The sequence below is a fragment of the Helianthus annuus genome, chromosome 13 (assembly GCF_002127325.2).
Source record: "Helianthus annuus cultivar XRQ/B chromosome 13, HanXRQr2.0-SUNRISE, whole genome shotgun sequence".
NCBI classification, from domain to species: Eukaryota; Viridiplantae; Streptophyta; class Magnoliopsida; order Asterales; family Asteraceae; genus Helianthus; species Helianthus annuus.
In genome coordinates, this window is record NC_035445.2 from 95,234,085 (window position 1) to 95,300,966 (window position 66,882).

A 66,882-nucleotide genomic window follows, 5' to 3' on the forward strand; every position below is an offset into this window, starting at 1 on the left:
TTGTTTGACATTTATAACCCTCGAATTTATATACTTTCAAGGTTTGTCAACATTAGTCCTTTATTTAATATTAATGCCACGTGTAAACTTAGGACACGTGTCGGCACATTATTGGACGCAAAAATTTCGAGGTGTTACAAAACTAGTTGATGACGCACGAAGGACAATACTTAGGGTGGACTAGAAACATGCCTACACTTTAATTTATGTTTTGTTTCATGTTGTTACGTTATTTGCTCTATGTTGTATCTTCCTTTCCAAAAGAATGTATATTTCCCTTTTAGTATGAATGAAATTTGAATTTCTTAATTATTGTCACAATTAGCAAGTTATGATATCTCGAGCAATCATGTTTCGTCTCACCCTGATGTTTCCGCCATCGGTTGGGGTTTGACACTAGTAAACCCAAGGGTTCTAACACATATAGGAAGATACGATCATCAAACATTTGCCACATTGTATTCTCCCACCACGAGATCATACATGTCCTGGTGCATTGCTGAACATCCTAGGCAACTACCCGAATATTGGATCCACTCCAATAAAATACTTAAGGGACACTCATAAGAAGTCGATCCCAACTTGCAAACGACCTTTCATCGTCTTTAATTCTCCATCGTTCTATCTCGATCTGTCTACTTTGTTATTTCTTATGAAAAAATTACACAAACTGTAACTATGTTTTATACCAACCTTTATACTAGTCAATGCTCAATCAACTGAGTCTAGTTATAAGATCGTTAACATAGATGCGTGTATGCTTGGTTAAGTTCAATTATATGTTAAAATCAAACCCATTATGGATGTTTTGGTTTTTAGATCTTCATAATCGGCTAGTTTTGGTTATAAATAGTTAACTTAGTTCATTTATCGTAATATATTATTTGGTTAAATTAATTGGTTAACCTAACTAACTATCGATTAACATCCTACTTTATGAGTGAATTCAAGCTAATTTCAATTTATAGTTCAATTATATATCAAGCCAAATAAAATATCAACAATTATTTCAACACATAAAGTAGAATACGTGACTACTATGTTATTTACAGAACTTTATCATAAATAAACGAACATTTAGTTTTTTGATTTTTTGATTATTGTAGTTAGGTTACGATAAACGTAATCCAACCTATAATTTTACTAACACACCCCTTCCCCTATTAAACTTAAACAGACATTTAAAAAGTTGAAGGGGCCCTTAAACAAACTTTTAAAATTCGAAACACGTCTTTAAACATATGTTAAGAGATCAAATAGACCCATAGCCGACTCTGGGGGAGGGTTGGGTGGGCGAGACTCCGGGCCCGTTCTTTCAGGAGAGCAAACACATAGTGGAGCTTAGATCATTCACATCCAACCCCCCATTTTTACCCTATACTAAAAATTACTATCTTTATTTTCTTCTTTTCAATTAAATAGTATTTTTAATACCTTTATCATTACATATAAGTGATTTCACATTCAAAATATATTAAAAATTATAAGGGGTGAACAGTGTTCCCTTAAATTTACAGGTAAACACTAACATTTTCTCTCCCCTCAACTCATAACCATCTACAACCACTTTTTCCTAAAAAATAAAACTTACGTAATTTGGGGGTTGGATATGAATAGAGCAAATTACGATTTTGGTCCCTGTGGTTATATCCCTTTTACCCTTTTAGTCCAAAAAAGAATTTTTAACATCTGAACCCCCAACGTCTTTTTTTTCTAGCCCTTTTGGCCCCTAACACTAACCCCATCCATTAAATGTTAGGGGTAAAAAATGTTAGAAAAAAGACGTTAAGGGCCAAAAGGGTTATAAAAAAAGACGTTGGAGGCTTAGATGTTAAAAAATTATTTTTTGGGCTAAAATGGTAAAAATGATATAACCACATGGGTCAAAATCGTAATTTACTCGATATGAATAGTTTTATAGGTTATATGTTTATGTTTGGGGCATGTTTGGCTAAACTTATTTAACTTAAAAATGACTTTTTGTGAAAAGAACTTATTGACTTATGACTTTTTGAAAATAAGTTTTTAAAAAAGTGTTTGGATTAACTTATGAGGTGGGAAAAACCAATAAGTCAATAAATTGTTTTTTAAAAAGTGTTTGGCTTAGCTTATTGATGTAAAATGACTAAAAAGGACATTCTTTTATAAGTCAATAAGTTAAAACAAAGGTAATATGGTAATTTGGTTTTTGAAAAGTTAAAAACTCCTCAAAAAGTCATAACATTCTAACTTCTTAAAAATGATTTTTTCTCCTATACAAAAAGTCTTTTGAAAAGTCATTTTGGGTTTATCAAACACAAAATCTCTTTATTAGCTTTTTCAAAAAGCTAATAAGTCACTAAATTGGTTTAAAAGGCTCGGCCAAACATGCCCTTAGACTCGAATCCACCTAAAAACCATAAAGCACGAACTCTCGTAAGCCTTGACGACACACCAACAAGCCATAGACCGCACAAAGTGCATAAAAAACCAAAAAAAAAAAAAAAAAAAATACACCAAAAATAGGATTCCAGGATCCAGGCACAGCACTAAACGTACGCTCCTCAACTCACAAAACCCTCAATTTTCATCGCTATAAACGGAATCCTTCATCTTCTTCTCTGTTCTTCATCCAAATTCTCAATCAATTCTCACAATTCGCACATTACAGATCTCCATAATCGCTCGTAAGTTCTCTATTTCAACACCACTTGCAATTTTCCCCATTTTTTCACATTTTCACATTTTTTTTTCATTTTTACCTAATTAGAGCTCGATAATCTGGTTATATACTGTTTTAGCTTGTACGATCGTTAGCAGATTACTGATCTCGTTCAATTTGTTATCATATAGTTGAAATTGAAACCCTTAGTAGCTGAATCCTGTGTTTAGAGTGTGTTTAAAGCAGTTTAATCATCGTATACAGTAGCAGATAGCTTGATGCAATAAGATAAGGTGTTATAACTGTTGTTTTGTAATTTATCATTAGGTATAAAGTTGCTAGAGTGATTTTAGGGTTAGCTAGGTGTTGATTATGCTTGAATTGAATCAGGTTTGCTATTCTAGGGTTAGCTAGTTGTTGATTATGATCGGTTACATATCGTATGAGCGCGTTAAGTTTATGTCTAATTTAATCTCTCTTTATAGGTCTTCTATGTGGTATGTATATTTGTTTCTTGTTACCTTTAACTACTAATAGTGCTATTTGGATTTGATTTTGTTCTGTTTTATCAGTTTGATTGAACGAATATATATGTATGTGGCGTTCGATATGCAATCTCTGGAATAACACATAAAGTCTAGGGTTAGCTTGCTATTTATTTATTATGATTACTCACATATCATATGACGTTAAGTGTATGTCTAATTTAATCTATCTGTATTGGTCTTCTATGTATATCTGTTTCTTGTTACCTTTACAAGAATCTGATATTCAGTGTTCTTTTTAGTTCAATGTATGAAGTTCTTCTTGATGTTAACTACTAATGATGTCATTTGGATTTGATTTTGTTTTGTTTTGTTTTTTCAGTTTGATTGAATGAATATATATGTGGCGTTCGATATGCAATCTCTGGAATAACACATAAAGTCTTGAACTGAGTTGATTTTTCGAGGGGCTTCAATTGCATTAGTGATGTGGACGAATGTCTTCAAAATTGTATGTATCTTCCTTTTACTTGGACTTTACTTTTCGATATATTATTATGGTTTTTATGGATGCTGTTTATGGTATATAGCTAGACGTTATGCGCTTAAATGAATCTAAATTTTATTTGGTAGATTACTAAAGTACTGGATTTTCTTCCATTTTAAACGTAGGTTTATCTATTCGTTTTGAGAACTTAATGAATAAATAGTCTTTTCATATGTTGCACTTTCGTTTAGATTACTTAAAAAACGAATCAAATGATGACATACCCCTTTACTATTCATATGTTTCTTTATTCATTCTCTTTGACTTTTCTGAAGGGCGGTCTACATCAAGTGTCATGGTTCCAGCTTCTCCCAAACGAGTCTGATCCCATCCTATCCGACAGAAGGTTCCTTATTTTGATAATTTAGATCTTGTTATCTGTATTATGTTAAGCGACAATGTCTTATAATTTGGCCCTTTTCTGTTCAAGTTAGCGAGATTTTAGTTTTCGCTGAACTTTTGAAGTGTTTTTGACAGTTTAAAGTCGAATCAAAAGGATACTGGTGCACAGTTGGTTATTTCATCCCATTTGCAATTGCAAAAAGATGGGTTTCTTAGCACATGGGGTAATTCTTTCGTTGGGCCTTGGGACCCATCGCAGGGCCTGCATAACCCTGGTAATTGTTCATTATTCATCACGCAGTTCAAGAAATAATCACCATATTTATTCCTCCGGTTAATTTGTTCCTTTACAAACTTCGCAGACGAGAAAATTAAATTGTGGCTTTTTATCCCTGGTCGTCATTCATCTGTCGTCGATAAGGCCAAAGCTGCTGTATCTAAACTAAGAGGTACAATAATAACACTTAATTATTATTATTATTATTATTATTATTATTTTGTAATTTATGTTTATAATGTGTTGCAGTTTTTGCATCTGGATTGTGGTTAGCACCTGGGGATTCTGAAGAAGTGGCAGCAGCACTTTCTCAAGCTTTACGGAATTGTATTGAAAGGTTTCTCTTATGCTCATTCTATTTTATGTTCTATAGATTATTTTGTTAGTTATTTAATAAACTTGTGCATTTTTTTAATTTAATTATTGTTGATAGAGCTTTAATGGGACTCTCATATGTGAGATTCGGGGATGTATTCTCAAGATATCATTCATCTTCACAAGGAGAGGAACTATTCAGGTGTGCAACACAATTCTGTACTGTTGAGTGTTGACTGTTGACTATTTTACCTTTGACTATATTAACGTATGTTGACTATTTGATCTTTGTAGGAGAGGCCAGCCGGTGCTTGAGTTCATCTTTACAGCAACGGAAGAAGCTGTATTTGTTCATGTCATAATATCAGCAAAGTTTGTCAACTTCATTTATCTTTTCCTTTTTTTGTTTTGTCATTATTTTGAGCTTTGAAATGCTATATGGATATGCTAAATTTACATTTTACAACCCCTTTTGTTACCAGGCATGTTAGGGCACTTACAAATGGTGATATGGAGACAATCTTAAAACGCACATCTAGTCATTCCGGTGTCAAGCTTCCAGGTCATTTTAGTTCACTTACATCTCTTCATCTTTCGTTTTTCGTGCTTTGTTAAATCATCAAGGGGTGTTTGGATGTGTGCATTTTGGAAAATGATTATGTAGTATTGAATAATCCATAATCAGAAAATTAGCTTCAATTAAATGTGGTGCAGAAGAGAGTGTTTGGAAGTGCTTTTACTGTTTCAAGCTGTAATAATCACTTTCGATGGTGTTATTAGGGTGTTTGACGGATTTTGATGATGACAGAAATAGATAAGATAATGGTGAATATACATGATTTAATTTACCCTTTTGATGATCAGTTTTGTTTAGGGGTGTGCACGGTTCGGTTTCGGTTTTAGAAACGGTTTGGTTTGGTTAGTGGGTTTTGGAACAGAATTATGTAAGGTTCAAAAATAAATAGTATAATCCAAGGTTTAATACTCTTTCTTAAATTTGTACATTTATGTTAATATATATCACATTTTTAATTAATACTATTCACATACACTTAACCTTCTAATCTATTTTTATGTTTCTTCAAAGTTTTTATTAAGATATATTCATTTATAATACTTTGAAAATCATTTAGTTTTAAACTTTTTATGTTAAATTTGTTATTTCTTGTAGACAATGGATAAATCATTTCAAAGATAAATAAACATGTCAATGTTCTTATTATAAGTTAAATTCTTAGCATTCAAGAATAAAATTGATAATTCTTAATTCAACATATAACCAACAAAAAGAATGACTTTTTGAGTTATTTGGTTCGTTTCGGTTTTAAAATAATGCAAAACCAAAAGCGGACCGGAGATCTCGGTTCGTTTTTTTCGGTTTGTCTTTTTTGTGCGGTTCGGGTTTTTTTTTTTTTCAGTTCGATTAAATCGGGTTTTTTCGGTTCGGTTCGGTTTTCTGCTCGCCCCTAGTTTTGTTGTAGCTAGTATTAAGTTTGATTATCACGTTGCCAAAAAAATAATAATTATAAGATGGTAATAAGCAGTACTTGCCACTTGGTTACCCTTAACACCAAGAACTGATTATTTCGACTTAGGATAATTACTGTCATATTGCACACTTGGTTAAAAAAAGCGTGCCTTAAGCGCGCTTAAGTGCAAAGCGACCCTAGGCGCAAAGAGCTGCGCCTTGTGTAACATAAGGCGAGCTCTGTACAAAAAGGTGTTTTTCTGCTTTAAAGTGTTATACATGTAGCTAAAATGGTTGTACATTAAGTGATTTATACATTAAATTATATATAAACCATATTTATCACTATATTTTGGGTAAGGGATGCTAAAACCTATATATAAAAAAAAATATATAAGCACCTTGCGCCTTACGTACGAAAAGCCCGCCGCTTTTGTGATTTGCGCTTTGATTTTAGACCTTGTCGCTTTTGTGCGCTTCACGCTTTTTTAAACCAAGATTGCACATCCAGACACCTTATAAATGTAATCTGGATAAAACTATTAGCACTAAAGAAAAGGTGATCTTGAAACTTGATTTTTACAGTTATTGTTGCACCTCATGGAATGCGTGGCAGAATTACTGGAATTTGTCCAGGTGACCTCGTGAAGCAATTATACATCAGGTGGAGCTACCATTATGACAATATTATAAAGCCATCATTTCATAACCTTATTTCTTTTATAATTTAATGATGAAAACACTCATGATTCTTGTTGTTCCTTGTGAACATAATCTTACAGTTCGGGGAAGTTTAAGGCAATAAATGGAATCGTAGGTCTTCCAAACCAGTTTTCCCAAAGTTCTGGCTGCCAATTGAGGGGACAAAACTGTTATATTGAAGTAACCCTAGGGTGTGAAAATGCCGAAAGTGAAAAATCACTTCCACCAAATTCAAATACGAGCTCAAAGAATCATGTATCGGAATCTTCTAGTGTCGCAAAAGAAAATGAAAAAACGTTTATTTATCCGGCTGAGGCGGTCCTTGTCCCACTTGTGCAAACATCATCCGCTAGATCATCTCTTAAAAGGTATCTCTTTTATCTCCTTCATCTTTTATTTAATAAACTAAAGTTAGCAAAATCTAGACTTTCACGAGACCAAATATATGCATGGAAATACCAAAATTGGGGTAAAATGTTGTATAAGTTACTTTAACCAATACGGCAAAATGTGTAAATTTTGTATAAATAATTTAAAACTAAACTAAACTAAACTAAACAAAGAATCGTAATTAAAATTTGTAGGTCCGAATATAACAAAAGATTAAAAAATTTCTGTGTATATTATACTTGAGATTAATATGCATGAGTTTTATATTTATCATATTTCCTTTTCAAATTAATTATATAACAAGTTAATAAAAAAAACTTAACATTGTCCCTACTACAGTGTTTGCCCTCATAATAGAGGTTTGGTAATTATATGTATATAAATTTTAGGAATACAATTATTAATATTTTTATGTAGCATATTTTATAATGTTTATTTTACAAATATAATGAGTTTTTATAATTTTTAGAGTTAATTACACAGATAGTCCTTGTGGTTTATTGAAAGTAACACTTTTGAGTACTAACATAAATTTATACAAGGGTATTTTAGTCCTTTTACACTGATTTAACAGAAAAATAGACGGCAGTTAGCTTTAACACTCAAAGGTGTTACAAAATCGAAACCATAGAACCTGAACTTGTTACAAAAAAAGTTAGTACTCAAAGGTGTTACTTTCAATAAACCACAAGGACTATCTTTGTAATTAACTCAAAAAAAAAAAAAGATAATATAATCTGAACAAAGTAATATGTAAATCTAAAGCAACGAGTGTATTGTAATTCATGTAAAATTATTATGCATGCACTGGACTTTAGAGTTGAAATAAATTTGGACATTTGGTGTAAGCTTATTTCAAGACAATGATCTTTTACATAATACACGATGTAAATGTTTGGTACATACTACATACATTGGAGATGCTCTGATATATATACATATCATTTTCTTATCTTATAGATTCTGGCTCCAAAATTGGATGGGCCAGTCGTTATCCAGCTCATCATTCTCTATGCAATGGTAAGTTTTATTAGTTTCAAAACATCTATTTATTCAATTGTATACTATATTTTATGGTGATTTTGGTTTGGTATTTTGCAAATTGCAGTGATGCGTTCGGTACCATGGATGGATCATGGCATGATAATGACATGCAGACTCAACATGGTTACAATAGTAGTGGGAATAGTAATAGTAGTAGCATTAGCACTAGTTCATCTAGTGATAGTGATTATAGAATGACTGGTGAAACCGGTGATCTTGAGGCTGATGCTGATTCACTATCTTGCATGAAGTCGGGATTGACTACTGCTGACCAAATGCATATTGATGGCTCTAAGCTGGTATGAGTATTTATCTAAATTTGTAAATTATATATATATATATATATATATATATAGGGTGGGGTTCTAGAGTGAACACTAGTGTATTTGTGAACTGAGTGAACAAATCCTGACCATTGGTTTACATCATCAAACCGTAAAATACACTAGTGTATTTTCATCATCAAATCCTGGCCATTGATTTACACTTGTGTATTGATAATCAAGGGCTAGGATTAGTTCACTAGTGTTCACAATTAAGGGGGTTGTTCACAAATGAACCTAACCCTATATATATATAAAATTAATTGACTGATTCGCTACAGTAGTTTTGACTTTTTTTAACCTCACTCTTCTCAACTTTCAACAATGACAGCTATACCCCCTCAACCTTTTGAAATCTTCGTAAAATGTCATTTTGTTCCCCTCGAGTTTGATGTGCTTATTTATCTACGTGTTGATATAAATTGTTAGCTCACGTTTCGACATAGTTTTTTTAAATTAGTCATGTAAAATACAATACGTTTTCATTAGATGGTATAAATCAAGTTACTTTACGTTTCATGAGTCATGTCAAATATAATACGTTCTGGTGCTTATTAATATTGACGTTTTCAATTGGTCTACGTTTTGACGTTTATGTACATTGACGTTTATGTACATGTCGGTATAAATTCAAGTTGGTTTACGTTTCGACGTAATTATATTTTGACCCCCTCAAGTTTTTCGTGCTTATTTTTATGTACGTTTTGATATAAATTCAAGTTGGTTTACATTTTGACGTAATTTATCACTCAAATGAGTAATGTCAAATATAATACGTTTTTGTGCTTATTTTTATGGATGTTTACAGTTGGTCTACGTTTGATCGATAAACAATTACAAAATATTCATTACGCTTAAATCACGTTAAAAAAACCGGTGTAGTTTATGTAATAAAACCCAGACGGCTTGTAATTTATGTACATTATGCAGGGTAGTAAGCGATCTCGAACTGGAATGACCGAGTCATACGGTCAGGCTGGTGCAATCGGTAATGCATCTATGCAAGAAGGATATAACTCAATGGAAATCAACAATGATCAAGGTGGGTCCCAGTGGGACTGGGATGATGATGACAAAGGTGTTGTCATGGATATCCAAGCACTTCTCTCTGAGTTCGGAGATTTTGGTGATTTTTTCGAAAATGACGTTTTGCCATTTGGGGAGGTAAGTAAATACAAAATGAAATCTTTCATTCTACCCCTAAACCATTGTATAATGTTAAAAGTAACCCTTTAATTTTGTAAATGTCACTTTGACCCCTCAAGTTTTTAAAGTTTCGAGTTTATCCTAGAACTAATTTCTTACGTTTTTATTTTTATGTGCATGTCGATATAAATTTGAATTCGTAATTTGTGTTTGGAAACGAGTCATGTCTATATTTTAATGTTTTATTTTTGTGTACGTTTTGAGTTGGACTACGTTTTGACATAAATTTTGTTTGGAAACAAATCAGGTCAAATATAATACGTTTTCATTCGATTGTATAATTTTGACTTACTATACATTTCAACGTAAATTTAGTTCGAAAATGAGCCGGTCGATTGTAGTCTATACCTCTGTTGTCAAAAGCGCACTAGGCCCGTTCCTAGGCGCAACGCAGTGCAGCTATTGCGCCTCGTGGTGACCTAGGCGATGATTTGGGCTTTTTAGTGATAAGCTATTAATTTTTTATGTTTATTAAATATGTATTTTTTATTATTTTTATTATTGCACCTTACTTAAAAAAACCCTCGCTTTTTTGCGCCTTGCGCCTAGGCTCCAGGCAAGGCCTTTGCGCCTTGAGCTTTTGACAACATAGGTCATACTTCTATCACGCTGCGTAAGACACTACCACACGTGTTTATATTATGTGCGTTTTGAGTTGGTCTACGTTTGGACGTAAATTTTGTTTGGAAGTAAGTCGGGTCAAATTTAATACATTTTAATACGTTTAGAGTTTAACGTCCTCTTTGATGGTGAAAAGCCGCCAGGGACTGAGGAGTCACAAACACCGATGTTTTCCGCAACCGACGGTGGAGATGCAAGTAGCAGCCCGTTTACGGGGATGATCGATTCCTCCGACCCAATGATATTACCAGTCGGGTTTTCATCATTCGAGAGTTTCAATCCACCATCAACGGTTGTCGAGGAATCAATAAGCAAAAATCAAGAAACTACAAAAGACGCTTTATCTTCTGGATCAATGAACTATAATCCACCACCACCACCAACTTCTACCGAATTTGATTATTTGATAAAAGCGGAAGCCTTAATGACCTTTGCACCAGAATATGGAGCGGTTGAAACCCCGACAACTGATTTGTTATCATCAGTAATTAAAAGCCCGTACGTTCCGAAATCCCGAACAGCAGAGAGTGCAAATTCAAGTACAAGCAGCTACGTTTACTCTGCAATACCTCCCCATCATGATGCATCTGATGATAAATCTAAACCGACCATTGGTGTAAATTCAAAAGACAAATACTTGCTTCAATCGAGGAAATACTACACTCATGTTGAAAGCGGAAAAAACGATAAAAAAGACGAAAAACCGCCATCTCGTGATAATATTGTTGACGATGTTGCACCATCAGCATTATCATTATCGGGTTTTAATTCTTCGAATGCGGGTCTTAGGGCGTCTACTCGAAATAAGATAACGGAAAGTTTTCTTGTATCGTCAAAAATGGCGATTGCAAATGAGCTAGAGTGCATTATGTTTCAAGCTTTTATGTGCAAGATAAGGCATACGTTATTAACTCCCACCAGCTCGTTGCAAATGAATCGGTTATCTGGAAGTAATGTTCTGTATCAAATGCATGGTGAATCAAACGTTTTATCAGATAATATATCTAATAAATATGATATAAAGAAGAAAGAAACGATTCCCGTTAGAATTGCAGGTGATTTAGACAGTGGGCTGCTTGATGGGCCTTTAAACCCGCCCGTTGGTGTTTGGCGAACCGTTGGTGTCACTAAAGGTTCAAAATCCATGACACAGGGTATGGAACCGTTTGGGTCGTTACCGCATAACTCGTTTAATGAGGAAGGAATGTTGTCGTACGGTCAAAGGCAACCTCTTTTCGAGCTATTAGATGGACTGCCGTTGCTTTTTCAACAAGCAACGTCTTTTGTGGACGTGACGTTAGATGCGGATTGTGGGGATGGGCCTTATGGTTGGCTGGCAATGCAGGAGCAGTTGCGGCGGGGGTTTTCGTGTGGGCCCTCTTTGGTTCATGCGGGTTGTGGTGGGGTTTTGTCTTCTTGTCATGCTCTTGACATTGCGGGTGTTGAGCTGGCAGACCCACTTTCTGCTGATGTAAGCTTTTTTTTACCTTTTTACTTTCTCTGTTAAGAGTTGTAATGTCACAATAGTTGGTTTTGATTTATGGATCGTCATTTTTGGTTAACTGATAATTTAGGTGTAAATAATCAGTTTCATACCATTTGAAATAAAATTGATTATCTAATGGTAAATATAAACTTCGAGTAAAATGCCATTTTCGTCCCTGAGGTTTGTTTTTTTCGCATCTGGATCCAAAAGGTTTGAAATCTTGCCATTTTCATCCGGCCTGTTAACTCCATCCATTTTTTCTCCGTTAAGTCAGGGGTATTTTCTTCTTTTTTGTTAACTTAAAGGGCAATTTGGTCTTTTTTACTTTATGTACAAGCATTTAAAATACCCCTGACGGAATTCGTTAGACTGAATTGCCTATTAAGTTAACAAAAAAGACGGAAATACCCCTGACTTAACGGAGAAAAATGGATGGAGTTAATGAGCCGTATGAAAATGGCAAGATATCAAACCTTTTGGATCCAGATGCAAAAAAACAAACCTTTGGACGAAAGTCGCAAAATTGACCAAGCCTCAAGAACGAAAATGGCATTTTACTCTATAACTTCCTATTTCCTCTTGTTTAACCTAATTTTAGAGCCTTTCAGTCATTTTACAAAAGTTTATACCGTTCTTTCATTATACTTTATTCATTATTGAATAGCCTTATGTTTGGTTACTTTCAGGTGCATGCATCATATGCAATCACTTTGCTACAGTCCGACATTAAATCAGCCTTGAAATCGGCCTTTGGCACCTTTGATGGACCCCTGACTGTCAGTGATTGGTGCAAAGGGCGAAACGGTCAAACTGATGTATTTTCAGCTGAATCATCTGCAAGCATAAATGATTCTTCGGTTGAGCCAATAAGCCCATCTCAATCTGCTGGTGGGTTCACATCTTATCTTAGCAGCAAAGGTTACCCATAAAATAAAGTTATTCTCATATTAGTTGCAACATAACCGAAAACTGATCATCTAACAGTAAATATACATCGTTTTTATGGAAAAAGATTCTTGTTATTCAATATTTTAAAAACGCACATCCAAACATTCCTTATGTATGTTACTCAGCATAATAAGATCTGCATGTTTGTGATAGATGGAACTCGAGTGGATGACATAAGCGAGTCAGAGCAGCAATTAGGACTCAGGCCTGCACTTCTCGTAATTCCTATTCCCGCTATTCTCGTCGGGTATGGCTTTTGTTATACCCTTTTCTGGCTTTTAGTTCACAAGTTTGAAAATGACAAATATTATTAAGGGAATCAATTGTCGATAGTAGAAATTTAAAAGTAATGTATGCAACAGGTACCAGGATGATTGGCTAAAAACCTCAGCAACCTCTCTTCAACACTGGGAAAAAGCTCCTTTTGAACCTTATGCTATGCAGAAACACGTGAGAAAAATTAGTAAATTACTATGTTGCCCTTTTAAGTTAACGCCAATCTTCACAGTTAATTATTTGCTTCCGGTTATTATTGCAGATGAATTACTGTGTCATTTGTCCTGATATAGACCCCCTTACAACTGCTGCTGCAGACTTCTTTCAACAACTAGAGACTGGTGTGTCATTAATAAATTATTTCGTTTTATGTTTTAAAATATTAATTTTTTAAAAATATTTTGCAGTGTATGAGACTTGCAAATTAGGAACTCATTCACCTCAAAATTTTGGGAACCAAACGGCTAAGGATTCCGGAAAATGGTCTTCTTCTGGTTTTGTTTTACTTGACTGCCCTCAATCGATGAAGATCGAAAGTGATAGTGCGTCTTTAGTGGGATCAATTAGTGATTATTTTCTTTCTTTATCTAACGGATGGGATTTAACAAGTTTCTTGAAGTCACTCTCGAAGGTCTTGAAAGCCCTAAAACTCGGTTCCTGTTTTGCCCCTAATTCAAAAGAAGGGAACAGCACTCCTTGTACAGTAAGTTGTGTGTTATTCAATGTTTTTTTTTTGTTAAATAACTGATTACCATTTTTAATTATTGTTGGGGTATATTAATCAGGTAATATATGTGGTGTGCCCGTTTCCCGAGCCAGTTGCGGTCTTGAAAACTATTGTTGAATCGTGTGTAGCTATTGGTTCAGTCGTATTTCCATCATCAGATAAAGAAAGAAGAACCGCAATGCAAAATCAAGTCGGGAAGGCGTTAAGTTGTTCTACAGCCGTAGACGAAGCATCGATATCAAACGTAGTGACGATTTCCGGTTTTAGTATCCCGAAACTGGTGTTACAAATCGTGACGGTTGATGCAATCTTTAGGGTCACAAGTCCGTCTCTTAACGAACCCGTTATTCTCAAGGAGATTGCTTTCACGGTCTACAATAAAGCCCGAAGAATCTCTCGAGGGTCATCTGCTGATGTCATCCCGTCAGTTTCAGTATCGGGTCGATCTCAGTCTCATTCAAGTATGATGCAAATGAATTCTCCGGTCCCAGGGATGTGGAAAGATTCTATCGGCTCGCGAATGGGGTCGAGAGAGGGTGAACTCGATGCTAGTTTACGCGCCGGTGTGTGGGATAACTCGTGGCAGATGTCCCGGTCCGATAGACCCGGAGAATATTATTTTCAAGACGAGCTGAAATACATGTTTGAGCCACTTTTTATTCTGGCTGAGCCAGGTTCGTCGGAACGCGGAGTGTCACCGGAGTCGTTAAAGCTTTTAACTGACGATGGTACGAGTTCTGATACTGGGCTGGGCTCTCAAATGGATGGATCTGATGACGGGTTCGGGTCGGGCCATCAGAAACAACCTCCGAGCCTACATTGTTGCTACGGTTGGACTGAGGATTGGCGGTGGCTCGTTTGCATATGGACCGATTCTCGAGGTGAATTGCTCGACAGCTGTACGTTCCCGTTTGGTGGAATTAGTAGTAGACAAGATACGAAAGGATTGCAATTTCTTTTCGTCCAAATTTTACAGCAAGGATGTCAGATACTACAGGCGTGTTCTTCAGATACAAACACCGCTAGGCCTCATGATTTTGTCATTACACGAATCGGGAGTTTTTTCGAGCTCGAATGCCAAGGTATAATCATTAACATTTCTTTTTCAAAACATAGATAAAAATAAGTAAATTGCGACGGGTCAGTCTACGTGAAGTAAAAAAAACCCACATCGCGGCAGTATGCAAAAGTTTCACAAAAGTTATTGGTTCAGTTCGCTACGGTATTGACACTCGTTATAGCCAGAAAAACGAATATCTGCGGCGGGTTCGGAATGTAATTCAAAATTCAAATAACCTAACGGTACATATGGAAAATTTAGAAAAAGACATTATGTTGAGGAAAAATGAAATGACAGAAAATAAGTAAAAGGTAAAAAAACGAAAAGTTGAGGGTAAGATGTAGACAACCTTACCTCTCTACCCCGTAGGAATAGAGAGGCTGCTTTCAGTGAGACTCCCGGCTCGATAGTAGTTTTGTCAAGCATTGGACATAAGGCACATAACACTCAGCAATCGGGACAAAGGCTGATTAGTGCATGTACCCCCTTGTCTTTCGGCTATCAACGCCACCACATGAGGGTTTAAATAGTAATTATAATAAAGTGTAAGGGTAAATAATGAAAATAAAAAAATCCTATTGAAGTTGAGGGGCTAGACATGTCATTTTTAAAGTTGATGGAATAAACATGTCTTTATTCAAGTTGAGGGGCCAAAAATGTTTGATGCTGACAATGTTGAGAAAAAAACTAAAAAGAAACTATAGAAAATAAGTAAAAAGTAAAAAAAAACTAAAAACCGAGGGTCTAAATAGTAATTATATTCTAATAAAGTGCAAGGGAAAATAATAAAAAACCTTACTAAAAAACATATCATTATTAAAGTTGAGGGGCCAAAGATGTTTGATGTTGACAAAATAGCCTTTTGATATATATAATAATAATAATAATAATGTGATTTGATATGAAAGCAGAATGGCAGAAAGCTCTTTATTCTATTGGCGGTTCAGAGGTCAAAAAGTGGTCATTGCAGCTTAGACGGTCGGTACCCGATGGAATTGCAGCCAGCAGCAACGGTGGCCCGTTACAACAGCAAGAAATGAGTATGATTCAAGACAGGAGTTTACAGTCACACGGCAAAGGTTCAAACTATATGAAAGGTGGGTTGGGTCAACCCATGAGTAGAAAGCAGTTGTTAAGCGGTGGTAGCGGCGGCAGTCATATTGCAATGGATAATTCAAAGGGCTTGCTTCAATGGGTGCAAAGCATCACTTTTGTATCGGTTTCCGTTGACCATTCACTACAGTTGGTTTATCAAGCTGATTCATCTCCAGGTTAGGTTTTACTTTCTTTTATACCCTTTTTGTGTTAAAAAATCTAAAAGATGAAAGTATATTAGTTTTTGTTTAGAGTAAAATGCCATTTTCGTCCCTGAGGTTTGGCTAGTTTTGCAACTTTCGAGTTCCGTCCAAAGGTTTGTTTTTTCGCATCTGGATCCAAAAGGTTTGAAACCTTGCCATTTTCATCCAGCTTATTATCTCCTTCCATTTTTCTCTGTTAAGTCAAGGATATTTCCGTCTTTTCTGTTAACTTAAAGGGCAATTCGGTCTTTTTCACTTTATGTACAAGCATTTAGCATAATGTAGTAATGTACAAGTATTCGAAAGACCAAATTGCCCTTTAAGTTAACAAAAGACGACAAATAGACCCCTGACTTGACGGAGAAAAATGGATGGAGTTAACGAGCTGGATGAAAATGGCAAGATTTCAAACCTTTTGGATCCAGATGCGGATAAACAAACCTTTGGACAAAAGTCACAAAACTGACCAAACCTCAGGGGCCGAAAATGGCATTTTACTCTTTTGTTTAAGATGTTGATATACTTTATAACTTTGTTACCACAGGCACAACTCAAGGCAGTGGAATAATGGGCCAATCATGCTACGTTGAAGGATTCACACCCGTAAAATCTCTGGGGTCCGCATCCACATCGTATATATTTGTACCCTCACCCAGCATGCGGTTTCTCCCCCCGAACCCGCTCCAGCTGCCGACCTGCCTGACCTCCGAATCCCAACCGCTAGCACACCTCCTCCACAGCAAGGGTTCCGCCATTCCCATATCCACGGGTTTCGTCGTCTCGAAAGCGGTGCCTTCAATGCGCAAAGATTCTAGAAGCAATTGCAAAGAAGAATGGCCTTCGGTCCTATCCGTTGGACTTTTTGACTATTATGGAGGTAATAGTAATAATAACAATAACAATGGTAGTAATAATAATAACAATAATGAAAAAGCGAAAAACATTGGCAAATCGGGAATGGAAAATCATTTAATCTTGGAACGCGTAGCGGCTGAATTGCACGCGTTATCTTGGATGACGGTGAGCCCGGGGTATTTAGAAAGACGAACTGCACTTCCGTTTCATTGTGATATGGTTCTCAGACTTACGAGGCTTTTACATTTCGCTGATAAAGAATTATCTCAGCTTTCTGTAAAATCTGAAGTTTAGAGAGATTGTTACATGTGCAGAAATAGTTGTACAATCTAGCTGAATGAATGCATAATTGTAGTTTTTGGTCATTAGGGACAATGTTTTGAGGGTGGTTAGAAAAAAAAATTAGTGAAAATCTTTTAGAAAAATACATAGATGATGAAGTTGTTGTAGAACTTGAATGTTTGTGTACAAAAACTATTAATGGATTTTAATTTTTTTTTGAATTTGTATTTGTTGGCTTAGAATTTGATTATTCGTATTATGAATGACTATTTTCGGTTTTGTACTCTCGGGAGTATACCTAAGTGTTAACTAGTATTTGATTCTCGTGTTTTATGCCTGTGTATATGCACAGCGAATTCGATTTATCATACATATCCGAAGAATGGTCATGGTAACATTGGTTTGCAATTGGTTCTACATGGGGTGGACTTAAGTGTTAGGGATTTGATCGAGGATAATTTTATTTAGGGATTGTTTGATAACCTCTGCGCTAGTAAATGTTGAGCAGTAAGATGTCTTATTATTGGGTAAGAAACTCTGAGCCAGTAAGCGTTGAGTCAATAAGAGTAAGATGATACGGTGGTGGTTGGTGGTCGTGGGTCGAGGAGGTGGTGCATGAGTGGTCGGGTGAGGGTTATGAACATAGGTAAATGGACAATGGGGTAAAATTTTCTTCAGCTTCATTTTGAAACATGATAGGTAAGATGCATGTAAGATATTTGCTGCCTGATTCAGAGGTGTCATTTTAGCGAAACAAACACACTTAATGTCGATTGATTCAGATATAAGCCCCCCTTGATTCATTACACAGAATCCTATGGATGAATATGATTAGAGGTTAGGGTTGAAAGAGATGATAACATGGGGTGGGTGGGGGGTGTCCTACCCATGTGTGAGGCAAAGGTCCAACCAATCATCCCTTTTTAATGGTGAAAAAGCCATAATTGACTGTAGGCACCCATTTTAAGTGGTTATCCATGCCCATCTGGAATGCACATGAGACCAAGATGTCATTTGTCTTTTAACTCTTGTGAGTTGACCATAAACATAGGGATTTTAAGATACCATCTGCCTAATTAGGCCGTGTTATCTAACGCCTAGTGCCAACTCACCCAGAATGGGTGTGAAACATTGCTCCCATGGGGCGTGAAGGGCTTTAATGTGAGTGTGGGCCGTGTGGCTACGGGCGTTGGGCATGTATGTATGATTGCGTATGATTATTTTTCAGGTCAGTGAAAACATATCATGTGTCATGAAGCGTTAACCCATTAGTAATATGGTTAAAAAAGTAGAAATATATATACACTACTATAGAATTATGTTTTATTAAATGTTTTGTAAAGTCAAATGGTATTTGACATTTTTCTTAGGCCGTGCGGTATGGGGCGAGAGTTTTGGCGTGGGTTGGGGTAAAACGCCCAAGTCACCACCCCGGGTGGGCTTGGGTTTGGGGCGTGGCCCTTGGGGCTTGGGTTTCAAGCCGGGCGTGGGGCGGGGGACCAAGGTGACATGGCGGTTGCTGAGTGGCCCATTCAAAGTAGCCGTTGGCTAGCCGTTGGGCTAGCCGTTGGGGGCTATAGTTTAAAAAAAAAAAAATCTTTTTTCCTTTATATATGCTTACCACATTTAACATTTTTCTCACACAATATCAAACACATAAAACACAATATTACCATGAGTTCTTCAAGTTATAGTGAATCGTCATCATCATCTGACGACGGTGCGGAAATATTTCTACAAACGATCGCGGCTGTGGTGAAAGCTATCGTGGAAGACGAAGACGATGAGGAAGAGACTCAACAACCTAAACGGAGGAGGAGGTACATCGCTCGTGAACGGCACACCGCTAACGATTTGTTGGTAAGCGATTACTTCTCAGCGGAACCTAAGTATGATGAAAAAATGTTTAGGCGTCGTCTTCGTATGAGTAAAAACTTATTTTTAAGAATATCTAGAGATCTTGAGGAGAAATATGATTATTTCAAAGAAAAACCCGATGTAACCGGGCAATTAGGATTTAGTACGTGGCAAAAGGTCACGGCCGCACTTAGGCAGTTAGCGTACGGCAATAGTTCGGACATTATGGATGACTATTTAAAAATGTCTGCACGTGTAGCTAGAGAAACTCTTCACAACTTTTGTTCGTGTATTCTAGAACTTTATAAGAAAAGATATTTGAGAAAGTCCTCCTTCAGTGACATGCAACAAATATTGGAACATCGCGCTGATTATCATGGGCTACCCGGGATGATAGGTAGTTTAGATTGTATGAAATGGCCCTGGGAACTTTGTCCTACCCAATGGCAAGGTGCTCACACTAGTGGATTTCACGGGGTGCCAGCCATCATGCTTGAAGCGGTTGCGTCCCAAGATCTTTGGATATGGCATGCATTCTTCGGTATGCCAGGTTCACATAATGATATTACCATCATACACCACTCGCCTCTTTTTAATGATCGGGTAAATGGTATAGGACCCAAAGGAAGTTTCTTTGTAAACGGGGTTGAGTACGTGTACGGGTACTACCTAGTTGATGGGATTTACCCAGAGTGGGGGGTTTTTGTAAAATCGTTCACAAAACACGGTACCACAGATCCAAAGAGATTAAAGTTTAACAGGGTCCAGATGGCTGCACGTAAAGACGTCGAGCGAGCATTCGGTGTTTTGAAGAAAAGGTGGCGAATATTGGGAATTCCTTGTCGACTATGGGAGAAGGATCAGATTGGAAACGTGATGTACACATGTATCATTCTTCACAACATGATTTTGGAGGATGAAGGTAAAGCGGTCGTTACCTACTATGATGACGATGACCCCCAACCAGGTAACGTAACAGACGAAGATAAAGCGGCAAATGAATTTTTAATAAAGTCAAGGGATATACATCAGAACCTTCGAGCTGATTTGGTGGAACACGTTTCAACGATTCCTGGGTTCGAAACCGACGAAGACGACAAAGAATGACTGTCTTTTATTTTGATAATTATTATGTATGTTTATGTATTTTTTTTAAATATGTATGTTTATTTTTTGTATAATTATAAATATAAATATATATTAAAATTAATTGTTGAGATGGCATGGCCACCCGCCCAACCCAAGCCCAACCCACGCCCCGTCATACCCCGCGGACAAGTAACCATCCCGTGGGCTGGCTCCCTTTACACGTGTCACATTTTGTCCAACCCAAACCCCACCATACCCCACGTCCTTAACACAAGTCACATTTTTCACTTTTTTGGGTTAAAAAATAGAAATAATTATCTTTTATTAAATGTTTTGTAAAGTCAAATGGTATTTGACATTTTTTTTAACACAAGTCACATTTTTTCACTTTTTTTTCTTGAGCACAATTTTTCCTCAATGATTTTGGTTTGTTTAGTTATCATTCTAATTAAATGCAAATGATAATGATGGTAGCATGTTAATCAAACTTTGCCACCTTAAAGATTCAATAGTGTCATTTCTTTTCTAAAGTAAAAGACATCCCCTTTCTACTTTACAAATTCAACCACACAATAGATGCAAGTAACGATTTGAATTCTAACTTTACATAACCAAGAAGTTCGTTTTCGTGGTGTTATTTTATAAGATATAAAATGATTGATATCTTTTAGATGTATGTCTAGTTATAGAATCAAGACACAACGGAATACAACGGTGAAGATGTAAAAGGATGAAACGTTTATGTGACAAGTAGTGAATGAATTATACATATTTTTAAACATATGATTTACACATGTATATCAACACCATTCATAGATACAAACTATAATATAGATTTTAAAATTATCGTTAGGGAAGCTAAAAATAAATTTGCAATGGCAATTAGTTCTTATTTCACTAGGCATGTCTTCAACCTATTTAGGTGCAAAATAGATTGTGAGATCAAAGCTTATTAGAGACATTAGTGTATTAAAGGGAGGTGTGTGAGATAGATTATTGTTACAATGAAAGTAACCATAGTAATTTTGTTATGACGATGAGTGGTAGTTTGGTGGCGGTGGTGACATCCAACGATGGAGGCGATGGTGGTGGTGTAAGGTGTTTGTGGTTGCGGAGTAAACCAGGGAAGACACAAAGAGGAAGGGATAAAAGCGTTTGAATCGCATAAGTTTTTAACTATTAATGGTATTATTGTAATAACTAGATTTAAACAAGTTATAAAAAAATTCACATCATGTGTGGTAGAACAAGTAACAAAAGTTTATGGGTTCTTTTTTTTTTTTTTTTTTTTTTTTTTTTTTGTGGGATTTGATCACAAGTTTTTCTATTTTTTAGAATTGTTGCTTGCTTAAATGGGTTTTATTCAACTATGCAAAAGATAATGATTACAATATGTTAATCAAACTTTGTCCATCTTAAGAAATTCATTGTGTATTTTGAACCACATAATTGTTTGCTAGAATAAAAGGCAATTTAATAAAAAAAAGGTAAGTTTGAAACTCTTATGATTTTAAGTGTTTGTAATTGTAACCATCTTATTAGTCCACCTAATCTTGATTGGTCTCCATTAAACAATTTATATAATTTAGAATTCCTCAAAAGAATAAAATGTGAGATTTGAGGTAGACATTTAGTGGGAATCATATCCCAAAGCATAAGTTCGGAAACCATGCAATATATCGAATATGGAACAAATGTATGGAGATTTGATTTTATAATATTCGGAGAATATAATCCAAAATTAATTTGCAAACACGAATTGATTCGGATTACCATTCTTCGAACTCAAACTTCTCATCACGAATTGAGGCGAGGTTTTACCCATTATTCCACCATCGTGTCTTTAGACGGGTGGAGGTCGGGTTTCTGCGTATCTGGGAGAGCCAAGGAGCTAGCGGCACGGGTGGAGGTCGGGTTTCCACGTATCTGGGAGAGCCAAGGAGCTGGCGGCGGTCGAGTGGTCGACCTTGGCCACAGCGCCCAGTGTCACGGTGGTTGACACGTCATTCCTTGCCGTTCAAAAAATAATTTTGGTTTTCATATCTATATTTCTAATCTATTCTTTTTTCCAGCGTCTAGCTGGCCCCTCCTCTTAGCAATAAAATAGTGTCGTTGGTTGTTAAAAAAAACCACTAAACAGGTTCGAATTGGTAAACAAAAAGTCAAAAGTAGTTTCAATTTCAAACCAGTTTGGGTTTTATAGTCAATTTCAAACCCGTTTGGGTTTTACAGGTTTTTTGACCGATTCAGCTTAAGGTTAACCAATTTCAAAGGAGATGATTATATACCGGTTAGAAAGCTACTAACGGTGGCAGATGTAGAAAATTATTATAGGGCAATGTTTCAAAGAAAAGGAGTAACGAAATCGAAAAAACATTAAATTTTTCCAAAATTTACACGAAATTTACACTACCATCGGAGTTACCCCTTCTTGAAGGGTAGATCCGCCCCTGCCTACAGGTTGTACCCAGAGGTGGGCCCATGGGTCAACCGACCACCATGGAAAAAAGTTTTTTAGTATTATTTATACGCTAAAATCCTGATCACCTTCCATAAATCACGATTCAAAACAGAATTACAAATAGAAGACGACATGATAATTATTCAAATCGATACAAATGATTACCTACAATTCTCAAATCCATAAATCAAATTCAAAACCATTTAAATCACAATCAAATATTATGAATGTATTAAATTGAAACAGAATTATAAAAAGAACATGATATTATAAGTTTATAACGAATTCAATAAAAACAGACATAATACAATATATAAGTGTAGAGTTACTGTATACATCATAGTAACACATGCTCCAAAATCCATATATCAAATTAATAAACATCACAAACTCAATTTTATTACTCTAACAAACTCTTAACATAAATATAGATAGAATATCATACTCAAGTAGATATTAATTAGAACAAAAAGGCGAAAACAAGCGCGGATAGAGATGCAATGGCGGTGGGGACGAAGACAGCTGTGGCATCAGACGCTGGAGCCGGAGCAGGAGCGTCTGACGCGGTGACTGTGATGGCCGAAACGGCCATCACCATCACCATCATGAGGGTGAAAAGTTTCATCATCTTCATTGCCTCCATGAAAGAACTCTACAACTCAATTCTCTAACACAAGTATTGTATTGAGAGAGAGAGAGAGAGTTGTAAGAGCAAGAGTGGGGTAGAGAAGGGTTCTTGTCTTTGGGTTTTATAGGGAAGGGTTGGGTTGCTGCCCGCTGCCCGTTTTTGTGTTTTAATTTAAGAGGGTGAGAATGGTTGAAAGACAACTGCCATAGGGTTGTTGATAGTGAAGGTGGTTAATGTGATATGCTAGTATGTCTATTCAATCAAAGAAGATTTTGAATACTAGTAACGGTTTCGATGCGCTATTGTAATCGTCGGTTTGTTAATGTTCACGGATGGATTCTCTGGTTTGCGGTATGTAACACATTTAGTCCCCAACCAACAAATCTAAAGGTTTTAGCAGATTAAGTTAAGACTAAATGCGCTACAAAGTGCAAATCATATGGACCATCCATGTACTTTTGAAAAAGTTGAGGGTCTAAATATATTACTCGCGTGTTACAAAGTGTAAAAAGAACCATCTGTGTACTTTTAGAAAGTTGGACAGCAAATCCAAAATTTTGCTAAACCAAAAGGACCAAGAGTGTACTTTACTCTTTGTTTAAAACTCATCATTGTTTGGTATAACTCACCGTTGTAATCATTAATATATCAAAACTTAAAAAAAATTGAGCATAACAATCTTATGGTATTTTTATTGTAAAAAATAACAAAGGTATATTTATTGTAAAAAATAACGAAATACATAAGATAATTTGAGTATAAAAGACGTAACTGGATTTAAACCAAAAAAAAGTCAGACTCATATCGCTTCTTACGCTTAACAAAAATTTCTATGACCCTTACGTCCCTATCTTTTTTGTTTTAACTATTAGCTAGGAAGTTAATAGGTTAGGAACTGATCTTGACCATCCATTTAGTTAATCAAGGGCTAATATTAAATCAGGGAAATTGTTTTAACTATTAGCTAGAGTGGAGATACAATAGGAAGTTAATTTGGCTAGGAAGGCTAGGAAGTGAATCAGTGATCTTGACCATCCATTTAGTTAATCAAGGGCTAAGATTAAATCAGGGAAATTGAAAAGAAGAAAAGAGACGCGTGAGTTTGTTCAAAGGTATTCTAGTCAATCCAAGCCAATAGTTTCTCTCTCCTCCAATTCCTCCCCATTTTTTAAACGTTAATAACTCTTTCATACGACATTATTTTTTTATAAAAATTGCACAAAAAAGACGAGCGTTTTTTTATCTTTAAAACGAGTATACTATTGCTATATTTAAAAAAAAAATTAAACCCAGTTGTGTAAAACGCAATAGAAAAACCACCAGTTTCGTAAAACGCAATGAAAAAAAAAAACCTAAAAAATGACATTTTTCTAAAACGCAATGCACCAAAAACACAAAGAAATGACTTATTTGTAAAATGCAATGGCCAGAAAACACAAAGAAATGTCTTATTTCTAAAACGCAATAGACTGAAAACACATAAAAAAATGTTTTACCTAAAACGCAATGCACAAAAAACACAAAGAAATGTCTTATTTGTAAAACGTAATGGCCAGAAAGCACAAAGAAATGTTTTATTTGTAAAACGCAATGGCCAGAAAACACTTAAAAATGTCTCATTTCTAAAACGCAATGACTTAAAAAAACAAAAGAAAGTGTTCTCTGTAAAACTCAATGGACTGAAAACACCTAAAAATGTGTTTTACCTAAAACGCATTGACTAAAAACACTTCAAAAATGTGTTTTACCTAAAACGCAATGACTAAAGATACTTAAAAATGTGTTTTTTCTAAAACGCAATAGCTAGAAAACACCTAAAACTCTCTTATTTGTAAAACGCAATGGACACATAAAACTGTTTTTGAACTATCTGTGAATTGTCTGTGAACTGCCTGAATTGTCTACGAATTACTGTCTTCGAAATGAGCTAATTTCTGGAAAATTAATTTTTCTGATGCGTTTTTAGTACAGCAATTTAATCGAAAAAAAAAAATGAGCTCAACCCCAGCCAGAGGCTCTGCCCCTTGGACCCCGTCAGGGGCTGCCGCCCCCGGACCTCCGCAAGATCGTAAAACGCAATGACTAAATAAAAACCCAGATCGTGAAAATGAAATTAAAGAATTTCTTACATGGATCGAAGCCCGTTTCTTCATCAATTGACGAAATTTGAAATGATAGAAACACTTATCAGCGATTGAATCGAACAAATCGAGTGATTATCTTCAAAATCACCGGAAAAAACGAGATTTTGTATGAAATTAAACTGGGTTTTCTTCAAAAAAACTGAAGAACACGTTGATCGGGGGTTTGAATCATTGATTGGTGATGAAAATCGCACTATAATGTAGTGATTATTGAGATAGAAAGTGAAGAAATGGTTGAAGATGGTGGGTTTTGAAAATGGTGGGTTTTGAAGTTACTGGGTTTTGAAAAAGGAAGAAGAAAGGGTTGGATTGACTAAAATACCATTTTTCTTTATTTTAAATGTTACCCCATGTCATCCTCTTATTGCTTCCTATCCTTACTAGCGAAATTAATCTTCCTATTTGATTTTTTCCTCTATTAGCTATATATAATTATGGAAAGATATAAAAAAATCTCAGACAAAAACTAATTTTCAAGACAATCATTGATCGTTTTAATTTGCAAGAATCTATTTATTTTAAAAGTTACCAAAACCATCTTCGTCGTATATTCTTTAACTTTTTAACTTTTTAACTATTAGTTATATATAATTGTTGAAAGATATAAAAAATTCTCACACAAAAATATTTCTCAGACAATCATTGATCGTTTTAATTTGCAATCAAGGGTAAAGATCAAATAGGAAGTTTATTTTGGCTAGGAAGTATAGGAAGTAATCTTAGCCGTTCATCATATTTTTTTAAATTTTTGTACGCGGTGGCATTTTCGTCTTTTTACATTATCATATCTTCGTTCTAATTCAATTACAGATTCTGTTACTTCTTTTCTTAGTTCATCACTCTCATCACATAATTGAAGGTTCTGTAACCCTAAATCACCGTCGATTGCAAATTCATCTCTTTTCAAACATTAATCTTGTATCGTTCGTCAATTCGATAACTTCAATGTCTTCTTCAAACTCTGCTGGTATGTTTAGCTTCAATTCGGAGTAAAATTTTGTTATTTTTTCTGAATTTCTTTGTTTTACGTTTTATAATTCGTGGTTCTGTAAGTAATATTTGATTTTTCATAAGTTTAATAGTTATTGTTGTATAATTAAACATAATTTGTTTGTTTTTTTTCTTCATCATTTATTGCGTTTTAGTGAAGTGTTGCGTTTTATGATATTAATTAAATTGTATGAATATAAAACTTTTATTTTTATGTTATATAAAGCTTTAACTGTCTATAACTGTTATTGTTGTACAATGTTTTGTTTATTCATCATTTTATGCGTTTTACTGAATGTATTGCGTTTTATGATTTTTTAGATAATAGTTCATATACAAACCTTAAAGGTTTGTATTTCATATATTATTTTTAACTTATTTTTATGATTTAATATTAAACACATTATTATATAGGATGCATTGCGTTTTATGATTATTTGTTAAGTGTTTCAGATCATATGATGCGTTTTACTGAAGCTGTTGCTTTTTATGCTTTTTATCCATATTAGTCTATATATAAACTTTAAATGTTTGAATTTTAAATTTTTATTAATATATTTTTTGGTTTATCAATAAAAACATTATTATGTAAGATGAATTGCGTTTTAAAGTTTTTTTTAATTGTTTCAGATAACATTTCCAAGTGGGAGGAACGTGTATGCATAAACAGTGGAAGAAAGTTTTTCAAACCTAAAGTCAGTGGATCCATTACACCTGCTGTTGGAATGTTTTTTAAGTCATTTGATGAGGCTTTTGCGTTTTATCAGAGATATGCACTTGCTGCAGGTTTTTCTGCAAGAAAAAATACTTCTTGGACAAATGTAAATGGTTTAGTGAAAATAAGATATATTGTCTGTTCAAAAGAAGGATTTCATGTTAGCAAAGAAATAGATTCTGGTTCAGTTGAGAATAGTAAAAAGATTGTTAGACGTAATAGAGGTTCAAAAAGAGTTGGATGCAATGCTCATGTGAAATTAATATTAGAGAACAATAATATGTATAAAATCTACTACTTTGAAGAAGAACATAATCATATCTTTGTGGAAGATGAAGATATTCATTTCTTGCCGGCTGCACGAAGTATCGATTATGTGAAAGAAAGTTTTATATCTGGATTGTCAGCAATCAATATTGGACCTGTTAAAGCATTCAATATTATGAAAACAATGTATGGTGGTTTTGGTGAAGTTAGTGCTAGTAAAGTTGATTGTAAGAATTATAGAAGGGATTTGAATCTTTATATCGGAGAGTATGATGCAGAAATGGTAGTTAGGCGTCTTATTAGGAAGAAAGAATGCTGTCCGGGTTTCACATGTGATTATGTTATTGGTGAAGATAGAAGATTGAAAGGGCTTTTCTGGGCTGATGAGCAATCAAAAAAAAATTATACAGTTTTTGGTGACATATTTGGTTTTGATGCTACTTATAAATCAAACAAGTAAGTTTTTTTTCATTTATTGCGTTATATATTCTATTGCGTTATACATTCTGTTCTAATTTCTAATGCTTTTTTAATTTGTTTTTTATGCAGGTATGATTTGGTTTTTGTTCCATTTACTGGTATTGATAATCATTATAGGAATGTCACATTTGGTGGTGCATTACTTGGTTCGGAGACTGCAGATTCTTATAGATGGCTTTTAAGGTGTTTTGTTAATGCTTTTGGAAGTGAGCCTAAAGTTGTTGTTACTGATCAAGATGCTGCAATGAAGAGAGCTATTAAGGATGTACTTTCAAGTAGGCATAGGTTATGTATGTGGCACATATGGGAGAAATTGAAGACAAAGGTATTAACTGCGTTTTATGATATAACAAACTGAAATTTTAATTGTTTTATTATTGCGTTTTATGTATTATACAATAAGATCACCAAATATTTTTATCAATAGAATTACAAAACAATTGCGTTTTACCATCAATTCATTATGTTTATCATTTTCAATATATTGTTTTTAAATTATTGCGTTTTATGTTTTATAATATTATTACTTTTTTATTCAGGTTGGTCCTGTTTTGTCTGCAAACACTGATTTTAATACAAGAATGACTCATGTTGTTTGGAATGATACTATTAGTCCAGAAGATTTTGAAACTGAGTGGCATTCAATAATGTCTACTTTTGGATTGGAAAATCATGAGTGGTTAAAAGATATGTACGATCTTCGATTTGACTGGATTCCTGCTTATTACCATGGAGAGGATTTGGCTGGTCTTATGCGTACTACTTCGAGATGTGAAAGCGAGAATTACTTCTTTGGTCAGATTTGCAATCCAAGATGTACACTTGTTGAATTTTTCACTCATTTTGAGACTGCAATGGATATTCAAAGGCATGAGCATAGGAGGAATGATCATGATACAAGGTATATTGAGTCTAAGCCCTGGAGTGACTTTGTATTGGAGAAACAAGCATCAGAAATATACACCAAAACAATTTTTAAGGATATTCAGATTGAAATTGATGCTGCCATTACAAAGTGTATGTCAAAGTCTCTTGATATTGTGGGTGATGTTCAATATTTTGAAATAAAGGATTTCAGACAGCCATGCACATCTTTTTTGAAGGTATTTTTTAAATTTATATATTTTTAAATATCTATTGCGTTTTATTATTCCATCATTCATTGCGTTTTATCATTATATGAAAATATAGTTTTATCTGTATTATAATTAAGATTCATTGCGTTTTATATTTAATTTCACTAATTTTATATAGCTTTTTAATCTTATTTACAGGTGCAATACAGCAAACAAGAAGATGGATTAACAATAAGTTGTTCTTGCAAACGGTTTGAACAATTTGGTATATTATGCCGGCATATATTTTACGTTTTACGGTATGATGATATAAATGAGTTTCCTAGAAGATATGTTCATAGAAGATGGATGAGAGATGTTGTTTCTGTTGGATCAAATCATTCAAATATTCGGTTTGATGAAATTGGTAGGAATAGTGAAATTGATAAAGTTTATAGAGAAATCGTTGTTGCAAATGAGTATGTGGTTAATAGGCTGGTTGGCGATATAGATGAGTTGTGTCGTTACAGGGATCATATTAAAAGTTATATTGATAAAGCGGATGAGGTTATGGTTGCTGCGCCGCCTCCTAGTCGCAAAGAAAGATTTGCTGAAATTGGAGGGAACATAGAAAAATCAGATTCTATTATTCGTGTGCCGATCAAAACAAGGACCAAAGGATGCGGTGTACAAAAAAGGATCAAGTCAAATCGTGAGATTGCAATTCAGAAATCATCAAAGATCCAGAAATCGTGCCGTGTATGTGGTGAAAAAGGACATAACAGTCGCACATGTAAAGATAAGGTTTCTTCTAATGCTATAGGTTCTAGCAATGCAATGTAATTATGTATAGAAATTCTGACAAAATCAGCTATCAATAAGTAAAAAAAAATTTGTCATTGCGTTTTATGATGTATATGTTTCATCTCATTTTATTACTGAGTTTTATAATATCCATCATATTTATCAGTATGTTTTGGTTAATTGCGTTTTATCATACCAACAATATATTGTAATTGCGTTTTATACATGAACAATATAATTTAAATTGTATTTTTTGATTAATGCGTTTTATTGTAACATAGATCATAGAACAAATTAAACACGAAATGATGACAACACTAAGATTCCAAAAGGGATTTCAAAATCACATGACAGCTTTTTTTGGAAAGTTGCGTTTTATGATAACAGTATATTGTTATTTCGTTTTATAGATAGAACAATATACTTTAATATATGTTTTTTTTTTATTATTGCGTTTTATTGTAACACATATTAAACATAATATTAAACAAGAAATTCAAGTAGATATAATAAACATTGCGTTATATAGATAATGATAGTTCTAAACAAAGATGATTTTTTCAAGCAACAAAAATAACAAAAATAACTAGCATGATCAGCTTCATGGATCAAAGTTTGTTTCTTCATCGGATGAAAACCCTAAGCTTCCATCAGGGATTTCTTCATCACTTTCAGATTCAACCCAAAGTTCAACCTGTGAGAGTACTGCGTTTTGAAGCTTCTCTGCAAATTTGCTAGCAGAGTTGTTGATGATTGGTATTTCGGATAACTGCTTCAAAAAACTTATATCCTCACTGGTAGATATGTCCTTTGGGTCATACATCTCCACCTCACCATCGTCCCAAGTCACTGAAACTTTGAAAGTTTCTTCAATGAACTCCCAAGATGTAACCTGGGCATCTTCAATTTCTGTTTGATTCGGATTACCATATCTTTTGTGTAGAATTCTGAACAGTGCGGCTGTTTGATCTGTGTAACAAGAAGGTGGTATACCTATTTCGTTCATCCTTTTCAAAACATTTTCATTGCAGTTTTGAAGGACAGAAGCAACGGAATGGTATTTTATTTTTTTTCCATCAAGGAATTGAAGAAAGAAATTGCCTCTTTTAACCCACCAAACTGATAGTTGTTGATTATCCATTTTAGGGTTTGTGTGTGTTGGGTATTTTGGTGTTTTTTGGTGTATGATGAGAGAAATGTGAAAATAGTTTAGGGTTTCTGTTCTTATATAATCTACTGGTAGAGGAATTTGAATCAATTTGTCTTAATAATAATGATTATTTTTTATTTTTTTCTTTTAATTGATATTTCCATCATATATACAGTATTTATATCAGGAATCTAAAAGGCTTTTTAAGGCTTTTGGTCTAATCATTTCTTGTCATTAAGATATCAGTTTATTTTATTTGTTTTTTGTATTTTATAAATTAAAAAAAAAAATCAATGCGTTATAAATATATTGCGTTATATGTTTGGAAAAGAATAATTAGAAAAAATATTGCGTTTTATAGTTTTTAGCATTTTAATACATTGTAATAATTTAAAAAGACAATAGCATATATTAAAATGTTGCGTTTTATAAATTTTATATAATTGTATAAATTGTTTACAAAATAATGATTTAATTTTTTTAAATGATACATATTGCGTTTTAAGATAACAAAAAAATAACTGATATTTTAAAATAAAAAACATTGCGTTTTATAGTAAGTAGCATTTTTAACTCAAAGTAACTAGCATGATCAAGAAAATAATGATTTATATAAAAACCAAGATAAATGAAAAAACATTGCGTTTTATAATAAGTATCATTTCAAAATCAAAGTAAACCAGCAAGAGCAAGCCTGTCTTTAATCCTATCTAAACTAGTTTCATAAGATTGTTTTTTAAGTTTCGCACTGAGGTCTCGAAACGTCTTTGAGTCTTCAATAACATAATCTCTTTGTTCGTTGATTTCGTGCAATAATATCTTTGCGATGAACTTTCTTCTTAAATCTTCAAGTTGTGCTGTCTGCTTGTTGACTGGTTTTTTGTTTTTAACCTTCTTGATATTTGCAGGTACTTCATATTCCACGTTAAACCCACAATCCCATTTTTCGACCGGTTCTCCTTTATAACATTCCATATGACGCATTGTGAATATACCACAATCAATGCCATTATGTTGTGTCCTCCATTTCATCTGCATTCTAACAGGGATTATTCCCTTTATATCATCTGCTTTTTCATGTCCAACAGATTTAAGGTAAGCTGCCAAAGCATCCCTCTATAGAAAAAAAAAACAAAAAACAAAACAAAAAGATTAGGTGGTTTATATTTGTGTTTTAAAAGGATAATTAAGAATACTTACTGTATTTTCAGGGACATTTCCATATTTAGATTCATTTGTTTCTTCTTTCGCACTGTTGTCAATGATGAATATTTGTTTCTCTTCAAGATTGAAAGATATAACAAAGAAATGCTGTATATGGAGAATCGGGACAAGGATAATTTTAAAATCCTTTATGCTTTTTAGCTTTGCACCTTGAAGAATTTTTTCTATGTTCATTGTGAATGCTTTTATCATCTTTTCTTTATTTTCAGATTCTTCCTTGTCACAATTTGGTAAAGCCTGTATAAAATAGAACAAATTAACATATTATTGCGTTTTATGAAGGTAAATAAACATAGAGCTGCGTTTTATGAAGTTAATAAAACATACAGCTGCGTTTTATAAAACATCATTCAAACAAAGAAATCATTGCGTTTTATTAAAGAAATAAAAATTCTATTGCGTTTTATAAAACATAATTCAATCAAACTTCAAAATTCTTCATTATACGAATAAGAAAAATTGCGTTTTAAATATCATACCAGCATTCGAATAGTACAGAAAAATCGTGGAGATTTGTTGTCTTTTGATCTTCTTTTTTCTTCTTCATTCAAAATATAAGACCAACAATTGATTACTTCTCCGGTGATTTCCAATCCTGGCCTCATTGTTTCAGCAGCATATCTATATAGAAATGCATGTTCTTTAATTTCAAAGAGAGTATCCCTGCAAAAAAAATATAATAATAATAATTAAATTATAATATTTTGATTTTTGTTTTTTTGTTTTAGTGTATATAAATGAATTTTTACATCATTTCTCCTTTTGCATGGAACGCATATCCCGATATGTTGTTTTCGTGTGCTGTTCTTGATTCCTTCATTGCTACTTGTCTTAGATAATATGGTGAACAAAATACTTCAGGAACATTTTTCTCTCGATCTGGTCGTACCATCTTTGTGATTATTTCTTCTGTTTTGCTTATATCAGTTGTTGGTTGTTCTTGATGAACTGATTTTGCAGGTGTTTTATACTGATCTTCTTGTGGGTGTAGGAATGATGTGTTTTGAAGTAGATCACTGATTTCCTTTTCAGTATCCTGTTCTTCAATTCTATCAAACATTGTTTGTATTCCAGTAATTTGAACATCTTGTTCGATTGTTTTTTTTTCAGATTCCGCTTGAATTTCGGTTTGTTCACCGTGTCCAGTAGCATCAACTTCAACTTCATTTTCATCAACATTTGAAGGCAACTGAGAAATTTTCAAATCAAAGGATGGTACCTCATCATCATTAAATTTCTTTAGATTTGATTTTTTTTCTTCTTCATCTGTCTTTTTGATAATCTCCAACATTAATGATGGAGTTTCTTCGCTAAATGATGATTGTACCATTGAAGGTTTTTCAATGTGTGTTTGCAGAACAGATGCAGGTTCATTTTCACTGATTGTTTCTGGATTGGATGATTGAACTAGAGGTGAGCTATCCTCATTGTGTTTTGTATCATCATCATTGCGTTTTACAATCAATGGTGTTGAAATGATTTGATTTTCAGTGTCTTCATTTTGGCTCAAATTTAGAAATCTTGATGGTGTTTCAATCATAGTTGAATCAATATTAACTTTCTGGTGCTTTTTTGCTTGATGGTGGAATTTTTCAATCAATGACACCCATTCGTTAACTTTGTTATGAAGAGCTTCACTCGTTGGATTTTCCTCCACAATCTCATCTATGCGTGATTGAATGCTTTCGAAAACTTCTTCAATTCCTTTAAAATGTTGATCCAAAGCAGTCACAAGATATTCTTCATGTGATTTTTTATCTTTAATGTTCTTCATATTTTCATCGCCACTTTTTGTTGAATGAATGTCAGAAAGACCTTCACTTTGATTTTGTGATGGTATGAAATTACGCAGTCGGCTTTGACTGTCTACCCACATTTTATCTTTATTTCCTACTGATGGTTTAATGAAGAATTGCCCCCATGATCCTCCACTTTCTGTATTTGTTTTCTCAGTTTCATTTGTTATAATTTGGCTGTTTTGAACATTCTCTTGATTCTCTTGATCAATCCAGTCTGTTGCAGCTTTAAGTAAGGAGATTGGTTGTTCTTCAGCATCGTCTTCATGTTTTTCTTCAGATTCATCTTCAAAAATTTCTTCGTTTTCATTCTCGGATTCACTTGGATAAACATAAAATTCATTCTTTTCATCTTTCTTTTTTTGTTTAGTCTTTCTGACTTTTTTAACTTTATCATTTACAAGACATCTGCCGTCATTTTGTGCAGCAATTTCCAATTCATCTTCAAATTCTTGTAATGTTGTAGAATCAATTTTATCAAGTGAGAACTCTTCAGTGTTTTCAGTATCATCAAATCCTTGTTTTTTGTATGCATATAGTATCTGTATGATTCATTGTGTTTTAGATAAATAATAAATTCATAATTTGTTGCGTTTTAAAATATAAATCATTGTAAACAAATTAAAAAACTATTGTTTTGTAACTTTAAATATATTGCGTTTTACAAAAACATTGCGTTTTACTCAAGCAAAGAAGAGTTTTAAAGAAACAAATAACTTAAATAAACAAAAATGAAAGATAATTGCGTTTTAAAATATACATTGCGTTTTATAAAGTGAGAACTCTTCAGTGTTTTCAGTATCATCAAATCCTTGTTTTTTGTATGCATATAGTATCTGTATGATTCATTGCGTTTTAGATAAATAATAAATTCATAATTTGTTGCGTTTTAAAATATAAATCATTGTAAACAAATTAAAAAACTATTGTTTTGTAACTTTAAATATATTGCGTTTTACAAAAACATTGCGTTTTACTCAAGCAAAGAAGAGTTTTAAAGAAACAAATAACTTAAATAAACAAAAATGAAAGATAATTGCGTTTTAAAATATACATTGCGTTTTATAAAGTCTAGTTTTAAACAAACAAATAATATAAACAAGCAGCCTAAACAAACATTCAGCAAATATGTAGCAATAATGAAAGATCAGATTTCATACCGCTAACAATGCAATAGGTCCATTGAAGAGCTTCTCATTTCCAGGCCATTGTCTTCTTGTACGCTTTAAAACGGTCAGCATATATTCACACCAATTAAAATCCTGGGTTTTTTTGTCACTTTTCATTGATGGCAGGAATCTTTGATTAACATTACTACTCTGCATTGCCTCCGCCATGATCGTAAAAAAAATAACCAAGAAATTCAGTTTGAACAATCTTCCAAGCTCATTTCTTGATTTTAAATAAGTAATCAAGTTGTGCGCATACATTCTTTGCAAAATATCTTTGGGGAATTGACCGCGCCAGAATTTAATTATAAGATCAGTGTCTTTTGGTCTCAGTTTTTCCACAATCTCTGTTTTTCCATTTGGTATTTGAAATACCTTTTGGATGAATTCAGCTGTGATCTTAATCTTTTCATCTCCAATATTTATCTCATCATTTTCAGCATCAAAGTTTTTTACCAGCCAATAACCGAATTTCCGTGGAACTGAATGCAGCTTGAATTTTAGTATGCTCTCAAACCCTATTTCTCTAACAACATTCCTTTGCTCTTTTGACAAACCTTCAATATAATCTTTTAGATTATTGACTGCACATCTAATGTTAATTTTTTTTCCGTCATAATCATAATATGGTTGTTGTTCTGGTTGTTCTTTTGTTTTATCTTTCCTCTGTGATCTCTTTGGTTTTGATTCTGCCTTTTCCTTCTTTTGATTTTTTGTCAGGTTAACTCTTGGTTGTGGATCAACAAAATCATCATCTGATACAATGAATTGTGTTAAAAACATATATTTTTTTCATGAAATATGTTAAATGTGTTTTATGTTACCTGAATTTACTTGTTGTTGATTGGAAGTATGCAGAACAATTGCTCGACTAGATTTTTCATCCATTGAATCAGAAACTGTTTCTTCTGATGATTCTATCACCACTTTCTTTCTTCGCCTTTTTTGTTTTTCCTGTTGTTGTTTTTCCTCTTGTTTTTTAACTTTAAATAGAATAATGAAACAATGTCAATTAACAAATTTATGATAAAACGCATTAGCTAACACCATAAAGTTAAAAGCAGTGATTCACAGGTTTAAGATAAAACGCAATACTTTACATCATATTATTTAACAAACCAAATTAACATTACATAATCTCATTTGTTTTTTATGATTTATTAATGTAAAACGCATTAGTCAACAATGTCAATTAACAAATTTATGATAAAACTCTCTAGCTAACACCATAAAGATAAAAAGCAGTGATTCACACAGGTTTAAGATAAAACGCAATACTTTACATCATATTATTTAACACACCAAATTAACATTAAATAATCTCATTTTGTTTTTTATGATTTATTAATGTAAAACGCATTAGTCAACAATGTCAATTAAGAAATTAATGATAAAACGCATTAGCTAACACTATAAAGATAAAAAGCAGTAATTCACAGGTTTAAGATAAAACGCAATACTTTACATCATATTATTTAACACACCAAATTAACATTACATAATCTCATTTTGTTTTTTTATTTATATTAATATAAAACGCAATAGGTAACAACACATGTATCTCAGCAAATTCAAAGATAAAACGCAATGTAGTAAAATTCGATTACAATTATCATAATAATAATCTCATTGTTTCTGCAAATTTATTTAGGTAAAACGCATTAATTCACAATATATAAATCCCGTAAGAAGCATTAGTATCTTAGATCATAGTTTTAACATAAAACGCAATATAGTCTGTGGTAACAAAAATGTAAAGATAGGGGATAATATTACTCATTAACTATTTTTCGGAACGGATATGATATATTAGGTCTATTGTACTTCATAAAACGTAACATGAATTCAGTTAAAGAGCAAAAAATAGATAAAATATACCATTGTCTGAAATATCTTTGCGTTTTCTAGTTCTTTGTTGTTTGATTGTTGATTTTCGGCTAATATTTTCTTGTTCATCAATGTTCTCTTCAGCTGTTGATGTTTTTAGCTTCTTTGATGATTTAGGGTTTTCAGAGACTGATTTGTTTTGAGTAACTCGAATGTAAACCTTCAAATTATCTCTCGACGACGCCATGAACTTCAATGGAGTATGATTTTCTCAAATTTCTGTATGTGTTTGATCGTTCAATGGAAGTGTAAAACGTAATGCACTTTGTTTCGAAGCGTTTCTGTGTATAATCAACGGCGGTTATTTTGAAATTTGACGATAATACCCCTGAAACTCCGGAGAGCGTGTTTAAATGACAGTTTTTAATTTGATTTTGATCTTGACCGTATATTGTGCAATTGGACGGTTATGATTACTTCCTATCCTTCCTAGCGAAATAAACTTCCTATTATATCTCCACCCTTGCAATCAAAATCATTTTTTATTTTAAAAGTCACCAAAACCACCTTAGTCATTTATTCTATAACATACAATAATTAGGTAAATTCTGATTGCATATCTTTATTATATTTAGTTATATTAAACTAATAGTATATAATATATCTCAAAGTGGTGATTATTAGAAAATGAATTTTATAAAGGGATGTAAACGTGATTGCATGTTCTAGTTTAATAGAATACCGAATAAGTGGGGTGTAAGGGCCATAGAAGTTTCTGTTTTTTGGACTTGACCATCATTTTGCTTGGTTGTTTTAGTTGTATAGTGTGTGAATGTATGATGGTCCAAACTAGACTTCTTATTTATTATATTTTGTTTCTTTTAACAGTTCACATTGTGGTGTCTCACTTTATATAAAAAGTTGTCGTTTATTATTATTTTTTTTCTAGACTCTTTAGTTTACAACTTCAATAACTTTAGTTAAATTTGAAGCGATATTGAATTTAAATAACCTTAACTTTTATCAATTAGTCGATAGCACTCTCTATTTTCGATTTGTATCACACGACTCCCAACTTTCAACTTATTGATCGATAGCACTCCACAGCTAACCCAATACTAACCCAGTTTACTGACATCAGCTACTACGACACCAAACTAGTGCCACATCAGCTACCATGTCATCAAAAAACCATGTCAGCTGCCACATCAGCTACCCCACCATCAAAAAATTTCACGTCATATGCCACGTCAACACACAAGTGCTACATCAACAAAAAAACTAATTGTGTTAGGGTTGCTATCGGCCAATAAGTGAAAGTTGGGAGTATTGCGATACAAATCGAAAGTTGTGAGTGTTAATAGTCAATTGATAAAAGTTGTGGTTATTTAAATCCAATATTTTGAATAACTGAATGAAATAAGCCAAAAAAATGTTTATATATCCCCACACAAGTATGCATTTTTTTTCAAGCTATTCAAATCAAATTTATATTCTTTGTTATATATCCCCACACGAGTATGCATTTTTTCAAGCTATTCAAATCAAATTTATATTCTTTGTTATATATCCCCACACAAGTATGCATTTTTCAAGCTATTCAAATCAAATTTATATTCTTTGTTGAATTTGTGAAGTGGGTCTTTATTATCATTTACTCTTTTGGTCAATGTGACCTATATGATCAATGCTACATTTTCTATAAAATCTTGAGCCATAAGCAAAACATTGTATATGCTTAATAAATCGTTGCTCATATGATTGATGAAAGACATATGACGATTATGACTTTTATTAGAAAAAAAAAATGTGTCATGAACTTACGATTTAGTAGAAAAAAGAAAATTAATCTATCAAATAATTAACATACTATGAAAAGTATTTATGATTATTGATAAGTTTATCAGTTAATTTTGTTAGGATTATATGAAGGTATCTAGTTTAAATCATACATCTTAATACTTTCTAGTAAACTTATGTAAATGTATAGATGTTATTTATTTACTTTTTGTTTGTATAAATGATGAAGAATAAAGAGTTAGGGGGTCTAAGGATACATTATTCCACATGAAAGATAAATGTGAAAATGTGGTCTCATGAAAGATAACATGATAAAAAATGATATGAATATATGATCATAACATAAACATCCCACATGAGTTGGATCATACCCGAAAAATAAACTTCTAATAAATTCATGTGTTTTATTTTTTAATAACTTTTTACACACAAATACCAGTTAACCTTATACTTACAAGGATTTCAACTGACTGTGCTATACCATTTTAGCGAGGGTAAACACCATATCACTAGACCATTAAGTCAAAAGTTGTCACGTGTTATACTTACAAGAATTCCCCATTTGCACCGGAGACACCTCGGGGGGGGGGGGTGTTCCCCGACGGGAAAGGGTGCCACCTCACCACCCCGTTCTCGTCCTCGCCCCCACACCCCACCGCCTTATAACTAAAACATTGTCAATATGTCAACTTTTCATCAATCCCCGACGGGAAAGGGTGCCACCTCACCACCCCATTCTCGTCCTCGCCCTCACACCCCACCGCCTTGTAACTTGCTATTGGTGATTACTTTTATAATCAATTACGACTAATAATCATTTCTTATTCAACTTTTCATCAATCCTGCAAATCTGACACCCCACAAAGGTGCAAGGGGGTGATCCCCTTAAACTCATGTTCTTAACATGCATTAGTTATAAACAAACATGCAATTCACACCTTATATCTTTTACGACACACTATAATATTTTTTTTTATTTCACTCTGATGCTATATAAATCCAAGATGGTCTTGAAGGCGAAGCTTGAGTTTCCGACAGGGGTTCAAAAAGATATATACCTAAAAAATTCTATACGAAAACTAGATGCTGAACACTATTGAACGAAAAGTTTGACGGGTCAGGCGCCCTCGGCCCTAACTATGCCATGCCCATCACTTGATAATACCAAAATCTACATGAAATGAAATAATGTGAGAATTGAACTTAATTCAGGGGGTGGGAATGTAAGAATGTTATTCTCATTCCCAAAGCAAACTCTAGAAGGAAACACACGAATAAGATATATTCAGCTTTTCGCCTACCTCTGACTTTACTTTATACATGATAAAAAAAAGTTCAATTATTATTACTTTTATAATATAATATAATATAATTCATAATTTGGAGTAAACAATCTGAAACTGGAATTAAATTATTATTACTTTTATTTATAATTCATAATTTGCTAGGATAAGCAAATGGTATCGTGTAACAGTTCAAAACTGGTATCGAATTTCTCAAACTGATTTGATTTTTGATACTGACATTCAGTGTTTTCGGTACAGTATTTACCGGTTTCAATCTTTAAATACCGGTACCAAACTAATATCGGTATCAAACCATTCTATAACAGGCATTTTCGATACCGATATCTATTTTTTTAGGATTTTAGGTACCGGTACGGATTGATACCAAACTCATCCCAAATCTGATGCTGCAAGTTCAATAATTTCAATAAGAACATTAACATAAAAAAATATGAATACAAAATTCCACACTCCATAATCATAAAATTAACCATATCAAATTCCAAACATAAAAAATAATCAATATCACCAACATAATTTCATAGATCTAGAGTAGAGACGTAGAATTACACATATGTAATAATCTCTCTCTCTCTCTCTCTCTCTCTCTCTACCTTCTCCTCACTCATATTATAATATAATTATTTTTTTTAAAACAGGAAAGCAAAAACGAATGCAGTTACGGAGGCGACGGCGGTGGAGAGGAAGACGGTGGTGGCGTCAGACGTCGGTGCCGGAGCAGGAGCAAAAGCGTCGTCGGCTGAGACGGAGACGGCGGCGAAGGACGTCATCATCACCAGCATTACGGCGAAAAGGTTTAGCATCTTCATTGCCTCCATGAAAGAGTTTTGTGATATGAATCTGGAGATAATGAAATTGCAAGAGAGTGGGTGATAAAAGGGGTGGAAAGTTGGGGTTTTATAGAGAAGAAGGGTTGCCTGCCCTGCCCGCTGCCCGTTTATGAAATTGGGTGAGACTTTTTTTTTTTTTTTTTTCCTATTTATTTTGTTTTTAATAGGTAACTAGTATTTTTATCACAACTAGAATTATCACCCGTCGCAATGCGGTGGGGATTCGTTAACTATATATTATATTAGATGAAAGTCAAATGTTTCTTACATTACCGCGAATCTATGTGTAAAACATAGAAAAGAATAACTAAATTGATCTCTGACCCGTGCGTTGCGACAGACTTATCAAACGGGCATGTCAAACGGGAAAAAATAGATAAAAAAACGTTGAACCCCACACGCACATTGCGGCGTGTTAACTCAAAAAATTTAGAACGAAACGTTAAACGGAAAACTTGTGAAAGATGAAAAGTATAAAGAACTAAAGTTGAAAGTTAAAAAGTGTTGGGGCTAAATTACAAATGATGAAAGCTTTGGGTTAAAAGTAAAAAAAATCAAAGGGATTAAATTGAAAAAGATAGAAACTTTGAATTATAAGTGAAAAATCAAACTAATCAAAGGGTTTAAATTACCAAAGAATGAAACTTTAGACTTAAATTGCTAAAGATTGAAACTTTAGGGTTAGAAAGAAAAAATCCAATTTTTTTTTGAAAAACTCCCAAAGCCTATGATACAACTACCATATGCATAAAGTACTTGCTTATTAATAAGGTTTTAATATAATGAAATAAAATAAGTTTTTAGCTAAAAGAAATATTACTTACCTTTCGAACAATATTTCTTTTAAACCAAAATCATCTATTTACCAATGTTTCAAACACTGGTATGAATCGTTCAGTTATACTGGTTAAATTGGATATTGGACACGGATCCGGTAAGATAAAACCGGATATTGGGTCGGGGTTGGAATGAGTTTAGGTAATCCCAAACCCAAACCCGTTTAGATATGCTTGTCCCAAACCCGTCCCAAAATCCATCAAGTAAATACCCATCGGGTATACCTGTAGGTTTTGGGTAAACTCGTTAATCTAAAAAAATTACTCGTTGGGTATCGCTGGCCCATACCCGTTGGGTAACTAATAATCAATTACATATAGCATTATCACTATAAAAATACATTTTATAACTGCAGCGTATATAAAATAATATACCTAAATGCATATAAAAATACTCAAATAAATAGATGAGAAAATCGTGTATGTGATTTTTTTGGCGATTATTAGCACAAAATAACAATACGACAATCTAGATGTTTCATAATAATTATACCAAAAGAATACAAAAAGAAAGTGTATGTCATTTGGCGACTTCCTTTTCAATTACCTTAATAAACTAAAAAATAAAATAAGTTATATCGGGTAAACGGGTACTTACCAGGTAATTGGGTCGGGTAAACAGGTATATCACCTATGTTTAGCCCCTCTGTTTTTTGAAAAAAAACTTTCTTTTTATTAGTTAACTTTGTTTATATGTGTGTTTAGTCCATATGCTTTAACGTTTTATAGTGTACATGTTTAGTCCCTCTACTTTCATTCCTTTTATTATTTCATCTTTTAGCCTTTCACTTTGCTACCATAACGTATCAACCCGGGAGAATAGTGACCGTTACCTATTGGTGGATAACCGCTACTACTTTTGGACTTTAATAAAGTTACTTTATAATTCCTAAACTTTATTAAAAAAAATTCTTTGACACGCGTATTTTTATTTATGTCTAGTATTTATTGAGATCGTGTTATAGTAGTACGTACAAATAACCGAAACACATACGTACATGTTATTAAACTGAGAAATTTTCCGCTTACTGCCCCGAAATGCGATCGAAACATAAACTAGTTGCTCATAATAAGAATCTTTTAGGACTAGTCAATATAAGTAGACAAACATATAGCATATTAGTTTAACACCTACTGATATAGTCAACATAAGTAGACAAACCTATAACATATTAGTTTAACACCTACTAAAAAAGTAAGATTTTTTTTTACATTATTGTGTGAAGGTTATATTGAATATTTTAATGTAATTCTCTCATTTCATTTTGTTGTGGGATATTGTTATATTGTTTGTTTGTTAGTCACTTTTAATAAAAAAAAATGTTGGTAAAACTTTCAAAAAAAATCTGACCTAATAAAACAAACAAAAAAATTGTTATAATCACACGAACATATTATAAAAGAATTTCGAATCATATTAAAGTTTTTACATTGTTGGGCCCTAAAAAAATCTGACCTAATAAAAGAAAAAAAATTGTTATAAGTACACTAACATATAATTTAAGAATTTCGAATCATATTAAACTTTTTACATGATCATACTATATATATAGAGGTTGGTTTAATGAATATATCGCAAAATCTTAATAAGTACTAGAGTGCATCACGATGCAACATGTGTACTCAAAACGATTGTTGTCACGTCACTTAATTTAATAGGTTTTTACAACAAATACCTATAAATTCGACACGTGTGTATGAATTAATTCATCGTGTATACGGGGAAGGGCACATCGTGGTCAAAAGCCAATACAAAATTAGAAAGAGATCCGACATTTGGGCACACCTTATTAAATTCACTTTTTTACATTGTGTTTAACACACCGCTATTACGTGTTTTAGACGCACCCCATTATGTATTAACCCTATAAAAACGTATAATCATTAGGATGAATAATGGGAACTTTAGAAAATGAAATTCTTGACATGATTGACCTCCATTATAGAATTTGAAGAAATAATGTGAAAATTTGAACATAAATCACGGAGTGGGAATGCTATTCTCATTCCCAAAGCAAACTCTGGAAAGTAACATACGAATCACGTACATTCAGCTTTTTCACGAGGAGATGACCTTCTTGACCAAAGGAGACCTCTATTTTTACTTTTTAGATAATAAAAAAGTTAAATTATTATTTTTGTGTAATTTCTTTTTATCTTATCCCCTCCCCTAACCACCCACTAATTCTACATCTAAATCTATCCTTTTATTCGTTACACGAATCACCTACAAAAAGGACCAAAGGAGACCTCTGTTTTTTACTTTTTAGATAATAAGAAAGTTAAATTATTATTTCCCTATAATTTCTTTTATTCCGCTAACTCACCTATCCATTAATTTTACACCTAAATCTACACTCTACAAAAAGAGACACCTTTATCAAGTGATGAGTCCTCCGTCCACTCTAAATTTTCCCGATGTCATATGAGCGTCACCTCACCATTCTTTCTATTTTCCCCACATTCTAAATCTAGAGGGAGTCGTCTCACTTTTCCTAACTTTTCCCCACTTTCATATTCCAACGTTGAAGCATGGTCCAATGTTCACAAAAGAGTTAAATGCCATTTTAGTCCTTGTGGTTTGGGTCACTTTGTCAGTTTATTCCAAAAGTTTCATTTTTCCCCTGTGGGTCCAAAAAGTTTTCACCATTGCCATTTTAGTCCACTGGGTTAACTTCATCCATTTTTTCTGTTAACGAGAAGGGCAATTCGGTCAACTAGAAGGGCAATTCAGCCATATTAAATGATCGAATTGTCTTTCTCGTTAACAGAAAAAATAGATGAAGTTAACCCAGTGGACTTGACAACGGTGAAACCTTTTTGGAACTACGGGTGAAAAATGAAATCTTTGAACTAAACTGGCAAAATAACTCAAACCACAGAATCTAAAATGACATTTAACCCTTCACAATCGGTCCATCATGCAGTTGATCGGTCCATCATTTTTTATATGAACCTGCAATCGCTCTTTAGGTGAAGATTTATTATTTTTTGTTGTTTATACATCGATCACGATGGAGAGAAGAGGGAGGGGAGGAGAAGAGACGCGGCGGTGGAGAATCAAAGAGAAGACGCCGGAAAATAGCGATAAAGCGAAAGAGGATGAAGAATGGGAGAGACTGAGACGTAAGAGAGGCGAAGGGGAGACGAACGAAGAACCCAGTACCACAATCTTCATAGCAAACTTGCCGGAAGGGGTGTCCAGGAAGGAGATTTGGTTGGAATGCAGGCGTTGCGGAAACATTACAGATGTTTTTCTACCATTCAAAAGAGACCTAAAAGGGAAGCGATTCGCTTTTGTCAGATTCAATAAGTTCCGTGATCTTATCAAGCTGGTGCAAGCTTTAAACAATATCTGGATTGGGGATAGAAAGGTTAAAGCAAATGTGTCGAAGTTCGAAAGAGAGGAAGATATTGAAGGTAAAATAGCCCGGAAAGGTGAGATACGGAGAAGCTGGCCGGAGAACAAATCGATACCAAAGGCAGATTATGATCGACCAAGAAATCAGGTAGGAGGAGGCGTACCAATTGCAGCCCAGAGCATAGTTGGTGGTGGCATGTCATACTTGGAAGCGCTAAAAGGAAACAGGGATGAAGTGACGGGAGAAAGGTTGTTACTGCCAGATAACTACGAGGAAAACATGGATGAATGAGGTAAAAGAACTATTAGCATGGAAGCCAAATCAATGGAAATATTGTGTAGAGCAAAAATTTTGTTACGAGAGATAAGTTCAGACACAATGGAGGTAAGATATGCTGGAGGTTTGAAGATTTTGTTTACAGTGGGATCACAGATGGTAGCTGAAGGGGTATGGTCCCAAAAAGTCGCGCAAACCTCAGATCAGGTTGCGCGTGAGACCATACTCCTTAACACAACAACTTGTTAACAACAACCTCGCGCGACCTACATCGCACTACGATTTATCCCGCGCGAGGGAATGCACACAACAAACCCAGATATCAGCACTTAGCATAAAACAATGGAAGAAATGAGCCACTCAGTAGGGAAGCGCGCGGCTACCTACAGTGGTACATAAGGTACAAGTGGCAGTAAAAGGAGCCAATGAGCGTCTAGCAGGCTCTGGTCAATCGTGCGCCACGATCACCTGACGAGAAGTACACAAGGACGCCTACATGGCACCAATCAGAGGACGGAGACAACTGTCCCACGATCTCCACTCGTCTGCTGATGACAGAAGGACAACAAGGCCGACAACAATGACACGTGGCTCCAATCAAGGTGCGCCAGCACCAACGAGCATCTAGAAGCCACTAAGCGGTCGACGCCAGCGAGACAAAGAGCATATCCGTTTTGTTGTCCGCTTCTGGCCGAAGGCCCATCAGCCCATAACCCCTCACACCTCTCCGGCTATAAATAGAGACCTCATCCCACAGGTTAAACATTCTATTCTCTCGGCTCTTACTCTTTACACTTAATTACTCTCAAAGCAGTCGCTTATTCTCACGCCGGAGCCTGGTTAAGAGGGAAACCCCCACATTCCCCTCTTAACGAGTAACGGTGTTCTGTTTTGCAGGTTAGACCACCAAGTCGGAGCTCAAATATCCTTAAGAAGATTAACCCTCATGAAAGGAACATAAACCAATCTAATTAACTCCCTAATTAGATCACTGTTTCTTCATTGGCGCCCACCGATTTTTTTTCTATAACCACCCTCATCTTCTTTTATTTGAGCCTTTGACACCTCTTTTCTTCCTTCGACTATGACTGGTCAAGGAATCATCCCAGAGTTCGGTTTCGGAACCAACTCTAACACGGCGTTAGGCGAAGGAATCCAAAACTTCCAAGCCCAACAAATCGAAGAAATCGGCGAAGCTGAAATCAACAATACTGGGGGTCCGCGCGGGAGTTTCACCCGCATCACCCAAGTGGTCACCCCAGGGAACGGAGAAGGACCTTCGAACACAGCGCCACCTCAAAATGTATCTGCATTACTTGGCTTACCAGAAGGCGAAACCCCAGCCTCATGGTATGCCAAGAACATCGCCACTATCAATGCAGCATACCAATCGCTCATCGCGCAGCAAGCAGTTTTGACGGCAGAACCGTCCTTGGTCACCCCTCAGAGTCAGGGGGTGCGCCAAATGCCCCCACCAGCCAATATACAAGGCAGAACCAACAGGCCTCCCCCTACAGGACGTTTAAGCGTACAAGACACGCGCGATACGAGAGGGGAAACGGATAGTTACTATGAATATCCGTCGAACCTTCAACGAGGCCCTGTTCACAGCCGGCTCACGCCGCGCAACATGAACAATGAATGGGAAGAAACAGACCCATATGATCCCACATGGGAAGGTGATGAAGAATCGTCAGTCTTTAATCGTTTACTAAAAAACCATGAGTACTACAAGCCAAGACAACACATTGGCTACACAGAAGAAGCTGAAAGAGATTTCCGCCTGGCATACAGACCAGCGGAAGCTGCGGAACACTCCAAGTTTATCCCGAAAATTGCACTCGCGCCGCTTTCACGAGAGAAGCTACCCCCAACTGTTGGGAAATTCAATGGGTTGACTGACCCAGACGATCACGTCAGAACATTCACGAGTGTGGGCTGCATGGGTGGGTGGAATATGCCCATGTGGTGCCACCTGTTCATTCAAACTCTTACCGGAGCGGCTCGCGCCTGGTTTGACAGCCTTCCGCCTGGGAAGATTAAATCATGGACAGATTTCAAGACGCAATTCTTAAGCTACTTCAGCCAACAACGTCGCTACCAACGCGACACAGCTGAAGTAGAAGATATTTGGCGAAGAGATGGTGAAGGTCTGGAGGACTTCATCACGCGTTTTAACAAAGAGTGCCTGGAAATTGGCGGTATCAGTGAGCAACTCATGCGCTGTCACTTCAAAAAGGCTATACGCTGCGATAGTCTCATTAGAACCATCACAGGCAAAGATGGAATGCCAAAGGAGTGGGATAAACTGATGGAAGCCGCAAAAATCGTCGCGCAAACTGAGGAGTCCCTTGCTGGTGGAAAGGGCTACTACCCAGAAGATCGATTTTCAAGAGGAAGTACGCGCGACAACAACAACAAGCGTAACAAATACAAGAATCATGACTGGAAGTCTGAGAGACCAAGAGGCCGTGACGACAGGCCACGTTACAGAGAAGATGCGCGAGAAACGATTGACCGAATCGGTTACAAGAAGGCGGTCAGAGACGACAATCGTGACAAACACTGGACTCCGCTCACAAAAACTCCAAAGGAGGTATTGATGACGGAGAATGTCGATTTCAAGGCGCCAAGGCCAATGACAAACAAGAAAGGGCAAGACCCTAACTTGTACTGCGATTTTCACAAAGATTCAGGGCACCTGACTGACGACTGTTACAGCTTGCGCCAAGAAATCGAGAGAGCGCTCAAAAGCGGCAAGCTAAGCCATTTAGTGAAGAATGTACGCAAGGAAACCCGTCAACTCCAGCGCCACGATGAAGGGAACCACAAAAAGGTCCGACGATTAGAAACTCACATGGTCAACGGACCCAGGTACAGCGCGAAAGAGAAAGGCAAACGCCCTTATGAACCTTCTTGGCAAGAGCAGCAAGTTATATTTCCAGTAGTGCGTGGCGGACCTCGCGCCACACGTCCTGTGGTCATCACCGGCATAATCGGGCATTATGAAACTGACTACATATTCATAGACCCGGGGAGTACTGCCGACATTATTTACGAACAGTGTTTCAATCAGTTGGATGAAGAGGATAAAGCGCGACTCGAACCTGTCGATTATCCTTTGTCTGGATTTTGCAACGAGATGGTTTTTCCTCTCGGACAGATCAGTTTCCCCGTCACGCTCTCTGACGGGAAACACTCAAGAACAACAAATGTGAACTTCATGGTAATGCCAGTGAAATCGAGGCATGATGTGCTTATTGGGAGGGAAACACAAGGCGAGCTAAACATGGTGACTTCAACGCCTCATTCTGCGATAGGTTTCCCAACCAAGACAGGAGTAGCAATCATATATGCCAAGAAAGAAGTAATGTCAACTGAAGAGCTGCGCCCAACAAAGGCGGCGAAGGTCTCCACGACCGAGCCGGAGAAATGGGTTTTAAACCGAAAGTACCCCGAGCAGACTGTGACAATTGGCCACGCCATTTCGTCAGACATCAGAACACGTCTAAAGCAACTGCTGTTTCGAAACATGGATATATTTGCCTGGACACCGGCAGACATGACCGGTGTCCCGCGCAACATCACCGAGCATTGCTTAAACACGTACCCATCTGTCGAGCCAAAGGTCCAAAGAAGGCGCAGCCTAGGGGCAGACAAGACAAAAGCAATGAACGAGCAGGTATGTGAGCTGCTCAAAGCCGGGATCCTGCGAGAGGTAAGATATCAGAGTTGGGTGGCGAACCCCGTGATGGTCGAAAAATCAAATGGCGGATGGCGCATGTGCGTAGACTACACTGATCTCAACAAGGCGTGCCCAAAGGATTGCTATTCCTTGCCTGAGATCGATAAAAAAATAGATTCTCTCGCGCCATACCGGTGGAAGTGCTTTTTGGATTGCTACAAAGGATACCATCAAGTGCAGATGAAGCTAGAAGATGAAGACAAGACAGCGTTCAGAACGGATCTGGGAATCTTCTGCTACACAAAGATGCCTTTTGGCCTGAAGAATGCAGGCGCGACATATCAACGCTTGATGGACAAGACCTTCGCAGGTGACATCGGAAAGCATATTGAGGTTTATATCGATGATCTAGTGGTTAAAAGTCCTGAGGAGGACCAAATGTTGTAAGACATCAAGAAAACGTTCAACTCATTGCGCAGCGTAAATATGAAGCTAAATCCAGCCAAGTGTTTCGAAACATGGATATATTTGCCTGGACACCGGCAGACATGACCGGTGTCCCGCGCAACATCACCGAGCATTGCTTAAACACGTACCCATCTGTCGAGCCAAAGGTCCAAAGAAGGCGCAGCCTAGGGGCAGACAAGACAAAAGCAATGAACGAGCAGGTATGTGAGCTGCTCAAAGCCGGGATCCTGCGAGAGGTAAGATATCAGAGTTGGGTGGCGAACCCCGTGATGGTCGAAAAATCAAATGGCGGATGGCGCATGTGCGTAGACTACACTGATCTCAACAAGGCGTGCCCAAAGGATTGCTATTCCTTGCCTGAGATCGATAAAAAAATAGATTCTCTCGCGCCATACCGGTGGAAGTGCTTTTTGGATTGCTACAAAGGATACCATCAAGTGCAGATGAAGCTAGAAGATGAAGACAAGACAGCGTTCAGAACGGATCTGGGAATCTTCTGCTACACAAAGATGCCTTTTGGCCTGAAGAATGCAGGCGCGACATATCAACGCTTGATGGACAAGACCTTCGCAGGTGACATCGGAAAGCATATTGAGGTTTATATCGATGATCTAGTGGTTAAAAGTCCTGAGGAGGACCAAATGTTGTAAGACATCAAGAAAACGTTCAACTCATTGCGCAGCGTAAATATGAAGCTAAATCCAGCCAAGTGTTCCTTTGGCATGGAAGAGGGGAAGTTTCTAGGCTTCATTGTCACAAACGGCGGTTTCAAGGTGAATCCAGAGAAAGTACAAGCTATCGAGCGAATGCCCTCACCGAGAAACATCAAGGAAATGCAACGACTAGCCGGCCGGCTGGCCGCGCTTAATCGTTTTCTCTCCAATCACGTCGCAAAGTCATATCCCTTCATTAGCATGTTTCGCAATTGTGTGAAGAAGCAAGAGTTCAAATGGACCCCGGAAGCCAAAACAGCTTTTCAACAAATGAAAGCGTGTTTGATCGAACTCCCTACCCTGACTGCACCATTTGAGAAGGAGCCCCTCGTACTGTACTTGTCCTCCTCGGATAAGGCAGTAGGGTCAGTGTTATTGGTCGACAGAAACGGGGTACAAACCCCGATCTACTATGTCAGCAGGGTACTCACTGACCCAGAAACAAGATATTCCACAATGGAAAAGCTGGTTCTTGCACTGCTACACGCCTCCCGAAGGTTGCGCCGATACTTCACAGGCCATGTGATAACTGTGCTTACAAATTTTCACATTGGCACCATACTACAGAAGCCTGAGACATCAGGCAGGTTGGCAAAATGGGCCATTGAACTGGGCGGCCACAACATCTTGTACAGACCGCGCCCGGCCATTAAGGGGCAGGTCCTCGCCGACTTCATCACAGAAGTGCCGGCTGATAAAATCAAGGAATGCGAGATGATAGAGACTCCCAAGGAAAATACAACAGAGGAGACTTGGATGCTTTACACCGACGGGGCATCAAATGAAGATGGCGCGGGAGCAGGTTTACGCCTAGTGAGCCCAGAAAAGCACGAGTTTACTTACGCCATTAAGTTGGACTTCAAAAACACCAACAACGAGGCTGAGTACGAAGCATTTCTGGCAGGCTTACGCCTCGCCATCAAGATGGGAGCAAGAAACTTGCGCGCACATGTTGACTCACTCCTGATAGCCAGTCAAGTAAACGGCATATACGACGCGAAGGGAGAAGTCATGGCTCTATATCTGGAACAAGCGAAAGAATTGCTCCAACAATTCAAAACTCACGAGGTTATACATATCAATCGCTCAAAAAACAAGCCTGCCGATGCCTTGAGCAAGCTTGCCTCGACTTCCTTTCAACATCTCGCCAAGGATGTAAGGATAGAGGTACTCAAGAATCCATCGGTATTACTGCGACAAGTGAACGTGATCGAAACAGGGCAACCATCGTGGATGACTCCAATCATCCAATACTTGCAAGAAGGGGTGCTCCCTGAAAACAAAGCGGAAGCAAGAAAGATCCAAAACAAAGCCCTACAATACGAAATGAACGGCGGTATCTTGTACCGAAAATCCTTCCTAGGGCCACTACTGCGCTGTGTGGACCCCCAGGATGCGAATTACCTGATAAGGGAAATCCACGAAGGGATTTGCGGCATCCACTCCGGACCACGGATGGTTGTCGCGAAGATCATGAGCGCCGGTTACTACTGGCCTGGTATGCATGTTGACGCAATGAAGGAGATCCGCAAATGTGACTCTTGCCAGAGGCACTCTCCAAAAACGTTGCGCCCTAAAAATGATCTTATCCCCGTATCCACCGCATGGCCCTTTCAGCAATGGGGAATTGACATGGTGGGACCCTTCCCGGATGCTCCCGGTGCCGTAAAGTTCATCATAGTAGCTGTCGACTACTTCACGAAGTGGGTAGAAGCCAAAGCCCTTGCATCCACCACAGCTATGATTGTGCGCAAATTCATATGGGAGCACATCATATGCAGATTTGGCCTCCCGCTCAAGATCGTGACTGACAATGGCACCAACTTTGCTTCGGACGATCTTAAGAAATGGATGAAGGAGATGAACATCGAACACACGTTCACATCCGTTGCGCACCCACAAGGCAACGGACAAGTGGAAAGTGTGAACAAATGTATCGTCGAAGGGATAAAGGCCAGATTAGGAACAAGGCGGCGCGGATGGGTTGATGAGCTCCCAAGCATTTTATGGGCCCATCGGACCATGCCAAAGACGAGTACCGGCGAGACCCCTTTCAGCCTGGTCTATGGCTCGGAGGCGGTTATCCCGGCGGAGATTGGCCTACCCTCACCACGTATGATAGCGGTCAACTCAATTGACAATGAAGCAGAAAGGCGTCTAGACTTGGACCTGTTAGAAGAAAGACGCGAAATCGCGAGAATCAGAGAGGCCAAATACAAAACCCAGCTGGAAAGGTACTACAACACAAGGGTTCGCATTTGTACCTTCAACCCAGGGGAATACGTCTTTCGCGACAATGAAGCATCAAATGCGGAACGTCCAGGGAAATTGGCACCTAAATGGGAAGGCCCATATCTGATTCATGAGGTCCTGGGCAAAGGGGCCTACAAATTGCGCACCCTAGATGGCCACATCTTACCAAGAACTTGGAATGCGCAACAATTGCGCAAATGTTACATGTAATCTATTTCGGCCTTGCGCCATCTTTCAATTCACTACGCCGGTTACAAGCCATTAGCAATTATGTATGAAGGCCTAAGCGCCCATTTCTGACTTGAATGAAAACATACGACATGTTTTTCTATTACATTTTTTCGTTACAAATGCATGCTAAACTTTTGATTAGCGCGAAAACGCTCCAGCATTCCAGGGTTGTTCAAACCACCTCCAAGGTCCTCCGCGAACAAAGCGCGAGACCGGGTGGATACCTTAATACTTAAAAAACGCTTCCATTTATTCGAGCTAATTTAACATAAAGTTTTTATAGCAATGCAATAATTTCAACGGAAAAAACCAAAATGTTTCATTTCATTTAAAACTTGCGCAAATGCGCAACATTGTACATAGAGTGTCCGAAGGAATTACAAAGGCACAAATGCCTATCAACCACCTATTCAACAAACTATCCTATTCATCGCGTCGATCATCACCATCATCTCCGTCATCTTCACCATCATCATCGTTGCCATCATCATCACCATCGCCGCCATCATCACCAGCTGGCTCCTCGTCGGACAACTCGACGGTAACTGGTGGATCGAGGACTGCCTTAAGACGCTGGCACCAGTCGTCTTTCTTCAACGATTCAACAACCAACTCCATGATAGGCAAGGAAAGGTTGTCATACGAGTTTTCAGCACTTGCCAGTGCAGCATCAGCATGTTCCGTCACTGAACAATGACTTATGTCAAATTCCTGCCCAAGCATCTGCTCAACGTGATTGGCACACTCCAGGTAGCCTCCCCGATGACCCACCGCACGCGCCGCATCTGTCAGAGCCGCTACGGCGCGGTCTAGCTCGCCCGCATTCAGGATGGAGTTGGCAACCTTCACAAAAAACAAAAAGCATTAAAGAAAACTCTCAACAAGAAAAAGCATAAGACAAAGGCACTTACCAACACTACTCCACGAGTGCGCATCCATTCAGCTTCTGAGACAAGCGTATCGACGATGCCTTGAGCCTCGGAGTAGTTGGTTTGGGCCACATTCAGCGCAGCAGTGCTAACAGCACGCGCCTCCTCAGCCGTAGCAGCCTTAACCCTCTCGGCTTCCAGGTCGATCTCCAACGACTCGCACCTGTCAATTTGCTCGTTTAAGCGACGTTTGAGCTCCGCAATCTCAGCGTCCTTGGCGTGGAGATCTCTGTCCTTGCTGGACAGCTGTAGTTTGACCTCAGACAATTCAACCTGAAGGCCGACAAAACAACTTAGGCCGATGTATTAACAAAATAGCAAGTATAAAGGAAAACAAATAGACTAACCTCCACCTGCTGTTTGGCAGCCTTCTCTCCCTGCGCCTCCTCTACCTTCGAGGTCAAGTCAGCAACTTTAGCCTCAAGATCAACTATCTTCTGTCGAGCCGCATAGGCGCGCTCGTTGTCTTGGGCACAAATACGTTTAAAATCGGCCTTCTCCTTGGCCAGTTGCTCTTCAACATTGTGGAGTTTTTTCTGCAGCCCCTCGCGGCCCCACTCTTCAGCCTTCTTGTCAGCCTCAAACTTGGCTCTCTCCTCACCAAACGCGGCTTTAGATTTTTCAAATTCAGCAATACGTTTCAGCATACGCTCGCGATAAGCCTCCCAGTCGGCGCGCTCCCTAACCATCGTTCGCCATTCGCGAACTATTTGATGGTTGGCAGCACGAGCGTTGGCCTCGCCAAGGATATAAGTACGATACAACATCTCGTGAGGTTTCGCCCTTTGCCGATTGACTTCAGCAGGTGTAAAGGAGTTCAAGAACCACTCGCGTGCAGGGCTGAACTCAATGAAGGTATCTTTCTGTTTTAAACTCCAAGGGGCTTGATGAGGAGCGTCACCACGTTCTTCTTCATTGTAAATCTTGTAGTAAATATCCCCAACGGTGTCCTTCGCACCTATCACATTGGGGTTATAACCCCCAGCTCCACCAGAGCTCGCGCCGCTTGAGGAGAAGCGGCTGGAACCCTTGGAAGTAATAACAGGACCGGTGTTGGTTGGTTTGGTGACCTCAGGACCTGGAGATTTAAGAGGCTGATCCATAGCCTTTTTCGCCGTTAGCTCCTTCTCTAAGGCCTGCTTCCTCGCCACTTCAGCCAACCTCTCCTGTTCCGCCCTCTGCTTCCTCTCCTCCTCCTCTTTTCTCTTTCTCTCCTCCTCTATCTTCTTCCTCTCTTCTTCTTTCTTTTTCTTCTCTTCCGCAACTCTCTTCTTCCCCTCCTCTCTCTTCCGATCCTCCTCCACCTTTCGCTGCGCCTCAGCAGCCTTCGCGGCATCCTGAGCAGCAGTGTCAGTGGACTTGACGGTAATCTTGGGCCTTTTCGCCGCAGCCTCACTGAACGTGACACCCTTCTCAGGGGTCTTCTTCTTGATTTCTGAAAAAATAAAGCAAGTGCATTTGAGTAAAGAGAAAAGTATTAAGAAGAGAAGCGAAGAACTTACCAGGAGAAAATTTGTATAACGAGCGCAGCTTGCTCGTTTTCCCAACCACGGGAATCACAACAGATGTAGGGGCGGAAGCCACACCAGTCGTGGCTTCGCTCCTACCCCTCTTCCGCCCAATAAGATGGGCACCAGCATCTTCCTCTTCTACTTCTTCATCTTCTGGGAAAGACGGAGTCGCGCCAGCTTCAGGGTTGCGAGAACCCGCGCTCCCAGAACTCTTAGACCCACCAGCACCGGTCTTCCCCTTAACTGCATGTGATAAACCTTCATATGAGTCACTGATTATCACATAGTCGTCTAAGTCACGTTGACGAAGGCGAAGAGTACCTTTGACAGCAGCAGATGTTGCGCGACTAGGGCCAGTGCCCTTACTGGTCACCTCAGGCTCCACCTTCTTCTTCCTCTTCACCGGTTTCTTCTTCTTCTCCTCGGGGTCAATCCCCAGGTCGCGCAACACACCTGCAAAGATTTTAGACCAAGAGCTTAGCTCGCCGCTGGAAGAACCTACGGACTCCTCGCTGGAAAGATAGAAAGTCTCTTTCCCAGCGAGAGTCACAGAGCGCAATGGACGAGGTTTAGGGTATTGCGCACCTTCAGTAGCGGTCGGCGGCGAAGCGAAAGCATCAGCAGCAGGAAACATGAAGTTTCCTTTAATCTGGTCATACCAGCTTTCCTCGTCATCGCGCAATGGGCGAACGCCCATGGAGCCACCAAAGGTAGAGAAGGCAGCTTGGTAGAGTTGCGCTTCTACAAATGGAGATAAGTAAGTGACAATTACAGAAATCCTACTTGGAAACAGAATAAAGAAGACACTAACCTTGATCGCCGATCTTCAAAACCGGAACCTCCCTGCTGCTAGGTAACCACTGGTCACTCATCTTAGCAGCAACTAACACATTTTCCCCAAACACCCGATTTGGGGTTGGGGTTAGCTGCTGGTACCACCGAGCAGTTTTTGGGATGGGAAGATCTTCCTTCGGTATGGCCTCGGTCCAGTCCCTAAAGGGCATGGCAATCGGCAAGACTTCTTCCCTGATGAAGAAGAACTTGGGTTTCCAGTCGTGGAAACTCTTAGGAGGATTCAACAAGATCTTCTTTGCCGCGCCCCGGCTTGCAAACGAGAAGAACCCCATCGTTCTCTGCAACTGGTAGAAAGCACGAAACTTATCTACCGATGGCTCGACGCCATGGGAATGGCACAAAAATTCAAAGTGTCGTACCCTCACCATCCCGGGAGGGCTCATCTGAGATATATGGAAATTGTAGTAAGAAAGGATACTGCCTAGGAAGTTGGTCGCCGGCAGTCGGAAATTACCCTGAAGAAAGAAGTCTTCATATAGGGTAATGTAACCGGGTGGTGCATCAGCCGCGGTCTGGCCCTGAGCCGGATACCGGGCATCCCACTCCGGTGGGAATCTGAAACTACGAACAATCTGTTCGAAGAGACCTAAGTCCCATTTAAGGACAGGAACTGGTCCTTCCTCACTAACAGGAGCCTCTTGGTGTTCTTCACTCATCTTTTTAGAAAGATCTGGAAAAAAGCTTGAAGAAAAGTTTGAAGATTTGAAGAAATCTTGAAGAAACGAAGAACACTTTGAAGATTCAAAGAGTTTTTGAGAGAAAAGTGGAGAAGAAACGAAGAGAAGTGAGAATCTCTCACCTTCTCTTCGGATATATATACCCATCGCATTTAATGCGATGGGTAACCGTGCCGCGTTCGCCGCTAGGTTAACCAACAGGAGGTTGCCACGTCAAGCGGGAAACCAGGGGTGACGGTTACCACGCGCGCGTGGACCTCACTCTCCTGACATGAAGTGCAACCGCCGCAGGCGGCATGATGACACCCGTGCCAGGGGTCAACTCAAACGTCGCTCTCAGCGACTTATCTAACCAACCTGTCAGAAGTTCAAATTTCGAAGTTTCCCGCCATAAAACGTGCAAGTAACTTCATGCAGAAGTCACATGAGCCGCGCCAGATATACGTAAACTACTATAACCTCGCGCGCCTAAAAGGCCACACAATAAATCACTCAACACCAGCCTAGTACCTGCGCATTTAAAACGACAGTTTTCAACGTACGCCATACAAGTCAGGATCAAAAGAACCATTTCCCCTTCTCTTATTTTTTATTAAGTCCAGAGCTACAACCACTTGCGTTGCGCATGGTGCAGCACTGGACTGGGGGGACTTGAAGGGGTATGGTCCCAAAAAGTCGCGCAAACCTCAGATCAGGTTGCGCGTGAGACCATACTCCTTAACACAACAACTTGTTAACAACAACCTCGCGCGACCTACATCGCACTACGATTTATCCCGCGCGAGGGAATGCACACAACAAACCCAGATATCAGCACTTAGCATAAAACAATGGAAGAAATGAGCCGCTCAGTAGGGAAGCGCGCGGCTACCTACAGTGGTACATAAGGTACAAGTGGCAGTAAAAGGAGCCAATGAGCGTCTAGCAGGCTCTGGTCAATCGTGCGCCACGATCACCTGACGAGAAGTACACAAGGACGCCTACATGGCACCAATCAGAGGACGGAGACAACTGTCCCACGATCTTCACTCGTCTGCTGATGACAGAAGGACAACAAGGCCGACAACAATGACACGTGGCTCCAATCAAGGTGCGCCAGCACCAACGAGCATCTAGAAGCCACTAAGCGGTCGACGCCAGCGAGACAAAGAGCATATCCGTTTTGTTGTCCGCTTCTGGCCCAAGGCCCATCAGCCCATAACCCCTCACACCTCTCCGGCTATAAATAGAGACCTCATCCCACAGGTTAAACATTCTATTCTCTCGGCTCTTACTCTTTACACTTAATTACTCTCAAAGCAGTCGCTTATTCTCACGCCGGAGCCTGGTTAAGAGGGAAACCCCCACATTCCCCTCTTAACGAGTAACGGTGTTCTGTTTTGCAGGTTAGACCACCAAGTCGGAGCTCAAATATCCTTAAGAAGATTAACCCTCATGAAAGGAACATAAACCAATCTAATTAACTCCCTAATTAGATCACTGTTTCTTCAGTAGCCGACGAAATTCTAACTACTAATAGACAAATGTGTGAGGAGTATTTCACCAAGATTAAAAGATGGAAGAATGATAAGAACTGGTACGAAAGACTGGCGTGGGTCAGGGTTTGTGGAATTCCGATCAGTTTAAGGAACAAAGAAACATTCAATAGAATTGGTGAGAAGTTGGGAAGGGTGGTAAAAGAAGCAGAGGTCAGCAAAGAAGATAGTAATTTGACGACTGCTCATATTGGTGTAATAGTAAAAACAGGCCAAGTTATTAACTCAGCGATTACAGTAATGCATAAATCAGCTGTGTTTAGGTGCTGGCTATCAGAGGTGTCAGGCAATTGGGCACCAAAATTCGTCGAAGATGATTCAGTGTTCATTAATACTCCTGATGACAAAAATTCAACAAATGTGGAGGAGGACGAACAGATTCCGGCAGATGCAAATAATGGAGGAGGAGATGAGACACCGATAGACGAGAATAGTGAGGAAGATGAGGAAACAATTCAGGTGGAATCACAAAACAATATCGGAGAAACGGCAATTCCGGTGACCGGAGTGGACAAAATGGGGGAGACGAATGGACAGGAAGTTAATTCGACAGGTGGGGACAATGGGAATCGGGAAGAGGCAATTAATTTTGGCGGTAATTGGAAAGAAATATTTGCGGAATGCTTGGAGAAGGAAAAGACGCAAGGAACACAAATATCGAGTTAGAATGTAGGCGGCAGCTTTAATATCGGTACATGTGGGGATGGTGAAAGTTTTACTTTCCAAGCTAGACCTAGGGAAGCCAACTGTGATAAAGGAAGTGGGCCTGAAACAAATAATGATGGATTTAACAAAGGAAATAGGCCCAGTATTAGTAATACGGATAAAGATAGTGGGCTGAGTGATGATCCTTTTAACTTAAATGAGTTAATCTGGGGAAATAAGCAGGCCGTAAAAAAAAGGAAGAAAGGAGGTTCTACTTTCACATTTACAAGGCAAGGGAGCACAACTAACAAGAGGATCAGAACCGAGAGGGGATCAATAGACGTCGGTCAGGCAATAAATGATGATGATTTGGATACGATTGATTCTTTGGACTTAAATAAAGAACCTTCAATGGATGTGCAAGAAGAAACAGAGGCAACCATGGAAATTGGAAGGAAGATTGGAATTAGGGTCTCAAAAAGTAGACAGGATGTGCTAAAAGTTGTGAGGGAGGAATTGGAGTCAAATAGTGCACCATGAATTATTTGGTAGTAAATATAAGAGGAATTGGGGGTGGAGAAAAACCGAAGTGGATTAGCAAGCTAGTCAAAGACAATAAAATTTCGTTCTTATGCATACAAGAAGCTCAAGTATCAAATGTCGATTCAATAACAGTGGGAAGATATTGGGGAAAAGCGGATATGGAATGGGATTCCGTGGATGCTAGGGGAAGGTCAGGGGGTCTGATATCGGTCTAGGATCCAGGGGTGTTCTCAAAACAAACAGTAGTAAAACACGATTCATTTTTAGTAATTAGCGGAATCATGGCTGGTAGTAATGTACAGCTTAACATCGTCAACGTATACGCTCCTTGTGATGTCATGAGGAGAAGATCGTTATGGGAGGATTTGAAGTCCATCAAAGAATCAGCAAATGAAGGAATATGGCTCATGTGAGGAGATTTTAACGAAGTAAGAGAAGAACACGAAAGAATGAATTCCAGATTCGACAATCAAAGCGCAGTGATTTTTAACAATTTTATTGCGGAAGCAGGGCTAGTTGAATACCAAATGGGGGGACATAAATTCACGTACATGTCTGACGATGGATCTAATCTTAGTAAAATCGACAGGATACTGGTGTGCGATTCGTTTATGAATATATGGCCGATGGCAAGGTTCGAAGCACTAACAAAGCACGTATCGGATCACAGTCCGTTATTACTATCTTGTGCAAACAGCGATTTCGGACCAATCCCATTCAGATTTTACAATAGTTGGCTGGAGGATGAAGGTATGGGCGAAGTGGTAAAGAAAATTATAGAGGAGTCAATAAATGAGGGCAATAGCATGAAAGAAATGGCAAATCTATTGAAAAAGCTCAAAGTAGGAATAAAAGAGTGGAGACGGGTGGAGAAATTAAAGGAAGAACAAGAAGTCCAGAAATCTGCTATGGAAGAAGTGGAAAGGATAGAAAAGACGGCGGAAACTAGGCGACTCACGGGTTTGGAGAAAGAATGTAGAGTTAAAGGTAAATGGAAAATAAAGAAGTACGAGAGGAAGAGATTAATCGATCTAAAACAAAAAGCGAAATTTAGGTGGGCCAAACTTGGAGATGAGAACACAAAATTTTTTCACAGGATCATTAACTGTAGAAAAGCCAGAAATCGCATTAGTGCTTTGAAGGTAAACGGTAATATGATTACGGATCTGAAGGCTATTAAGGAGGAAATTAAAGATAAGTTCATGGCTAGATTTTCGGAACCTATTGAGCATAGACCGTCCTTGGATGGAAGAGGTTTTAATAGAATCACAAAGGAACAAGAAACGGCGTTAACGAATCGATTTTCAAAAGAAGAAATTAAGAAGGTGGTATGGGCGTGTGGAAGTGATAGAGCTCCGGGCCCCGACGGGTTCTCTTTTAAGTTCATTAAAAAATTCTGGGAGCAATTAGAACAAAAATTCAGCAGTGTCTTAAATGATTTCTACGAGAGAGCATTCATAGAACGTGGATGCAACGCATCATTCATAGCACTCATTCCTAAAATTAGAGATCCGTCATCAGTGGATGAATTTAGACCAATTTCTCTGATTGGATTATTATATAAAGTGATTGCAAAAATCTTAGCCAACAGGTTAAAAAACGTGATCCCTAGCATTGTGGCCCCGGTGCAAACGGCATTCGTAAAAGGTAGATCTATTTTCGATGGACCGCTCATCACAAGTACAATAATCTCTTGGGCGAAGAAGACCAAAAAGAAGATGTTTATTTTAAAAGTAGATTTCGAGAAAGCATACGATTCAGTTAATTGGAAATTTATTCTCTCAAACTTGAAAGCAATGGGTTTTCCAAGTAGATGGATTAAATGGGTTGGAGCGTGCTTGAAGTCAAGTTGGGCATCGGTACTTGTAAGTGGATCGCCTACATCAGAATTCAAGTTACAACGAGGATTACGGCAAGGTGATCCGTTATCACCTTTTCTTTTTATCCTTGCGATGGAAGCTTTAGATGTTATCATGACGAGGGCTGTAAAGAGAGGTGCTTTTAACGGCATCAATACTCCACAAGAAGGCCCGAGCATTACACATTTATGTTATGCGGATGACGTGATATTTATGGGCGAATGGTCTGAAACCAACATTCTTAACCTCAAACGCATCTTAAGATGTTTTACACTGGTTTCGGGATTAAAAGTTAACTTAAATAAATCAAGCGCATACGGTTTTGGAGTGGAAGCAGAGGAGATTGAAGGTATGGCAGGGAGGTTGAAATGTAAGTCGGGTACAATGTCGTTTAAATTTCCCAGTTTAAAGATCGGAGAAAATATGAAAAGAGAGAAGCACTGGAAGACGATAGTGGATAAATCAACAATAAGTTATCGGCCTGGAAAGCCAAGTGCCTGTCGTTCGCTAGAAGAATGGTTTTAGCAAAGGCTGTGATGGGGGCCATTCCAAATTATTTTTTCTCTATGCATTTAGCTCCTAAAAAGGTAATAAAAGCGCTAGACAAGATACGAAGGGATTTTATTTGGGGAAGGAAAGCGGGGAGGTATAAAATACGGTGGATAGCTTGGCAGAAAATGATAAGACCGAAACAACATGGTGGTTTTGGGCTAGGAGACTTAAGAAGTACTAACCTCGCTTTATTGATAAAGTGGTGGTGGAAATTTAAGACGAAACCGGAAGAGCTGTGGGTAAAAGTAATAAAATCGATTCACGGGAGTAACAAGAGTCACAAAATAATCCCTATTAAGTATAAATTCGCAGGTATTTGGAAAGATATTGTGAGTGCAGGTAACGAACTTGGACGCATTGGGATTTCGGTTTTAGACGAGATAATTGCGGAAGTGGGATTAGGGAATGAAGTCAAGTTTTGGATTGATAACTGGTGTGATGGGAAAAGATTTAAAGAAAGGTTTCCAGGTCTATTTAAAATCGCTAGAAATAAACATGTTAAAGTGCTTGACTGTGTCACGAAACTGGACAGTGAGAATCAATGGAACTTAGGGTGGTTAAGACCTCCAAATTCTGATGAAGAATGGGCTCAGTGGACGATCATGTTACACTTGCTAAACAACGTAAAATTCAAACCAGGAGCGGATAGATGGGTGTGGAAATCAAACGATAAAGGAGAATTCACAGTAGCGGCGGTCAGAAATCAAATAACAAACCAAGATGGAGCGGTAACGGAAGAAGAATGGAAGCATTGGAACAGGTGGATTCCTCCGAAAGTAAACTATTTTACGTGGAAAGCAATGTTAGAGAGGATCCCGGTTAAAAAGGAACTTATCAAGAGAAGGATACCGATTAATAATCATCTTTGTTCAAGATGTGAGGCCGATGAAGAAACTGTAGATCATGTCATTTGTGGATGCAGCAAGTCAAAAACAATTTGGAGTGCAATCTGTGACAACTGTGATCTGTAATCATCGTATTATGTAAAACAATGTCCGTTATCAATAAAACAATATGCTTTGGTGTTATTATGTGTTTTAGTGTTAATATATGTGTATTTGTGTTTGACAATTTTACAATTTGATTCGATTCCGATTTCAAGCTTTAGATCACCTTCTGGAAGGTTATACGCAAACTGGTGCTTAAACGCAATCAGTTTAACGCGACCTACATTCCGGAACTGTGACGTAAGCCAAACATACCCTAAATATCCCTTACATTACTTAGAAATAAGTTTCGAAGGATTCGGTATGGCGAAAACATGTTTATTTGAACTAAAGAACTAATTACGACAAAACTGCGTAACGAACGTTGGTGACCGCCCGGATAATATTTAAATCCAGAAGATATTCTGTTATGATTGAAATTTTATTCTTAATCAGGTTCATTTTGAAAAATGAATTAAAACGCTTAAGAACGTTCTTTTCAAGTTTAAGCGCGTACCGCGTGTTTCTGCGCAACACAGTGCTTATACTGCAAAACGCAGACAACGCAGCCAAATCTCGGCAACTGAAATTTGTTTCAGTAATATTTTGGCGAGTTTATTTTTATAGAAAAATAAAAATAATTTAGAACGCCATAAACCGAGATTTAAACGCTAGATAAAATACCCGGTATCCAGTTAAACACCTGTTTACTATCTAATATACCATCAAAATTACATTTCACCCCCCCCCCATTCAATTTCACGGTCACATATAAGTGGCCCCCACCAAATATTTCATAAATCTTGCTATGGATCTTGTTTTGACACTTGTAATTGCATGCCATCACCTTAGATCTCCAAATCTCTTCCATATCTTCTACATATATCTTCACAATCTACCAAAGATCACAAATCACTCTCTCTCCTCTCTCCCAACCGTCCACACCCTTCACCCTCACCATTTTCATTTCTTCAAACCTTGTTCTTAAGAATCAAAGCTCCTTTCAAGCATGTTTCAAGTGGTGTGAAGATACAAAGGTGTTTCCAAGGCGTATTCAAGTAATTTCAAGCTTTCTATCATCAAAATCTCATCCCATAACCTACTTGAATCTTGAAGGTATAACACTATGTTAAAATCATACTTTTGATTCTTGGTTGTTCTTGATGATTTGAAGTTTCTCTTGAATCTTGGGATTTTCACTAAACTTGAAATCTAAATGAAATGGGTCTTGATACAAGTAAAAATGGTAGTGATATATATGTATATATAATCGTACATATATGTGTGGGTGTATGAGCTTTGAAGTTGATTTCTTGATGAGTACTTGTTTATGTTGTTGCTTGTTCTTGAATAATAGTAAAATGCAAGTGATTGATGATCTATATATGATATGTTAAGTGTTCAAGTATATCAGCAAATAAGCATGAATATAGCACATATTTGATGCATCTAAACTCATATAAAATGTTGATATGCTTTAGACACTTGTACATGTGAAAATATGTTGATTTAAAGCTCAAGAGATGATGAAAAATGGTTATATGACAAAAATGTTTTTGAACAGGTTATAAACACTAAAAATAACATTATTTGGTGTAATATAATGGCATAAAACTTTGACATAGGTTTGGTAGCATTGCATGTTGTACATATAGCTTAAAAAGTGATAAAATATGTGAAATTTGCATGATTTATATGCTCTATTTAAGACCTGCACTATTGTGAGTATAACCATTATTTTATTCAGTAAATAACATGGGTTGTGTCAAAATTTCAAGTCGTTTCGATTTGGGATGGTTCGGGTAACGTTTGATGCAAAACTATGCGGTAAAACGGTTAAAAATCGCCTTTTCGAAGGATTTTTATTAAACTGTTTTTTATCAGTAACCAAACTGATATTTTTGATATAAAAACAAGTATTTTAACTTATACTAAGTTTACTTGGTGTTCGGTTAGTCATACGTGACTTCCGACGCTCAAAAATGTTACCGAAACGCTAAAATAAGTGTCTTTCGACATAACTATAATGGGTTGTTCATGAGTAAATTTAATGTGTCACAATGTGCTATGTGTTTTACAATATGTGTATGATGATGTGTTAGTGTTGACAAGATTATGCGTATTACGCTTGAGTATATGTATAAATACAAATACACCAAAATAATCAAAAATAATAACTTTTCGAGAAAACTCAAAGTTATGTGAAAATTCTAAGTATCGGAGAAACTTCGGTATTTATGTGAATTTTGATTATTAAAAATCATCCTTACTTTATTTAGGACGCATAAACAATTTGAGGGATTGTGTTAACATTTAAAAACGCACCCAAGGTGAGTACATAGTTCCCTTATTTTACTGTTTTCAATTGTTTTGGGTGATTCATATGTATCAAAACGATTTCGATGTTTTAGCGATGGTTTCAAAACGAGTAAGATGGTTTATACTAAACTAATAACGATTTCGATAATGTGAACGAGCTTGTTGGTTGTAATTACATAACGAATGACATTCATTAATTTTGGCCGAACCGACCAGTATTAGGTTATGGTACCATAGGATCTGACAAATCCCGTTATTGCACTGCACCCATGGTTATGTGTGGGGGTTGTGGGTAACGACTGAATCTGATAATTGTTAACTTACCATTTGGAGGTTTGTTAATGCGAAAACGAGTTGAACAATAAACGAGTCACACAGGTTTGAATGTTGTTAGCGAGACGACCAAAAGTAGTTTCACTATTAAAATGAATACGATTTTGGGACGAGTTAAACGATTTGAAACGAGATACACGAGGTGAAACGAGTAAACGATTTGGGAACGACTTGGAAACGATGTTAAACGATTTCGATAAGCGATTGGTTTTTGGTTAAGTGTTTGGATAACGAGACGGGTGTAATGTGGTGAAAACATGGTAGATACGCCGATGGTACTTCTTATATATAAGTGTTTTCATCATATTACATATCGTGGCGTTATTTAGTTCACTTGGGTAAACGATTTTGAAACGATATCACACAACGATGTTTTTCTAAGAGATATAAACTATGCGAGTTTTTAACGAGTTTTTACAAGATGTTTTACAAGTTGGTGTTCTAAAGCAAAGGTTTTTGGGTTGAGAATCATGGCTACGAGGTTTTATAAACTATAACCCACTTGATTCGAGTTGGTCAATTAAGTTGCAATATTATACTCTTTTCAAAACAAAGTTTTTAATAAAGTATTGCAACACTTAAACTAGCCATGAATTCGACACTCCTATAAAACCTATGTACTCGCCAGCATTTCTTTGCTGACTAAGTTTTTACATATGTTTCAGGTGTTGCTACTTGAATGACTGCTAGGATGCGTGCGTCACATAGGATCTGGACGAGGCCTTAGTGACATAATAACTATGATAGACGATATAAAACTTGTTTATTCTATGTTAAGACAATGCAATGTTTAATATTATCAATAAAACGAAACACTTTTTGTATCCATGGTTGTGAAACGATTGCTTCTGTTGCAACACTCCCTGATGTTTCCGCCACGGTTTGTTGTCCTACGTGGTCGGGGTGTGACACAATCCTTGTTTGGCTGAAATTATCACCATCTACCGAGTTCCGAGGAGTAAAAGATGCTTTAGCTTATGTCGACGGCTTATCAGGATCGAAGGAATGGAAGAAGGTAATCAATGCGGTATTTCAAACAACCATGTGGAATGTGTGGAAGGCTCGGAATGAAAAAGAGTTTGAAGGGAACATCAGGTCCGGGATCAACATAGCGGAGACAATAATGACAGATAGTTTCGTTTGGCTGAAAAGTAGATCGAAATTTCACGACTTAGTTTGGGAGAGATGGGTGGACTATAACATTTGAGATATAGTGAAATAATGTAGTATAAGGTAGGAGTTGTTGTTGCGTTTTGTTTTGTGTGTTTTATTTTGTACTTTGGGTTTTTACAGCATTTGCTGGCCCTGTTCTATTAATCATAGAATCCGACCGTTCAAAAAAAAATTTAACCCTTCACAAAATTTAATTTGTGAGTACCGGTGAGTTTTCCTAGATCCGTGAAATAAAAACCTCATGGATTCAGAGAAAAATACCAGACTTAGATACTGTTTCTCTGAACACGACTTCACGTATCCTCATGATAACGC

The 66,882-nt window shown here is 37.1% G+C and overlaps 3 protein-coding genes across 4 annotated transcripts; all 3 read left to right on the top strand.

The window, feature by feature from the left end:
* The first annotated feature begins 2,483 nt into the window (after positions 1 to 2,483).
* LOC110898775 (mediator of RNA polymerase II transcription subunit 13) lies at positions 2,484 to 17,514 on the top strand. 2 transcript variants are annotated; one of them, XM_022145617.2, is made up of 23 exons: positions 2,484 to 2,666; positions 3,509 to 3,637; positions 3,949 to 4,019; positions 4,151 to 4,290; positions 4,378 to 4,464; positions 4,542 to 4,629; positions 4,726 to 4,809; positions 4,902 to 4,979; positions 5,090 to 5,169; positions 6,661 to 6,739; positions 6,858 to 7,145; positions 8,128 to 8,187; positions 8,276 to 8,510; positions 9,465 to 9,698; positions 10,498 to 11,832; positions 12,534 to 12,765; positions 12,949 to 13,042; positions 13,158 to 13,245; positions 13,334 to 13,412; positions 13,479 to 13,774; positions 13,857 to 14,880; positions 15,770 to 16,129; positions 16,701 to 17,514. In XM_022145617.2, exons 2-23 carry the CDS (start codon positions 3,614 to 3,616, stop codon positions 17,303 to 17,305), a joined length of 5,661 nt encoding a protein of 1,886 aa, XP_022001309.1. In that variant the 5' UTR covers positions 2,484 to 2,666; positions 3,509 to 3,613; the 3' UTR covers positions 17,306 to 17,514. The 2 variants fall into 2 exon arrangements, with proteins under 2 accessions (XP_022001309.1, XP_022001310.1); XM_022145618.2 differs by having other exon boundaries at positions 12,534 to 12,735.
* Positions 17,515 to 26,417: 8,903 nt separating this feature from the next.
* LOC118485819 (protein FAR1-RELATED SEQUENCE 5-like) lies at positions 26,418 to 28,185 on the top strand. Its single transcript, XM_035982293.1, has 4 exons — positions 26,418 to 26,439; positions 27,093 to 27,900; positions 27,994 to 28,107; positions 28,161 to 28,185. The coding sequence occupies exons 1-4, from the start codon at positions 26,418 to 26,420 to the stop codon at positions 28,183 to 28,185; spliced, it is 969 nt and encodes a 322-aa protein (XP_035838186.1).
* A 19-nt stretch (positions 28,186 to 28,204) lies between these two features.
* On the top strand, positions 28,205 to 29,826 carry LOC110901376 (protein FAR1-RELATED SEQUENCE 5-like). Its single transcript, XM_022148207.2, has 3 exons — positions 28,205 to 28,249; positions 28,464 to 29,027; positions 29,199 to 29,826. The coding sequence occupies exons 1-3, from the start codon at positions 28,217 to 28,219 to the stop codon at positions 29,820 to 29,822; spliced, it is 1,221 nt and encodes a 406-aa protein (XP_022003899.2). The 5' UTR covers positions 28,205 to 28,216; the 3' UTR covers positions 29,823 to 29,826.
* The last annotated feature ends 37,056 nt before the right edge of the window (positions 29,827 to 66,882 follow it).

Bases quoted from the DNA above. Each gene is read 5' to 3' on its own strand.
- LOC110898775 (XM_022145617.2), top strand. From the start codon at position 3,614: ATGTGGACGAATGTCTTCAAAATT. The intron at 4,465-4,541 runs GTACAATAATAA...AATGTGTTGCAG, and splicing joins TGCTGTATCTAAACTAAGAG to TTTTTGCATCTGGATTGTGG. The intron at 9,699-10,497 runs GTAAGTAAATAC...GATGGTGAAAAG, and splicing joins ACGTTTTGCCATTTGGGGAG to CCGCCAGGGACTGAGGAGTC.
- LOC118485819 (XM_035982293.1), top strand. From the start codon at position 26,418: ATGTCTTCTTCAAACTCTGCTG. The intron at 26,440-27,092 runs GTATGTTTAGCT...TAATTGTTTCAG, and splicing joins GTCTTCTTCAAACTCTGCTG to ATAACATTTCCAAGTGGGAG. The intron at 27,901-27,993 runs GTAAGTTTTTTT...TTTTTTATGCAG, and splicing joins GCTACTTATAAATCAAACAA to GTATGATTTGGTTTTTGTTC.
- LOC110901376 (XM_022148207.2), top strand. From the start codon at position 28,217: ATGTGGCACATATGGGAGAAATTGAAGACAAAG. The intron at 28,250-28,463 runs GTATTAACTGCG...TTTTTTATTCAG, and splicing joins GGGAGAAATTGAAGACAAAG to GTTGGTCCTGTTTTGTCTGC. The intron at 29,028-29,198 runs GTATTTTTTAAA...TCTTATTTACAG, and splicing joins CATGCACATCTTTTTTGAAG to GTGCAATACAGCAAACAAGA.